Here is a 72089-nt window from a genome sequence, read left to right on the forward strand (position 1 = left end):
AGGATTGTATCAAGGCACAGGTCTGGAGAAGGATACAGTCAAATTTCTGGAGAACCTTTCAGTAGAACAATTATCTCTGCAGAACTTTATGTCAGTCGGAAGCCGCTTCTTTAGTAAAAGGCACACAACAGCAATTAGCAAAAAGGTACCTGAAGGATTCCTGTATATGACCATGTATATTAATGTCTAAATCAGGGCTCATAGAAGGCCACTTCAGAATATTCCAATGTTTTGTTTCTGGTCACTATCCTGAGGATCCATGACCTGTGACTATGACCAAGCTTTCTTACCCTAGACAGCATATTTTACTTCAAAATGCTTTCATAATCTTGAGATTTCATTGTACATTGCATAGATTTTAGACACCCTGTGTCAGATGCAGCAAAGCAGTCCCAGAACATAACCGAGCCTTCTCTGTGTTTACAATAGGTATAGTGTTCTTGCATTTGTACGCTTCAGTTTTGCGTCTATGAACATGGAGTTCCCTTTCAAAAGCTACACTCGATGCTGTGTGAAAACGCTACGGGAACATTTACATTTGGGCATTTTGCAGACGCTCTTATCCAAATCGACTTACATTTTTATCTCATTACACATCTGAGCAGTTGAGGGTTAAGGGCCTTGCTCAAGGGCCCAACAGTGGCAACTTGGTGGTTGTGGGGTTTGAACCTGGGATCTTCCGAACCGTAGTCCAATGCCTTAACCACTGAGGCATATATAACCTCGGTCAGGTGACGCCATCTGATGAAGCGCACCTGCAGGTTATAAATAGGAGTGAACCGGAACATTCCCCAGATCTTTTTGTCTTTAGGATGTATTGTGTTCGCATATGTGTGTGCAAGCAAAACAAAGAACAAAGAGTGTTTGACTCACCGATAAGATGGCTGAGTTCCAAACGAAATGTGTGCCTCAGTGTGATAGAATCCTATCAGAGGGCGATCTCCATACTTTTTGTTTCCAGTGTTTGGGTGAAGATCACACTCTCCTTGGCCTTCAAGGAGAGTGTGAGCACTGTGACCTCCTCCCGATAAAGGTGCTTCGCGCATGGCTCGTTTTCTTTAAAGAGAAACCAAGAGCCTCTGCGCTTCTCGTGATTGCGCAGGAGAGAACTCCTCTCTTGCTTCTGCAGAAATGGAAGTAGTTCCCTCAGAACCCTCCTCTGTTGATGACAGACAGTTTGAGGAGCTGCTTAAAGTAATAACACGCAGTCGAGCAGCTGCATATTGACTGGCCGCAGAAGCAAGCTTTTACCAAACGCTCTAAATTAGACAACAGATTTCTGTCGGGTGGCCAGGGAGCGGAGCCTCAACGACGCTCTCTTCTTTAGCAACCTCCACAGCGAGTTAACTTGCTCTTGGAGCAAGCCTTATTCATCCCATATTCGGGTTATACGTTGATGCCTCAGATAGAAGAGACGCTTGCGGGCTATCTTTCCTGGGACATCATCTTCCCTGAAAAAGCCAACACTTCCCTCCAAGCCATGTAGACTTTCATCTGTCTTGTTGGGAAAAGCATTTCAGGCAGCAGGCTTCTCTGCACACCATAGCCGTCTTGCAGGCGTACCAGGCTGATCTGCTAAAAGATCTGAGCACTGGCAGCGCTGTGGATGATACAGCGTTTTTAAAATTACGCCGAGCCACGGACCTGTCTCTCCGCGCAACCAAGCAGACGGCAGTTTTATGGTTTCCCTGGTTTCCGCGGAGAGACACCTGTGGCTAAACCTGACGGGCATCAAGGATAAGGATTGTGCGTTCCTCAATGATGCCCCCATCTCACCCTCTGGCCTGTTTGGCAACGCCGTTAATTTTGTCGCCACCAGGTTTAGGGAGGCGAGATTATAGGAACAGGCCTTCGGAGGCAGACGAGAGGCGCAGAAAGAGAGAGTTAGCAGCTGTCTTCTTCACTAAGAAGAAGTCCTGAGGCTCATGCGGCCAGGACCGTGGGGGTGCCTCAGCGCGTAGAATTCCTGTGCCCCTAGCACCCTCAGGAGGTCAGTGTTCATGCTCCGCCGCCACTGGTGTTTCGGGCAACATCAGTCTCCAACATGAGGTTAGCTTTTTGGTCTCCTGCCGTAGTCCAGGATGCCGAAATTCGAACACTGGCCCCTACCCCCACCCCCATCCGGAGTGCTAAATCTCGTGCCCCTATCGGAGAAACTGACAGCGTGGAAGCTACTGGGTATTAAGGACTGTAGAGAAGGGTTACAGTACCCAGTTCACATATCGCCCTCCGCGATGCAATGGCGCATCTGCTGACTCTCGAATTGCAGACGTTGCTGGCAAAAAAGGCCATAGAACATGTTCCCCCACCAGACAGACAGTCAGGCTTCTACAGTCTGTATTTTCTTGGTTCCAAGAGAGACGGGGGGCTGCGTCCAATTTTAGATCTTCGTGGGCTGAACCGCTATCTTAAAAATTACAAGTTCAAAATGTTGACTGTCAAAATCATTGTTTCACAAATCTAACCAAGGGATTGGTTTGTGACAATCGATCTGAAGGACGCATATTTTCACATAAAAATATTGCCACAACACAGGAAGTTCCTGAGGTTCGCTTTCGGGGGCGAAGCTTACCATTATCGGGTCCTTCCATTTGGCCTAGCTCTGTCACCCGCACATATACAATCCGTATTTTGTACAACATAGGCAACTTACTGAATCTGGCTCAGTCCCAAAAGCTAGCGCTCCGACATAGGCATGTCGTCCTAGCTCATCTTGATTCTTTAGGATTGAGACTCAACGCCATAAAAGCATTCTCTTTTCTGCTCAGAACACAACATATTTGGGTGTCACCTAGGATTCGATAGCAATGTCGGCACAGGTGTCTTCTGTGCGTGTCAAATCCATTTCCAACACCCTGACGGTAGCCAAGCTAAGCCAGAAAGTGACTGTTCATCACTTTTAGAGATTTTTACCTTTGGGTCTTCTGCTCATGAGATCGTTTCAGTTGTGGCTAAAAGCAAGGGGACTTGCCTCAGGGCCAATCCCCGGAGGCAAATAAGGGTTATGCGCCAGGGGCTTTGTACCCTTTCTATGTGGTTCAGACCCCGGTTTCTAACTTTGGGTCCCACTTTATGTGCTTCTTTGTCGTCGCGAGACGCTAACGACAGAAGCTTCTCTAACGGGTTGGCTGTCGAGGCTCACTTCTCACGTGGCACATCAATTGCCCCGAACTGATGGCTTTATTTTGGCCCTGAAACACCAACTCCAGCAGTTGTGGCTACCATGTCCTAGTGCGGGTTGACAACACTACGGTAGTCTCGTATATAATCACCAGGTTCTGCTTGGGGCACAGAAAGAGTTCCTGTCCCTCAAGGCGATTTACATTTCAGGGCATATGAAGATGGGAGCCCTGGAACCTTCATGCACTAGAGGAACTTATGCCCTCAAGGTGAGGGTATTTGAAAGTGGTGCATAGTGAAACATGTAGACCCAGTCCACTGCCGAATTGTTTCAGTGCTGTATTTCTGCAAGAAAAGTTGTCCTCGGGCTTATGCCCTAGTACCCTCAGAATGTACATAGCCGCTATTTCGGCTTGTCATGTTCTGACTGATGGGGTCTGGTTGACACCCCTTCCAAACCACTAGAGTCCGCGCCTGTCTGGCTTCTGACTCGTAACATGATTTTTTTTATAGTTAATTCTTTCAAGAGACCTGGAGATCTGCAGGCCTCCTGTCCTGCCTAGACTTTGCCCCTGGGCTAGTCAGAGCTATTCTGAATTTTCACCCAAACTATTTTCATTTTTGACCCTGCATCCAGTCTTCCTTGAAGCCTCTGTCCTCTGCCTTTACAGCTCCGGAGCAGTTTCTTGATGTACAGTACCTTGACCATGGAGTTCACCTCTAATCTCTTTGGAATAAGCACACCTGTGGTCACAGGAACATCAAGGTGAACATCAAGCTGCTTAGAGGTGGCCCTAAAGCCTTTACCCCTAACATTCTTGTCTATAATTTTCTTTCTAATATCCTGAGACAAGTCTCTCCTTAGCTTTCTGTGATCTATGTTCAGTGTGGTACACACCATGATACCAAACAGCACAGTGACTACTGTGGAAAAATTTTATTGGTCTATAATTGTAGTCAAGTGTTAGGTACCAAATACCCAGAAGGCATCTGTTTAGGCGGCCTTGATCCGCTCGCTACAATAAAAAGAAAAGGCGTCTGCACGACAAATTGAGGAAGTGACATAAACAGAGCAAGTTTAATATAACTGGTTACTCATAACTAACAATAATTAAAAAGTATGTGAGGTGTGAATGACCCGTACAGACAGAGTGCTAAAAATAGATGACTGACGAAGTAATAGCCGAACTTTAATAAGAAAAATTAGACAAGGCAGGCAGTGATCCAGAATACAAAAAATGAATTTGCACTGCGGTTCCCACGAAAGCCCAGGTCTTCACAGTGGTCAATAATCTGATTAAGACAACAGAAACAAACCAAAACATCTCCAAAAAAGGGAAAGACGAAAACAAAATCTTTTAGGCCTACCCAGACATAAATAAATATGAGATGAGAAGGGAAAATTACGTAATGGGGAAAGGCCACACCAATCTGATCTGAATAAAAGAAGCTTATATCTAATGAATATTAAATAATTATTTGACTTAAGGAGGAGCAAACAATGATGTAAGTGTCAAGTGAAGGTATATAAACCATGTAAAACTGGGGAAGAAAAAGGGAAACTCGCTGAATTTTCAAGGGGTGTCTGTTGTCTTCTGGCTGGCCGGTCCAGTGCTGTCCATTTACTTTTGGTTGCAAAAATCTTTTTCGCTCTTTCAATACTCAAGTAGTTGTTGGGTTTCTGTTTAGAAAATTGGCATAGTTCACAACAAATTTGCCACGACACTACCTTTTCCCTTCAAATAGGCAGACTGACTGATTACAAGTTTAAGGACAACTGTGATGCTACTTTAGTTTAACATGTCGCCATGGTCAAATTAAGCACTTTTTGTAAGTTGCTCTGGATAAGAGCGTCTGCCAAATGCCTAAATGTAAATGTAATGTAAATGTAAATTATTTTTAATCTTTTCTAGGGATACCATAATTTTTTATAAGTTTTATTAGTTTGTTTTTAAAATGATTCTTTTAAACCATAATTCAAAAGCAATGTCTGATTTTCATTACTTTATTTTTAGGTATTTTTTATTTATTATCACTTTCGTCAGTTTCAAGTTTTTTTAATGACCACTGTGAGTTTTTCTTTCTTCACAAAACTATGAAATAATGCAATAATAATAAAAAAAGATAATTAAGTAACAACACCAACAGGTACAGTTCTTGCAAGAACAGTATTGTCAAGTGCGATCACTAAACCTAACAAGCACCATGATGAAACTGTAGATCATCCTATGAAGGGTACCCTGCCTTGTGCTCTAAGTCTCCTGGAGCACAAGGCAGGGTACAAGATAATATATGTATACAATATATAGATGGAGAGTAAGTGTGTAAATAAAGCAGCAAACACATCTCAATATCAACTGTTGAAAAGATGCCCACATGAACACTAAATAAGAAATATGGCATATATTTAGACTCTATAGTCTTCCAAAAAGTGGCACAATTGAGCTAGACACCACTACAAACCAGATTTTAATAACTTTAAAAAATACTAAGATGTTTTTTAGTCGATTTCCTCTGTTTTGTTTTGTTTTTCATCCAAGATCAGAACAATTTGGAGTCAACCTTAGGAATGTTGGAATACCCCAATACACCCATTAATTTTTTAACGTGTCTGGCATACAGAAGGGACGTCTTGGATTACTTGACTGTAACCAAAAAGCGGGAACGAGATGCTGCGTGAAAACGCTATTGGCAACGCTCTTTGCGTGACCGGTTGTTGAAGCATGTGTGTCAAACACACCAAAACTTGGCTTATATAACCTTGGTCAGGTGATTAGGACATCATTGATTAGGTGCACCTGGAGGTTATAAATAGGTCTGAACTGGAACCATCCTCAGGTCAATTTTGTCTAAAAGGACATCCAGTCATGCCTACAGAGCAGCATGGGAGCGCAGCATCTCATTCCCGTTTTTTCAGGAGACAGGGATACAGTCAAATAACCCGAGACGTTCCCTTTCAAAAGCTACACTCAATGCTGCATGAAAATGCTATTGGGAACGAGAAAATCAATGCCGCCGCACTGAAAGTGTCTGGACCCCAGGGTTGTGTAGCATGTTTCACAATCATCAAAGAGGTCTAGACTTGACTCTGGGATGCTGACTCGTGAGCCGGGAGTAGCATGGACATCCAAACTATAAAATCTGACAAATGTGTGCGGAGAGGACTGCCGCATCACACACTTGCTGCAAGGGGACACATCTTGGCAAAGCCACTGACGACTGACGACTCCAACGCGCCTCGTAGGTTTGGGCAATAGCATCCCTTACCCAATGTGACATCATTTGCCTAGTGGCAGCAGTCTTTCAACCACCAACTCCCCCCCCCCAAATAGAGGCCCCCAAAGCATATAAAAACGCTGCTCTGACATACGCCACTGGCTAGTGCGTTTCGAAAACAAATGGATGCATGGTCGAGAATGGAACTTTTGAAAGATAGTTCGGGTAAGGATGCAGAATAGCTTTGACCAACCATGGGGCAAATTCTAGGCAGGGTGGCAGAGACTGACAAAGCCTGCAAATCCCTAATTCTTATTGGAGAAGTAATTGGCATTAGAAAAAACATCTTAAGGGTCAGAAACCTAACAGGCGCTGAATCTAGTGGTTCGAAAGTGGTACCAACCATGCCCTCGAGCACAATATCTAATGAAGGGACCATGGAGGGACTGTACCATGAAGGGACTGTCGTTCTAGTGGGTGGCCTCAACCATTTAGCTCAATGAATAACTAAAGGGTGCTTTCCCACAGAAACCCCATCAATCAGAACATGGCAAGCTGAAATGACGGCCACCTAAGTGTGTTAGGACATATGCTCAAGGACAGTTTCTCCTGCAGAAACTCCAGCACTGAAACAATCTGGCAGTGGACTGGGTCTACATGCCATACACCAATTTTTAAAACCATTCTATATGAAGGCATAAGTTCTTCTAGTAGAGAGAGCCCTAGCACAAACAATAATTTCTATTACATTGGCTGAAAGACCAGCATCTCTTAGATGTGAAGGTTCCAGAGCTCGGGCCTGGGATGAAATATTGTTCCCTGCGCCTGAGACAGAAGATCCCTCCTGATAGGAATTACCCATGGTGAGCTGTCGAGGAGAGATATTAGATCTGAAAACCACACTCTGGTCGGCCAACGTGGCACTATCAATAAGAGGCGAAACCCCTGTTGACGGACCTTCACTCGGACTCCGGGGAGCAGAGCTATCAGAGGAAATGCGTAAAGACTCAGTCTGGGCAACGTGTGGGCCATGGTGTGCAGTCCCAGGGGAGCTGGAGGAGTCAGAGAGTAGTAAATGGGACATTGTGCCGTGTCCTGCAATGCAAAGAGGTCCACCACTTCATAAAATCTCTCCCAGATTTGACTGACCGTTTCGGAGCTTTACAGTGTCTGGACAGCAAGTCTACTCCCACATTCATATGCCCCGGAATGTAAATCACCCCGAAAGACAAAAACTTGTCCTGTGCCCAAAGCAGAATCTGCTGCGGCAGCTTCTTTAAGTAGCGCGAACGAAATCCGCCCTGACGATTTATGTAAGAGACTACCGTAGTGTTGTCCACCCGCACTAGGACATGGTAGCCCCAACCCAGAAAAGAAGTGTCTGTCGTTAGCATATTGCGACGACCACACGAACCTAAAGTGGGGCCCAAAGTCAGGAACCAGGGTCTGAATCACATAGAAAGGGTACGAAGCCCCTGGCATTTAACCCTTATTTGCCTCAGGGGATTGGCCCTTGGGAGAAAATTCCCTGGCTCTCAGCCACAACTGAAAGGGTCTCATGTGCAGAAGGCCCAAGAGTATCACTGTGGATGCAGCTGCCATGAGACCTAGGATTCTCTGAAAGTAACAAACAGTCACTTTCTGGCCTAACTTGAGTCTCTTTAGGGTACTTAGAATGGATTCGATACATGCAGGAGACAGTTGTGCCTGCATTATGATTGAATCCCATACGACCATTAAATATGGTGTTCTCTGAGCAGGAGAGAGAACGCTTTTCTTGGCATTGAGTCTCAACCCTAGAGATTTGAAACGAGCTAGGACGATATCCCGATGTTAAAGCGCTAGCTCCTGAGACTGAGCCAAAATTAGCCAGTCGTCTATGTATCTTAAAATACGGATGCCCTGAAGTCAGAGCTGCATCCATGCATTTTGTATATGTGCGGGGTGACAAGACTAGGCCAAATAGAAGGACCCGATACTGGTAAGCTTCGCCCCCGAAAGGGAGCATCAGGAACCTTCTGTGTTGTGGCAATATTTATATATGAAAATATGCGTCCTTCAGATAGATTGTCACAAACCAATCTTCTGGTTGAATTTGAGAAACAATCATCTTCACTGTTAACATTTTGAACTTGTATTTTCAGAGATAGCGGTTTAACCCGCGAATATCTAGTATTGGACGCAACCCCCCGTGTTTCTTGGGAACCAAGAAATACCAGCTGTAGTAGCCTGACTGTCTGTCTGGCAGGGAAACATGTTCTATGGGCCCTTTTCCCAGCAAAGTCTGCAATTCTTGTGTCAACAAATGTGCTCATTTCAGTTTCACGGAAGTGGAGACCACGCCGTTGGAACGCAGAGGATGCAGGCCAATAATTTGATTCTTCTACAACAGCATCTTTTGCATCATGCTGAAACAATGTCCTATAAACTAACAAGACCAAAATGCAGTGGTTGACCTTAATACCCAGCACCATGTTGGATAAATACCAAACAGCATTACACTACACGGGAGGAGCTGGTCAATGCCGTGAAGAGAGCTGGGACCATCATTTCCAAGGCTACCATCAGTAATACACTAAGACGTCATGGTTTAAAATCTTGCATCGCACAGAAGGTTTCCCTGCTTAAGTCATGGGAGAAAGAGGAGTCATGGGAGAAAGTCCTGTGGTCAGATGAGACCAAAGTAGAACTTTTTGGTCTTAACTCCATTTGCCGTGTTTGGAGGAAGAAGAATGAGAGTATCATCCCAATAATACCATACCTACAGCATGGGGCTGGAAGGATTATGCTCTGGAGGTGTTTTTCTGCACAGGGGACAAGACGACTGCACAGTATTAAAGGTCCCACACATTCCATTTTTCATTAAATGTTAGTATGATTCTTTAGGGCCCTAATGAAAAGTTTGTAATATACTTTAATTAAAAATTCTCAATGGTTGTGTAAAAAAAACACTACTTTTACCTGGTAAAAACTAGCTCTGTTCTCAGCAACCTGTTTCAGTACATGCTTCTTTAAATGCTTATGATCTTTGCTGAGCCCGCCCCCCAGTTCTGTGGGGTGTGTCTTCACAACACACGTGGGGTATAGCCACGGGAGTGTAGTCCAGTGCGGGCAGTGCTTTGGATGCTTTGGACTGCATTACCCACAAAGCATTAACCACAACGCAGTGCGGGCAATGCTTTGTGGATAATGCAGTGCAAACTGGAAAACGCTGGAATATAGAGCCTGAGCCTGTTTTCTTAAGTAGTTTTTGGTTTGATTTAAGTACGGAACCCACCCGGAAATTTGTAATATCGCCTGACAACGCAGAAATTAAAAGAATAGACCTGCATTGACTCGATTTGTCTTTCTCATCACTGCATGGGCATGAATTAACGGGCTGTTACGCTGCCGCGAGCAACAACATAAAAGCGGAGAAGCTTACTGAGAGAGATACGAACGCGATGTGTTTACTGATGTGTTTACATGACTTCTTAATCTTTGACAGACATCGTTATAAACCATCTAACGTTACAAAGGTAAGCATAATATAGTTTTCACTAGACAATCACCTTAATCTATTGTTTATTATAAACGGGTGATTAGGAATTATATAGAGACGGATGTACATAGAAAAGAAGCCATAACCATGTTCTATGAGAGTGTAAGTTAACTTACACTCCGCATTCATCGTGATTATTAGAAAAGGCGATCTGCAAAGATTCATAGAGAAAGAAATTACACTCACCGAGTCTGGTGAAGATGAAGCAGGAACACGAAGCGTTAGTACAGATCCATTTTTTAGGAGCTGCCTCCTAGCGAAACCTGCTTTATATTGACCCGCGTTTGTAAAGCAGTCTGGTGAAAAATGATTAGCGCAAACATGAACGCATTTAGGTAGATCGGCGGGAACGTTAGCTTTAAAAACAAAATTCAGCCACTGTGTCCTCAGCGGCTCAGATGACGGTAGTAAATGACGACTGCTGTGTTCGCTATTACATCCAACAACTGTACACCACACTCGCTTGGGCAGCATTTTGCTCCAGGGGCGAAAAACAATGGCCGACAGCTTCTTCTCACTCGGAGCGGGTCTTTGCTAAAACACAGTTGTCAATCAACTATTCTAGGGGCGGCCTCTGTTGGTGTGCCGTCACATTGACAGGCATTTGAGATTGGCCTGATTTCAGAAGGGGCATGTTATTTTAATAAATGAAAAGAAAATCACTGGGCAGCTCTTTATCGTTGTAGAGTGGTTGTGTACACACTCTGATAACAAACATTTCAGTCCAAACAGCTTGAAAAAGTGCACGCAGACCTGTATGACCCCTTTAAGGAGAGGATATACGGGGCCATATATTGTGACATATAGGGCAAAAACCTTTCTCCCCTTATTCAGAGCATTAAAGATGGTTCGTGGCTGGGTCTTCCAACATGACAATGACCCAAAGCACACAGCCAGGAAAACCAAGGAGTGGCTCCATGAGAAGCATATGGACTATTTAAAAGCAAAATAACTGTTCTTTGAGGGTCAAAAATCTAGATAAGCAAGTGATCAAATACTTACTGTATTTGACACAGTAATTCAAAATTTAAATCATTAAAAAATCATACAATGTGATTTCCATTTTTTTTTCTTTTTAGATTCTGTCTCTCACAGTGGAAATGCACCGATTGTAAAAATCTTAGATCCCTTTATGATTTCTAAGTAAGAGAACTTGCAAAATCACAGGGATCAAATCTTTATTGACTTTATATATATACTGTATATATATAGATTTTAAGATTTTATAAGCTATAAGCCATAATTACTATATATATATATATATATATATATATATATATATATATATATATATATATATAGTAATTATGGCTTTTATATATATATATATATATATATATATATATATATATAGTAATTATGGCTTATAGCTCATGAAAATCTTAAAATTAAAAAAATTTAAAAAATAGAATTAGAATCAGAGATTAAATAGAATATTTAAGTTCAAGTTTACAATAATTAATATTCATACAGTATAAATAATATGCAAATTCATGGAAAGTTGACTGTAATGAAAAATATGTGTTAGAAAAAGGTACACAAGCAACAGAGATGACTGCAGCCCTTAGAAGACTGTCAGGCAAAACCAATTTAGGAACTTGGGGGAGCTTTACAAGAGGGGCATTGAGGCTGGAGTCTGTGCAACAAGAGCCCACACAAATGAACATCTTCAGGAATGGCCTACAACTGTTAAATTCATACTATCTAACCACTGTGGAACTAGAGACGACGTCAGAAGCATTTCTCAGTTGTCCAAAGTCCTCTTTTTTAGATAAAAAATTAAATTTTGCATTTCGTTTGAAAATCAAAATCCCAAAGTTTGAGGGAAGATTGGAGCAGCACATATTTCAAGTTGCTTGAAGTCCAGTGTGAAAATTCCATAGTCACTGATGAAGAAGTGGCCATCTACCAGGAGATTTTAAAGCACTTAATGGCATTAATTGATTTTTTTTTTTATTATTCATTCATTTTCTGTATAGCATATCCTGTGTGTAGTATTCAAAGGGCCTGGGGCCAACTCCAGGGAAATAGGGCATAAGGCAGGGCACACATCTCACACACACATACACATAGCACCTGGAGAAAACCCACCAACCAAAGGAAGAATGTGCAAACTCCATGCACACAGACCTGAGGTGGGAGTCGAACCATAAACCTTGGAGGTGCAAGGCCATAGTGCAAACCACTATTGGTGCACCGTGTGCACTTTTTGAAATAAATTACGATAAATTATGAATTATTTTTAAAAATCCACAATTTTTAAAAAATGTGCTAGTGTGTGTGTGTGTTTGTGTGTGTGTGTGAGAAAGAGAGATATGATTCATAGATTTTATTGTTTGAGAATTCAAACAATACTTTCCATATTTTCATTGTTTCAGGGTAATTTGGGCAAGAGTAGGTTACAGATAGGCAGAGTGAGGGAGTAAATGTATAAGGATAGCAAAGCGGAAGAGGACAACGAGAAAAAAAACTGAAATCTCAACTGCTGAAAAAACAAGCTAAAATAGACTGTCAGGGAGGTATTTGCTTCTTTTCCTCTCAAACTGACTTTGAAGTGACATTTTCTCTGTCAGTTGCATAGGAGGGAGGTACACCATGGGCATGTGCCATGGAGCATGGCTGGCATGGGACATGTGCTCTCACCTTGAGCATGGTACAGTCAGCCAGGCTAGAGGGAGCTCCTCTATCTCTTCTCCTGTCCTGTGCCATCTGGCCCAAGTCAGCCATCCCTGAGGAGGAGCAAACCTGAGCAGGCTCACACTGAGAGACGCATCCACCATACCCAGCCCACCAACAATGCAACCACACAGTGAAAAAAGCATAAGCCAGACCCAAACCACTTGGTGCTTACACGCGAAGTAAAGAAAGCCAATAAGATTAAATAACATGTTGGTCTTATTTCCATCTGTTCCTTTAAACAGTAACAAATTACACTTGCTTAAAAGCAACCACCAAACAAATTAATCACAGAGTCCCACCCATGGCCTGCATACTCATATAAATATAACATGACTTTGTCACTGCTTTTGAAATTTATTGAATTTGCATTTGCAAATTAAGAGTTTCAATTTATGAATATTTTAGCACGTGTGCACTCTGTGGGACATTTATCACCAGCATTGCTATTATAAACTGAATAAATGAGCAGTCAAGCTGCCACACAGCCGGACGTTTCTGTGGGCTGATTAATGAGAGAGAGAGAGAGAGAGAGAGAGAGAGAGAGTAGTTGTAGTAGTAGTTGTGGGTTGGGTGGAAGATGTGCAGAAAGATCTCAGCTCCTTTCATCACACCTCTCCTCATTAGCAGTCACTCTCCCAGTCAACACCACTGTACCACCACAGCAGATTCAACAGAATTTAAACAGAAATTCCTGGAGTGATTAAATCAAGTTTACTGTAGATGTCTAGGTCCCACTTTCAGCCAATCCTCTCTGTATGTTTACCTGGACAATCTGTTGACCACCTACTCTTTTTACACACCAATGTGCATTCTTACCATGGAGCCAATTTCCTCCAATAAAACAACTAGTTGCTTTTTTTTATGACTGACAGAATAATCCGACAAAAAGAATCAGACAGTGGGCGGAACAATCTGATGTTTAAAACATTTATTTATATGTTCCTGATGGCCAGTGAATCACCATAACTTGCATGCCACAGATTAACAATATCTCTACTTGGAGATTGTGTTAATTTAGAATTGCATGCCTTGTTTCAAATGCCCAATCCAGAAGAAAGTGAGATCATTTATTTATGGCCTGGCATAGGATTCACATCTTGGCTGCTCTCCCAATTCCTTCTAGAGTCTCACCACATGCTAAGTGTCATTCACTGGGCTCTGTGTATCTACAGGGGGACTCAAACAGAACATAAGAGAAAGAGAGCATTTGGAGGTGATAATTATTTCTGTGGCTGTGTGGCTCTGATCCACCCTGGAATACACACTTTTGGGGCTGGCTTCATACCAGGGCTATCACACACACACATACTCACACACAAACACACAGGGTTGACATTAAAAACAAGATGAGAACATCTCTCAATTCCTCTGGAACTGCCAGGCTTTTCATAAACACTGACAGCTGCTGTGGCAATTAGCCATGCACTCTGTACTTTTACAACAATGCAATATTCGATAATTCTCACAATTAGCTCCTTAATTGGATCTAAGCAACCAAGGTGGGTTATTTAAATAAAATGTCAGATGTATGTCAGGAATATGTTATATTCTCTCTGTACAGTTTTTAGCATTTTTCTATCACGGTTGAGAGGCAAAGAAAACTTCAAGAAGGCTAACATCTTGTATTCAAAATGAAAGTGACAAATCTGTGCCCCTTATTCCCTTGCCTAACCATCAACTTTGTGAAATCCTAACATTTGGTGTGACAGTGGGTGTTACATGTTATGCCTATTGGGGCATATTGGAAGGGCAATATGACAAAATGCCACACTTGACTGGACAAGAAAAATTTTGTATGGTCAAGTATGCCGATCAAATCCCAAGGAGAATTTTTTATGGTTACTTGAATGTGTGTGTATCATATTTTGACTACAATATCAGATTTTGCTACTATTATTTAATTCTTAATTCACAGACTATATATATATATATAAATCAGGAAATAATAAAGTGACTAATTAGAAAAAAGCTAATTGTGAACCACAGTGAAGCCAAATGTTCCTAGACGGTCAAGAGAAAGTGGTGACATCTTCAGTTGGGCAGAGCATTCCACATCCCGAGCTAACAGGAAGGTAGGGCAGCATCTTCAGTAGATTAGGGAGACCAATGTCCCCAGCAAAGCAGGAAGAAGGGGGAAAGTTCTCAACCGGGCAGGGTGGGGATAAAGTCATCAACAAAGCAGGGGTGGTGGATCAGTGTCTTCAACGGGACAGGGTAGGTGAGGAGATGAAGTCATCAACGAGGCAGGGAGGCAACTTGAAATTCTCGGTGGGGCACAGTGAGCGGTAAAATCATAAGAAGGGCAGGGAAGTTCAAGATGGGAAAGACAAGATGATGTCCAATCTCAGTTTGTGCCCTCCCCATTTAACCATTTATCAGGAGGCTATGTTTTACAGCCAACCTGATCCATCAGGTGCTCCCATCTCACTCCTGATGCCATACTGAAGTGACAGCACATACCCACAATCCTTATCAGCATAATGGGGGTTTTGGGTGGCCTACATCTACTGTACCATCCACTGCTTTATTTAAACAAAGCCAGTAAAATATTTAGTCTGTAATTCTTTGATTAGAATCAGTGACCTGAATGTTAATCATGATTGCCTTAGATTTAAAAAATGAGTGTAATACGTACAGCTTTTATGGACTACACACAGAAAACAAAAGCTCAGTGCCAACTGATTAAGCTCTCTATCTAGTTACGAAGCATCAAGCCTCAGGGTCCAAACAGAGCATTAAGAGTGAGTCTGCTCTTTTACTTGTATGTTAAACTATGGAACAACCACAATTTTAAAGCCCCGAATTCCATCTAGTAGACATTAGTAATGCTCTTTTGAAGTCATTCAAAATGACAGAGAAACTTTCAGTGACGTGTTTTTCTAATTTTGTTTTTGTCAGGGGATCAATGAGAGTAGGATTTTACAAGAAAAACATTAATATTTGGAAATCTTACCCCAGACTAAGTGATTTCATGTACAGTGGAACCTCGGATTACGAGTAACGCGGTTTACGAGTGTTCTGAAAGACGAGCAAAGATTTGTAATAAATCTTTACTTAAAAAACAAGGGTTGGCGTGGTTTACGAGCTCCGAGTATCATGTATAACGCATGCGCGTCTTGTTTTGACACCGAGCGTCGCGTCATCATAACTGAGCCAACAGTTTTTCTCTCTCTGGAGCTGCGGGTATTCATCTTCCCTGCTGGGTCTTAGTGCTCGTCTCTTACTGGTATAATCAATCCGTGTGTGTGTGTGTGTGTTTCTTTCTCTTGCGCTGCAGAGTGTGTGTGTGATGTGTGTGCGCATAATTTGACACCGCCAGTTCTCACACACACACACACACACACACACCCCCACGCTCTCTTTCTCTTTCGCCTTTACTTTGTATCAGTGTTTGAGTGTGTGTTATGTGTGTGTTTTTCTTTCTCTTGCACTGCAGAGTGTGTGTGTGTTATGTGTGTGCGCGCATAGTTTGACACTGTGCCTGTTCAAACACAAACACACACTCTCTTTCTCTCTCGCCTTTACTGTGTGTCAGTGTTTGAGTGTGTGTGTTATGTGTGTGTTTTTCTTTCTCTTGCGCTGCAGAGTGTGTGTTATGTGTGTGCGAACCTGCGTGGTGTCAAATTACGCGCACGCACACACATAACACACTCTCGTCGTTAGTGTGTGTCAGTTTTTGAGTGTGTGTGTGTTATGTGTGTGCGCGGGTGTAATTTGACACCGTGCCGGTTCACAAATAATCTCTCTCTCTCTCTTTCTCTCTCGCCTTTAACGTGTGTGTGTGTGTGTGTGTGTGTGTGAAACAGAGAGGGGGTGCTTCACTCACACACACCCAGCACAGTGTCAAATTACGCTTGCGCACACACACACACACACACAGCGCCTGTGCGCATAAATGGAAACACTTATTGGTCGGGATTTATTTTTTCTTTTTTTAGGTACCATGCAGGTTAATTTGTTTTATTTTTACTTTATATTTTGTGTTAATTATTTTTATGTATTTATTTTTTTGGGCTGTGGAACGAATAATTTTAATTTCTATTATTTCTTATAGGAAAATGTGATTTGATTTACGAGTGTTTTGGAATACGAGCCCGCTTCCGGGAACGAATTATGCTCGTAATCCGAGGTTCCACTGTAGTTTTCTTTTACTGAAGCAATGCCATTTTATGAATAACAAAGAATATATATTTAAAAAACATTTTGTATCAACATTATAGACATTCCATTCAGTATCTATTAGAGTGGTTGTGTACACACCCTAACACACATTTCAGTTCAAACAGCTTGGAAAAGTGCATGTAGGACCGTATGACCCCTTTAAATTAGCAGTTATTTAACCACTAATCAAGAAACCTGACCACGTCCCCTGTCAGCTTTCAAATTACAGGCCGATATCAAACCTCCCCTTTATCTCGAAAATTCTGGAAAAGGTAGTATCATAGCAGCTATGTTCATATCTAAATAGAAATAGCATAAATGAACTGTTTCAGTTAGGATTTAGGCCTCATCACAGCACAGAGACAGCACTTGTTAAAGTAGTAAATGACTTCCTATTAGCCTCTGATCAGGGTTGCGTCACTATACTTGTGTTACTCGACCTCGGTGCAGCTTTTGACACTATTGATCATAGTATTCTCCTTTACAGATTAGAAAATGTAGTAGGAAATAAGGTAATGGCCCTTTTGTGGCTCAGATCCTATTTCACTGATCGTTATCAGTTTGTAGATTTAGATGGTGACCATTCCTCATGTTCTCAAGTAGAGTTTGGTGTTCCACAGGGTTCAGTTTTAGGCCCACTGATTTTTTTCCCTTTACATGCTTCCTCTGGTCAGCATAATTTTTAAACATGATATTAGTTTTCATTATTACGCTGATGACACACAATTATATGTTTCAGCAAAACCAGACGAGAAAAACCAGTGTACTAATGCTGTGCTTATTGGATGGTATTAATTTCCTTCTGCTTAATCCTGGTAAGACAGAAGTTCTAGTCATAGGAAAACAAGCAGCTAGAAGTAAGCTTTCTGATCACACTGTGATTTTAAATGGCCTTTCTGTTCCATCAAGTGCAACAGTAAAAGACCCTCGTGTGATTATAGATTCCAGCCTTTCATTTGAAGCACATGTAGATTATATTACCAGGATAGCATTCTTTCACCTCAAAAATATTGCCAAGATAAGAAATATATTGTCACCAAATGATACAGAAAACTAGTACATGCTTTTATCAACTCTAGGTTGGATTATTGTAATGTCTTACTGTTAGGTTGTTCAACAAGGTGCATACAGTAAACAAGCTTCAGTTAGTCCAGAACGCGGCAGTGAAAGTCCTCACTCGAACCAGAAGATACAAGCACCGTCTCATCGACATTGCATTGGCTTCCTGTGAAATTTCGCATCGATTTTAAAATACTTCTATTGACGTATAAAGCATTAAATGGTCTTGCGCCGCAGTATCTGAGTGAACTGTTAGCGTCTTACAATCCGCCACGCCTACTTCGATCAAAGGATGCAGGCTGCTTGTCAGTACAACGTATTATTAAAACTACAGCAGGGGGGCAGAGCTTTTTCTTACAAAGCCTCAAAGTTATGGAATAGCCTTCCAAATAGTGTTCGGGACTCAGACACAGTCTCACTAAGTCTAGGCTAAAAACCTATTTATTTAGCCAAGCATTTTTGTAAATTGATGTGCCTTAGGTAAAGAAGCAGATCTGTTAGATCTGTTACATGGACGTAGAGTATGACGGTGAACTGGTATGTTTAGATGCTGTCTTCCTCAGTCTTATTGATCACTCAGGTTTGTTGAGGTGATTGGTTGCTTTACATCTCAGGGAGCCTTCATGTCTGTGTTTCCCTTTTGCCTCTTCCTTTTAGTTATGCTGTTATAGTTAGTCCTGCCGGAGTCTCTGCTTGCACTCTGCACTAAATATACATTCACCTTATACATTGTTCGACTGTGACCATACCTAACTGCCATCTCTCCATCTCTTTTTCTCCTGTTTCTTTTACCTATCTCTCTGTTAAAATATACATGTCGCTCCTAAGCTGCCAGTGATCCAGACCTCCTCTGCCCTCTGGACCTGTCTAACTCATCCTGGAGATCTCATCGTATGGATGCCCCAAGTTGTCTGCCTGGAATGTGTGGTGACTGGGGATGGTTCCACTTTCCCACGAAGATGGTCCTGTCCTCGACTGATGCAGACAGCTGTTCTCTGAGGACCTGTGACTTCAGTCGCTCAATAGTTCGGGACTGGAATTTCCTACAGTCTACCTGAGCCTCCAGGAACAAACTGGACTCCATTTAATTTAACACATCTCCTGTTATACTGAACTTCCAGTCTCACATAGTTTTATGCAGATCAATCCCTGCTATCCGTTTTCACCTAAATGACGATGGGTTCCTTGTTGAGTCTGGTTCCTCTCAAGGTTTCTTCCTATTACCATCTCAGGGAGTTTGCTCATCAGGGACAGTCTTATCATTTTTAATCATTCACATTTTATACAGACTTAAATCATTCTTTTGATTGTGTAAAGCTGCTTGGCGACATTGTCAGTTGTTAAAAGCGCTATACAAATAAAATTGAATTAAATATGACTCATGATAACCTCACCTGATGACTAAAAATCTTCACAGACACACCACACTGAGAGTTAGCACTGTTCATTGTTAAATAATTTAACCATTCATATCCTTTCTCATGCAGTGATGATACCATGCATTTGGATGTTTTACAAACCCAACTGCAACTATGGCACACTCTTTCTTTAGGCATTATATCACTGCTCTCATCGGCCATTATTGCCTTTTCTCAGTACACTGTACAGTACTTACTTTTATAAATTCTCACAGCAGTCAGGCTCAAGTACCATGGCTGCTATCTTGGTAAATGAGAAAGCAGAGAGATTCTATGGATGTTAAACTGAAAAAGGTTCTTGACTTTACTTGCAAAAATATGTCATTATGGAGAGAGATGCTTTCAACAGTGCTAGTCAAAAAGGTTGGTGAGTCAGTGAATTTTACAACTCCAACACTTTTGTGAAGAAGTGTGATTTTAAATTAATATAAAATTGTAATATAAAAAAACAGCTATTAAGAAGAATCTAACTGTTGAATTGCAGATTAGTTACATGAGTGAGGCATTATAAAAAAGAGATGTGTACAGGTATGTGTGCCATTCAAAAAACTCACTGTTAAAACTGCAGTGAACAACACTTCTTTGAAAGTATTAAATACTGTGCATTTAACAAACAATGCAATAATTGTGGCGAACTCAATAATTTAACTCAATGTTGCTGAGCCACAACGGAACAGGCCACATCCAGGTCCAAGGCTCTTTGTTACTGAACCCTACACCCTGATAGAGTGCATAAATTAAATACATAACGAAACAGTGCTTTGAATTATTTATTTATTTTTTGTATGTTTTTGTTTTTTTTGTGACCCACTTGATTTCCTGACTCAAAAGAAAAAAATCTTTACAATGCAGGAACTGAAAATGTCCAAATTCCCAAATTCAGTTAAATAATCAGATTTTTTATTTATATTTCTTAATAATACAAATTCAGAGTCCACTGCGTCTACTATGTCAGCATCCTGCTCATAACTGATGCTGTTAAGCCAGACCCTAAAAAAATAAAAGCAGTTGCATGTCTTACATGGCAAAACCACAGGACCAACATACTTTGCAGCTGCTGTTAGGCCTAATAAAATATCTATCAAAGTTCATAACTCACTACACTGAGGTTACTGGCCCTCTGAGACACCAAGATGTGGGATGGATTTGGCATAAAGCCTACAGCTGTTTGACATATCAAAACCAGCAGTCATATCAGCAGATTCCTCACATGATTTGCGAGCAATGTGTCTTCAGCAAGAGAGTCTGTGGCATTTGCATCCCATGTCTTCATACCCAGTATGGACTGGTTAGAAAAGAAATGTTGTTACTAGTTTTGTAATTAAAAAGTTACCTAACTGGGAAAGAATAAAATAAAATATAAAATTAAAGTTAAAATAAATTAACTGTACAAAAAAAATACACAATATAGAAAATATATGAAGTAATATAGAACAAAAAGAAAACAGCTGTACAAAGTAGGCATAGATTTATGTAATTTTTTGAGAAATGAAGTTAGATAAAATGGTAAAAAATGGTACATAGTTAATAACCCCAGTAGCATAAAGGTCAGTCAATAAAAAAAAATTTATCTTTATTTATCTTTAAATAAACCCCCACGTGCAGTCGACAAAACCATTAAACAATATGATGAAACTCATAGAGGTTCTCAGAGGACTTACCTCTGCTGCAGAGGATAAGTTTATTAAAATGACCAGTTTCAAAAACTGCTGGTTTACAGCACCTCGGATTATAACCCACATAAATGCTTCAGACATATGCGGCAGACATATTTCAACATCCACTGTTCTGAGGAGACTGTGAGAGTCAGATTTTCATAGTTGAATTGGAGCAAAGAAAACATAACTGATTGAAGGCATACCAAACCAGCATGGTTACCACCATATTTTGCAGCAACATGCCATTCAATCTGTTTTGTACTCAATGGGACCATTATTTTTATTATCATTTTCCAAAAAGACAAAGATCCCCTAACGCACCTCTAGGTGATGTAAGAGCTCTCACTCACTCATCTTCTATACCACTTTATCCTGTATTCAGGGTTGGGGGGGCCGGACCCAATCCCAGGAGACTCAGGGCACGAGGCAGGGTACAACCTGAACAGGGTGCCAATCCATCGCAGAGCAGATACTGTACACACACTACAGGCAATTTGGGAATGCCAATTAGCATTACCTGCATATCTTTGGACTGTGGGAGAAAACCGGAGTATCCGGAGGAAACCCACCAAACACGAAGAGAACATGCAAACGCCATGCACACAGGACTCGAGCCTGGCCAAGAATCAAACCCGGACCCTGGAGGTGCAAGACAACAGTGCTAACCACTACACCAGATATAAAACATATTCTAGGTTTTTGAACACATTTTTGTTGACTATATAATTCCATATTTAATCTGTCATAATGTTATAATTAAGAGGTGTGTCAAATTTTTTTAATGGTACTGCACGCACGGACACACACACACAAACAGACACACTGTCCAGCCAAAAAAAATAAAAAAATCACCACCTGGATTTAACCAAGCTAATTAAGACCCATTTCATGGGATAATTACTGTAGTGATTAATATGTTTCAGGTGAAGGAAAACTGAATGGCCTGCATTAAGCAAAGAAAACAACTAAGGGGATTCCTGAAACTACTAAAATTGGATTGTAAAGTTTTTTTTTTTTTTTAAGTTGCATAGTAGAAGAAGCGAGTTGCTCGTTCTGTCCCCTGTGCTTTGGTTAGCTTTTCTGGCGACAGATGAGACTCAGTCAAACATACACACACGTTGTCTGTCAGAAAGGTCGCTGTTTATTTACAGCAAAAGATGGGGTTTTTATATGTTTGGCCAATCGCCTGTTCCATTAAAATATTGTAGCGTTTTTACGCCGGGAAGGATGGTGGAGAGACGAGTGAGCTTATTTGCTACCCAATGCAATGGCTGGGAGTACTTTATTAAGCACACAGCATGTAAGGCATGAGCAGCACCTTCACTCAGGAGCCTACATCCAATTCAGCACTAGCTTGAACTGGAGCACATTTCACACGTCACACCTGCTCAACACACACAACAGGGCCGAAGTCACTAACCCAAACACCTTTCCCCATCATGGTGAATACACCGACATCCCCGCAAAGCATGCTGGTCGTCAGCCGCCGCCCCGGCCACGCCACACTGCCCCCACCCGAGCTGTGACCGTCCCCGGTCACCACGACGAACTTTTCGGAGGCGTGGAGGCGGTCGGCGCTGGCGGTGGGAACGCCGGCGTCCTTTGGGAGGTGAGGGATGAACGCGAACGTAGTCCTGAGGCGGTCCGGCCTCCACGGAGTTCAATGTTTCCCCGGCGTGCGGATGGCAAGACGCAAGACGGTCCCGGTGGAGCAAAACTCGTGCCCGCCCCGCCAACCGCACCCGGTAGATGACATCGGAGAGCCGAGCTATTACCGTACAGGGGCCCACCCAGTGAGACATACGCCCGGCCGAGAGCCCCCTCCTTCTCCTTCCGGAGGAACACACCCACACCTGCTCGCCAGCAGCAAAATCTCGCCCCTGGCTGTGGGTGTCCACGCCCATTCGCTCCATGGATGCCCCCACCCGAAAGTCTTGCAGCGGTGCCCGCGAGCGCTGGGTGGGGCCCTTCTGCCTGGCGATGAGCGGTTCACAGTTCTGTGAGACCGGCGGCACGACTGCGGGTGACGCAGTAACGCGGCTGCACGCTGGCTCGGACGGCTGATCACCACATGAGGGCCTGGAGGACTGCACGGGGGGAACGTCCTGCGTCGAGGGTTCTACGTCGCGACGGCGCTCCACTTGCTCGCAGTACCGGCCACGCGCTTTGCTGCCTGGCCGGCGAGGTAAAGCGCCGGTGTTAGCGCGCAGATTTCCCGCTTGGTCTGCTTTTGGAAGTTCCGGCCCCCGGGTGAGTGCTGCTAACCTGTCCGGCTGTGGTTTGGGTCCAAGCAACCTGGCTACCCCGAAGTTACCACGAAGAGTTCCGCTGGACAAGTTCAGCACCGCACCCCATCTACCCAAAATGTCCAACCCCAAAATGCAGTCCTCCTCGACATTCCCCACAACGAACCCGTGAGAATAAGTCCGTCCACCCACCTGGACTCGCACTGTGCGACACGCCCTTACCTTCACGTAGCCCCCAGCAACGGTGCAGATGCTGAAGGCAGGATCAGGCCGTCCGCAAACACGCTTGCTTTGCCCCAGTAATCCAGAGCGCAGCAGCGAAACAGTGGAGCCGATGTCCACGAGCGCCTGCAGTAAGACGCCATCCAGCACACAGTCGATGTAGAGCCCAGCGCGGCTTACCACGCGTCCTCCCGGCGCTAGTGTAGCGGCTGCTGGTGTACGCTGTCCTGTGCCTCGGCCTCGCCGCGAAACGTCGGAGAGTTGCTCGTTGCCTAGCCGCGACGGGTAGCCCTGTCCCCGGCTAGGTTCACGAACCGAGCGCCACTGAGCTGCAGGCGGTCGCTCGGCTCTTCCGCCGTGATGTACCGCCGATATGGGCTCAGCGCGCTCGACCTCGCGCAGCGGCAGGTCGCTTTGCCGGCTAACGGCGCGCGGAGCTGTCTCTTGTAAGGCATGAGCAGCACCTTCACTCAGGAGCCTACATCCAATTCAGCACTAGCTTGAACTAGAGCACATTTCACATGTCACACCTGCTCAACACACACACAACAGGGCCGAAGTCACTAACCCAAACACCTTTCCCCATCATGGTGAATACACCGACATCCCCGCAAGGCATGCTGGTCGTCAGCCGCCGCCCCGCCCACGCCACACTATGTTACTACAAAGAACATGAACCATTGTAAATGTCATGGTGAGATCCTGAAGAATCAAAGGAGAGGTAGATAGAGAGATGTCCATCCAGAGACAAATCACAAGATGTTGGCTTGAGTTAGGGGGAGAGGGGGAAGGAGACAGAGGGAGAGAGAGACATAATGAGAGAATGGGAAGGTGAGCATGGGAGCATTCACACCTTTAAGAACAGATGCAAGAGGAGATAGGAAGATAGCAGCAGGAAAGATTTAACATGTTAATATCAGATCTATGAGGAAGAGAGCAAGAGAGTAGAAATAACTTATTTATATATATCCCATATATCCCATAATCCCACTGAGAATATTTGGGGTGTGCTGGAGAAGGTCAGACTCTTCCATCATCAATACAAGATCTTGGAGAGAAATTAATTTTGACTCTTGACGGAAATAAACGTTGTTGTGACATTGCATAAGGTTCGAAGCGATTTCAGTGTAAAAGGCAGTACAAATAAATATGAGGATGTTTTTGGCCGGCCAGTGTAGATATACTGCAAGTACAGAACGCTATCTACTTTTTGTTTAACTAGTGTGTGCCTTGTTTTAATACATGTTTATACAAACTTATCGATGCTACTATACATGTACATTTTGTTTTTATTTTGTACAATAAAAAAAGAAAGGAAGAAAGACTGATATATGTATATATTTTTTTCACATTTCACTGCGTCGACCTCGTCTTATCTCGCGAGTATACACGAGCTTGAGGTGGACCAATCAGAGACGTGAAATCCTACTCCGCGCTGAAAACATGGCCGCGCGGTGAGTGAATGTTTATACCGCAACAAAGCTAGTTATTTTATTAAATAATAAATAAAAGTTCAAAGGCAAAGCTTTAACTCAATGAATCGAATGCTTAATATGAACATTGTGAAGTGGATGTCTGTAATTAATAATTATGACAGACAAGAATACCATCGATACCCAATCTACAGCAGATGCGAGCAAAGAAATTTGGACCCGAGTTCCGAAGTTTTCGAAGAAAAAAAATAAAACAGATAGCAAACAGAGAAAAAAACAAACGCACTCTCCATCTGTGAATGCCTCGCAATATTATGGAAAAGGTAAGATGTTCGGTATGTTTAAGTTCACAAATGGTCTCATTTACTCAGCGTTTAAGTAAATGTCTCTTAAAGAAAATTTAACTAATGTGATGTGCAGACCGGTGTGCTTATGTGTGTTTATCCGCGTAACGCTCCTAATTTGTTGATAAGGTCGTTAACTCGAGAGTAACATAGTTTTTTTTGTATAACTTGGAACTATTATTACCTTTTTTTGTAGGCTTAAATGTCCTTTAACGTTGACACATTAGACAATTAATGCTTACATTAAGATTTTTAAACATTAGAAATGTCAACATACAGCAAACCACTCAAACATGCCTGTTTCTGTTCTTTCTAAAAGTCGTAGGAACCCCAAAACATAGATCAAGGACGAGATTTAATGGTTGCATCAATGGTGATTCCCCCAGTGAGGCAGAAGCTATACAGGATATCATCTGGGATCCTGCTTCTCCACCTCCAACGAGGAATGGTGAGAGCTTCTTTATTCTTGACTGTTCCATTAGTTTTGTATTTATGACTGTATCTTGAGACCATTGCAATGTTCCTCATTTACATTTAGCCACAAGTCTCTCCAGGGTGTGTGTATTGTGTGGACAAAATCTTCAATGATTCTTCAAGTGATATATACTAGTGAATTTTAAAAAATTCTTATCATGAAAAAGTTTTAAAATTAATTCCAAATGTAAAACCTATTCTAGATACATTATAAATAATGTAAAATATTGTAAGCCTTTATATGTATTAATTTGAATGATTTTGCTTAAAGTGAAGTTTTTATATTCTAGTTTTATGTAAATTAAAATATTTCAAGCCTTTTTTATTTTAATTTCGATTCAAAAGAACTTGACAACTTTAAGAGAATTTAAAATCTCCAAATAGTAGTAAATCCACAGTACAAAAATGTCCAACTTCTGAAAAGTATGTTTATTTATGCACAAAATATTTGTTCAGGGCTCCTTTAGCATGAGTTATTGCATCTATTTGACATTTCAAAAGGCAATCAGCCTAAGGTACTGCTGAAGCTTTATCGAAGACCAGGTTGTTTTGATACCACCCTTCATTGTTGGGTTGGGTATTTCCTATTGATAATACTCCATAGATTCTCTAAGAAGTTCTCTAAGAAGCCAATCAAACACAGTAATATCATGGTCACCAAACCAGTTAGTGGTAGTTTTGGCACTGTGCACAGGTGCTCAGTTCTGCTTGAAAAGGAAATTGGCATCTCCATACAACTTGTCAGCAGACAGAAGCTGTGCTCTAACATCTTCTTCTAGATGGCAGTGTTGACTTTGGACTTGATAAAACATAGTAGACCCACACCTGCAGATGACCTGGCAGGCCAAATCATCACTGACTGTGGAAACTGGACTTCAAGCAACATCTCTCCACTCTTTCTCCAGACCTTGATTTCCAAACGAAATGCAAAATAATTTTTTATTTAAAAAATCAATTTCTTAACAGCAGTTCAGTTATTTTTTTAGTAGCCCAGATAAAACACCTTTGATGTTTTGACACTAGGAAAGCAACAGTCGTAGGCAATTTTTTGAAGACATCTGTGTATGATGGCTACTGACTCCAGCCTCATTCCACTCCTTGTTCTCCAAGTTCTTGACTTGGCAGTGCTTGACAGTATTTTTAATTATGTGGTCATCCCATTTTCACCTTGTTCACATTTTACTATCAAACATTTCCCTTCCAGTTAACTCCAGGCAGTTCTTTCAACGTTGGCTTTCTGTGGCTTGCCCTCCTTATGAAGGGTGTTGATGATTTTCTTTTGCACAGCTGTCAAGTTAGCAATGTAATTGCACTTGTATTCACTGAACTACATCAAGCAATGCATGGTATTCATTAGGAATGCAAATTACCAGGGACCACCACGATACATAAGTGCTAATTCGGTTTGTATTGCGATTCCATTAGTATCCCGATTTTATAAATATTCTAATTCAATATATATATATATATAGATTTAGATTTTGTTACAATTCTAAACCAATTCAGCAAATAATTTTGCAACACAAAGGATGCAGTGCTGCCTGCCTAATGTATAAATAGATCCTCCGCAGATTATAAAGGAACTGGAAGATTTTACCACTTCAAATGCAAACATTTATAAATAAAAAATGAATTTAAAAAAAGCTTAAGTCATTGAGGTGATGCCTGAATTGGCACACAAAATCATTGTAATACAAAAATTGAATTGATATTTTCCCCAATGTCAAATATTTATACCGTATACATAGTAATTTACTCAAACGGACTTACATGTTTTTTGATTTTCATGAACTGTAAGCCATAATTATTAAAATGAAGACAGAAAAAGGGCTAAAATATTTCACTTTACATGTAAAGAATTTAGAATATACAGTGTTTCCCACAGATCTGATACATAGTTGTGATGGTAGCCATCTCACTTACCTGTCTTATGCTAGTGCGAGAGCAGTGTACTCTACAAATTAATCAATCGCGGAGGGCACCACTTTCCCAAACAATTTTTTTTAAGCAGGTTGGCAAATATACTTGGGTGGCCGTCAATATACCTGGGCAGCCTGCCCAAGTATTCACTGTGTGGGAAACAATGATATAAGTTTCACTTTTGACTTAAGGAGGAAAAAAAAATTTTTTCAACAAATTATGTTCCATACGTGTTTATCATGCCTGTAAAGAGAGCAACATATTACATGACAGATCATATTGCAGATGGAAACAAAACAAAAACTTAATGTACGCTTTTGAGTTTTGTATGAAAATAGAAGGTGTGACATAGATACCAGAAGAACTCATTCTCCAACAGTAAAATAAAACAGCTTTTTTTTTTTACTTGCAGTACTATGCAAACATCTAGGAAACATGAACAAAAAAGATATAAAGCAAGGTGGTTAGCTAAATGAGCGCTGTAGATTTATTCACCACTTAATTTCTGTGACCCTTTCATAATATATTAGCAGCAGTTGGGTTATAAAATGAGTTGTTGGTGTAATGAAAATGAACAAAGTAGATTATTTACCGCATTTAGAAGAACACTGTCTTATCAAAGTACATACTTGTCAAAGAAAACAGCTAAGGAGATTGCTGAAACTTGAAATTGGGTTAAGAACTGTAAAAAAAAAAAAAAAAAAAAAAAAAACATTATTAAAGCCTGTAATTGGTTAACACTCATTTTCATAAGAACTTCATGCTTTATAAGTCCAGATTGTTCCAGGGTGTTGGGCCCATCATGGTAAGAAAAGAAGGAGAAGGTTTTATGCAGGAAAGGTTTAATGAGCGGTCCCACTCTCCTATCATCAGTGCAAGATTTTGGATAGAAATTAATAATGTATAAGACAGGCATCACATGTCCTCTATACCCCATAAAGAGCATTGGGAAAATGGGCTTTAAAGGTGTTATATTAGAAGATGAATGACACATTTTAATGTTCTTTTTTTAAATGTTTAAGAACTGTCCTAGACGAATCACATTTTTTTTAAAGCAAAACTGGCTAGAACATTTTTGAACATAGATCCTATATGGGAAACAGTTTTCACACGTAAATACCTACTTAGTGCCGTAAATGTATGGCAAAACTTGTGATCTGTTCTAAGATCAAAGGCAAAACCTTGTGCTGTAAGTTGATGTCTTGTTTGTTCCTTTGTGGGTGTACTGTATGTTCATGTATATTAGTTTGCCTTATCCTAAAAACAAAACAATATGGCTGGTGGAATGCAAATTTCCAACACCTTGTGAAATACAGGCCATGGTCCCGTACTGTGCTCATGTACCCAAATAAATTAAATCAATTTTCACCCTGAATGAGAATGGTGGTGGATAACGCTGTTCAATAAAAAAATATTATCCCTCCTTTCTGCAATAAAGCAATAAAGGTCCTGTTCCGCTCTCCTTTCTTTGATCAAATAAATGCACTATTATAATTAAATATCTTGTGATATATCTGTTTTACTTGTTGTCTATATACAGGTGAAACTCAAAAAATTAGAATATCGTGCTAAAGTTAATTTATTTCAGTAATGCAAAAGGTGAAACTAATGTATGAGATGGACCCATTACATGCAAAGCAAGATAGTTTAAGCCGTGATTTGTCATAATTGAGATGATTATGGCTTACAGCTCATGAAAACCCCAAATCCACAATCTCAGAGTATTAGAATATTGTGAAAAGGTTCAATATTCTAGGTTCTAAGTGTCCCACTCTAATTAGCTAATTAAGCCATAACACCTGCAAAGGGTTCCTGAGCCTTTAAATTGTCTCTCAGTCCGGTTCAGTAGGAAGCACAATCATGGGAAAGACTGCTGACTTGACAGTTGTGCAGAAAACCATCATTGACATCTTTCAAAAGGAGGGAAAGCCTCAAAAGGTAATTGTAATATAAGTTAAGTAATATAAGTAATATGTTCCCAAAGTGCTGTGCCAAAGCACATTAATAGAAAGTCATGTGGTAGGGAAAAGTGTGGAAGAAAAAGGTGCACTAGCAGCAGGCATGACCAGCCTGCAGAGGATTGTCAGGAAAAGGCCATTCAAAAGTGTTGGGGGCTTTCACATGGAGTGGACTATGGGTGGAGTATGTGCATCAAGAGCCACCACACACAGACAGATGCTGGACATGGGCTTCAAATGTTGTATTCTTCTTGTCAAGCCGCTCCTGAACAACTGACAACGTCAGAAGTGTCTTACCTGGACTAGTGAAAAAAAGTCTGTTGCACAGTGGTCCAAAGTAATCTTTTCTGATGAAAGCAAACTCGTTTGGAAACAAAGAACCCAGAGTCTGAAGGAAGAATGGAGAGGCACACACTTCAAGATGCTTGAAGTCCATTGTGAATTTTCCACAGTTCGTGTTGATTTGGGGAGCCATGTCATCTGCTTCATACTTTTGCACGGTATTCTAATTTTTCAAGTTTCACCTGTGTGTGTGTGTGTGTGTGTGTGTGTGTGTGTGTATATATATATATATATATATATATATATATATATATATATATATATATATATGTGTGTCAGTATTTGCAGTGTTGGCCCTTCAGGACCTCTGCAATTCGACTGGGCATGCTCTCAATCAACTTCTGGGCCAAATCCTTACTGATAGCAACCCATTCTTTTATAATCACTTCTTGGAGTTTGTCAGAATTAGTGGGGTTTTGTTTGTCCACCCGCCTCTTGAGGATTGACCACAAGTTCTCAATGGGATGGGTTTTCAGGCCATGGACCCAAAATTTCAACGTTTTGGTCCCCGAGCCACTTAGTTATCACTTTTGCCTTATGGCACGGTGCTCCATCGTGTTCTTTAGTGTTCTTCACCAAACTGTTGTTGGATTGTTGGAAGAAGTTGTTGTTGGAGGGTGTTTTGGTCCCATTCTTTATTCATGGCTGTGTTTTTGGGCAAAATTGTGAGTGAGCCCACTCCCTTGGATGAGAAGCAACCCCACACATGAATGGTCTCCGGATGCTTTACTGTTGGCATGACACAGGACTGATGGTTGCGCTCACCTTTTCTTCTCTGGACAAGCCTTTTTCCAGATGCCCCAAACAATGGAAAAGAGGCTTCATCGGAGAATATGACTTTGCCCCAGTCCTAAGCAGTCCATTCACCATACTTTCTGCAGAAGATCAATCTGTCCTTAATGTTTTTTTTTTTTTGGCTTCTTTGCTGCCCTTCTTGACACCAGGCCATCTTCCAAAAGTCTTCGCCTCACTGTGCGTGCAGATGCGCTTACACCTGCCTGCTGCCATTCCTGAGCAAGCTCTGCACTGGTGGCACTCCGATCCCACAGCTGAATCCTCATTAGGAGACAATCCTGGCGCTTGCTGGACGCACTGAAGCCTTCTTAACAAGAATTAAACCTCTTTCCTTGAAGTTCCTAATGATCCTATAAATTGTTGATTTAGGTGCAATCTTAGTAGCCACAATATCCTTGCTTGTGAAGCCATTTTTATGCAACGCAATGATGGCTACACACATTTCTTTGCAGGTCACCATGGTTAACAATGGAAGAACAATGATTTCAAGCATCACCCTCCTTTTAACATGTCAAGTCTGCCATTTTAACCCAATCAGCCTGACATAATGATCTCCAGCCTTGTGCTCGTCAACATTCTCACCTGAGTTAACAAGACGATTACTGAAATGATCTCAGCAGGTCCTTTAATGACAGCAATGAAATGCAGTGGAAAGGTTTTTTTGGGATTAAGTTAATTTTTATGGCAAAGAAGGACTATGCATTTCATTTGATCACTCTTCATAACATTCTGGAGTATATGCAAATTGCTATTATAAAAACTTAAGCAGCAACTTTTCCAATTTCCAATATTTATGTAATTCTCAAAACTTTTGGCCACGGCTGTATATGTGTGTAAACATAATAAATACAACATAAATAACTAATAATATATGTTAGGTACTACATCTATTATATCTGACTATAACAACTTTAAACATGCCATATTTGGTATTGGACCGAATTTTTTATTTTTTGTGGAAAAAAACAACAGAGTAGTCTTAAAGCTATAACACTTAATATTTGGTTGCATATCCCTTGATTGAAGTAACTGCATCAAGCCAGAAACCTACAAATCACCAACCCGTTACTTTAAAAAAAAATAATAATAATAATTATGGATGTGCCAATACCAGTATCGGGTATCAGACTGATATTAAACTCATCTGTCCCTACTTGTAAAAGTGTTTCAGTACTTCTGCACCGATACCACTTAAAAACAAAGCCAGCGCTTACTGCCAATAAAATTAAGATTACATTGGTGTGCAAGTTTACAGTATATGTCCTTAATCTCTCTGTTTTTCTAACTGAGCTTGAAATTGCTTTAGTCTCTAATTGCTTTAGTCTCTCCAGCCATGGTACTGAGGGACCAATCTGGGTTAATTCTGCCTAATAATTTTTTTCCCTGTTAATTGTAATTCAGTAATGTAAAAGTATATGTTTTTTTTTTTTTTTTTTTTTGCAAAATTACAAAAAAGGTTATCCTAAAAACAAAAAAGATTAAGTAGATTAATAGTTCAATACTTCTATTAAGTTGGAAATTAGAGGTTCATCTTTATCAACTTAATAAAAGTATTGAACTATTACTCTCTCTCAGCAGTCTGTAAAAACCCTGTTCCAGAATGTTTGTAGCTCATTTCTATTTTTTGGTCAATTCCAGTCTGGCCTTCTGATTCCTAATGCTGCTAAATAGTTACCATCTTGTATTTTAGCCTCTGCCTTCTTTAAGCAGTGGGTTGTGTAACCTTTGCCCCTGTCTTGCAGATGATGTTGTCACTGTCTTTTTCTTTTCCTTTACAGCTCTCGTGATGTTTGTCATGAATTGCCTTTTTTTTTTCAATGCCAATATGCTTGAGGACCTGTTGTCAGTACATCAGTGCTTTGTGTCTTTTTCAGGACCAATGACCAATGCTTTGACAGTGGCTTTGATTTTTCCCTCTTTTTATCTTTAGAATATTTTGTTTTTCTTTCAAAAACAGCTCTGTGGTCTAAATGAATTAAAATGGCGCAAAAATACAATACAATAAAATAATGAGTGAAATATAATATACAGTGATGTAGCAGGACAACAAAATTTCGATATAAAGTACAGCAATGTAGCATGTATTATTAATAGAATACAGTGGAACCTCGGATTACGAGTAACGTGGTTTACGAGTGTTTTGCAAGACGAGCAACAATTTTTAATAAATTTTTACTTTAAAAACGAGCATTGTCTTAGTTAACGAGCACCGAGTATCATGTTTCACGCATGCGCTTCTTGTTTTAACAACGAGCGTTACGTCATCACAAGTGAGCCAACGGTTTTTCTCTCTCTTGCAGCAGAATTGTAGGTAATCGTCTCTCCTGCTGGGTGAATACACACACGCGCTGTGTGTGTGTGTGTGTGTGTGTGTGTGTGTGAGATGTGCGTGTGCGCGCACACACACACACACACACACACACATTAACGGAGAGACCGTTTTTAAAACCGTTTAAAAATTAGCAAGGAACATCGCCAGTCACACTCGCGTGAGTGCATACTAACGGGATTACTACTGTAAAGTAAAACAACAACAACAACAACAACAAAAATTAAACAGCTCCTCACCTTTGAAAACAGTCGCGACAGAGAAGAGTTTGTGTGTTTATTTGGCAACCTGAGAGAAGGGGAGCTGTAAAGCCGAGACCTATCGTCTCCCCTGCTGGGTCTTAGTGCCTGCAGTGTTTTTGAGTGTGTGTGTTTGTGTCTGTGTAAGGCAGAGAGTTTGTGTGTTTGTTTGGCAACCTGAGAGAAGGAGGCCGTAAACGCGAGCGAGTCCCCCGTCATCCCCCCTCCTCTCAGGTTGCCAAATAAACACACAAACTTCTCTCTGTCGCGATTGTTTTCAAAGGTGAGGAGCTGTTTAATTTGTTTTTTGTTGTTGTTGTTTTACTTACAGCAGTGATCCTGTTAGTATGCGCTCACGTGAGTGTGACTAGGAATGTTCCTTGCTAATTTTTAAATGGTTTTAAAAACGGTCTACACACATACACTCTGCATGCACAAACGAAAACCCTTATCTGTCGGGGTTTCATTTTAAATTTTTTTAAGGTAAAGTACAGGTTAATTTGTTTTATTTTTACTTTATATTTTGTATTAATTATTTTTATGTATATATTTTTTTGGGCTGTAGAACGAATAATTTAAGTTTCCATTATTTCCTATGGGAAAATTAAATTTGGTTTACGAGTGTTTTGGAATACGAGCCCACTTCCGGAACGAATTAAGCTCGTAATACGAGGTTCCACTGTAGTTATAATATACATAATATGACCTATTATATACAGTGTATTATAAAAAATTTAAGTTGAGATTGTTATAACAAAATGTTTTTTTGCCTCAAGACAAATCATATACCATTGAAATATAAAACTGAGATGCATTGAAAATTTTAAACAATTTTGTGTTTTTTTTGTAGAGAAAACACCGGCCCCTTACTCACTCGTAGTTGTTTACAGGCCTGCCTTGCCTTCTTGCATTGGAGTTTGTTTACATGGGGTTTAAATGCTCTATAAGTTTAGCTCATTTCCTGTGTTTTGATTATTGATAACAGGAAAAGGAGCAGGAGAAAGTGTCCGAGTTGTGGAGATATCTGAAATTGTCAACAGAATTGCACCAAATGTGAGTAAAAACTCTTTAAAATAAAAATTGCACATTGTCTGTCCTATTGATCTTAGACCATATTGCTTCATGTCAAAGGATGAGAAGCCTGTGGATAAAGATTCAGTGCTTCAGTGGATTGGAGATACCGCTATTCCCTGCACTCCGGAGATTCAGCAACCCAGAGTTCGACGATGCTCAGCACGGTCAGTATAAATTAGCTCTGCGAATCTCCTTCTTCCAGATGAAACTTGTAACTCGATATGTAGTACAGTATATGTTAAGTTACATAAATAGTATTCTTAAACAATTAACAATAAAATTTTAGTTTACTAATGACCCAGTGCACAATAGTTCAGCACTGGTTATCTTAAAATTAAAATGATTGCAGTTCTTTTGATCTTCTGTTTTGTTTTGTTTTTTGTTTTGTTTTTTAAGAAAATACCATTTCTTTATAATTCTGCAGGGGGTTCACTCTGGTATTCATACATTGACATCCCATGTGGTAGCAGTGAATTATTTAAAATTTGTTTATAATTATTTGCTGTTTGTTTAGAAATTGTGGGTGGACATAACAAAGATGCTTGCTGCTTAGTAAAATGTAGCTTTTCTGTTTAATTTATTTTTAAGTAAAATGTTATAATTGCATTAGGGTTGCCAGATAGCACATACAAGATCCCCTTATGCACTGATGAAACTCCACACATTCAGGAACCATCTGTTCACCCTCTCTATGGCTATCAGACATGGCGATTAGAACAAAAGATCTCTGATTTAGACGCATCAGACCAAAAGACAGTTTTCCACTGATCTAATATTAATTCCTTGTGTTTCTTGGCCCAAGCAAGTCTCTTCTGCTTGTTTTTCCAAAGTTATGGTTTCTTTGCTGTAATTCGACCATGAAGGCCTGACTCACGCAGTCTTCTCTGAACAGTGTGTATTAAAATATGTAATGCTTGAACTCTGAGATGCATTTATGTGGGCTTTAATCTGATGTGCTTTAAATCGCCAGTTTCTAAAGCTGTTCATTTAAGTGATGTATTTAGTGTGTGTGCGTGTGTATAGTTTTAATGGAATGTTATTTGTTAACTTATAGTAACTAATTTACCAACTGACATTCTCATTCTCTTGTCTAGCCGGCAAAGTAACAATGTTGAGGACCTGATGAAGCTTGCTAAGCAGTTTGACCTTAACATGACCCGTCAACACAAAGAAAGGTTGCAGGATGTTAAGGGAACAAATTGTAAGGTTTTGCACAAGCTCAACAATCTCACTGCCACCTGTCCAGAATCACAGAGTAATGAGGCTTTAGCTGGAGATGTCAAAAGGCCAAGCCATGAGGAAGAGCTGCATGCTTTGTTTGATGGACCCACCCAACACTTGAGTGGGAGACTAAGCCCTCCATCAGTTAACTCTTCACAGGAGAGCAGGACTGAAAAAACAGCTTCTCATGGAATGAGACCAGACACTATAGATTGCAAGAATCTCCCTAATGATACTCGGGTATCAAAACTAGACTTTGATGATGACTGGGAGAATGATGATCTTCTCAATGACTTGTTTGTGCTAGAGGTGACTCAGAACCCTCAGCTTTTGGACTCTTGTACAAAAAAAACAACTAGTCAGATAGGTTCTGCTGCTTCCAAAAAATGTGAACCAACAATGCTGTCCAGTTCCCCTGGATCAAGCAGCAAAGCTGAGTGCTCCCAGTCTAAACAGATTACCAGTCATTACACTAGGATCTTATCAGAAAGTTGCAAAAATCTTTGTACTTTCAGGTCGGAAAGTCCTGTCCAGTCTTTTGCACTTCCAGAGGTTTTTGGAAGTTTAAAGGAACTTTCAAAAACCAGCCCTGATTTGGTCAACAAAGATTTAGTTCATCAGAAAACACATGTACCAGGTGTAAAGCAACAGATAGTTATGACACATAATGGACCAGCCGCGAAAGACATGCACAGTTCAACTGGAGCATCAGGGAGGGGCCTGGACTCACTTTGGGGTGATGGAGATAATGATGATGATGATGATCTGCTCTATCAGGCCTGTGATGACCTGGAGCGAATCTCAGCCAGTCAAGAGCAGCAAAAACACAAGAATTCAACTATGTCCTCTTGTAACTCGTCTGAAGTACCTTCATCAATCACTACTAGTTCTTCAAACATGAGTAGGAACAGCACAACTAATCCAACTCAACATCCCACTGAATACAAACAGCATGTGTGGGGGTTTGCACGCTCACATTCAATGCCAGGTGCTTTAGGTAATTATGGAAACCAAAAAAACTTGTCTGAATCAGCTAGTGCTTTACCAGTTAACCACTATCTTCAGAACAAAAGTCAGCAGTACCATTTCACTAAGCTGAGGAATGCTACAGAAGCATCTGGAGAAAACTCCTACCATTCCACTTTCAAGAGGCATCAGTCTGACCCAGGGGAACTGAGGAATAAAGGTAAGCTATCCACTATGAATAACTTGCCACAACTGCTGTGAATTATTGAAATTCATGCAAACATGCTTTATTAGGAACATGTGCACAATAATGCTTTTATTTACTCATTACTTTTAATGTCCTGGAAATTTCACACACAATAAAGAATTTAGACAAAACCGAGCGAAAAACAAGCAAAAAAATCCTATGAGCAGAGAATCTGCAGGCTGAAAGACTATTTTGATGAGCAAGTTCAGAAGACTGGTTGACTATGTATACAGTAACTGAAAGAAGCACTAACTACAATTGTGGTGAGCAGAAAATCTCAGACACCGTCAACTTAAGGTAGTAAAAGAAGACAACCACACCAGGTTCTGCTGCACGTTTCTGGCAGGATACTGTCTGATTAAAATCTTTTTTACTATACAATTTAACTATGTTTTTAACAGTCTGCTATGAGAGTTGGTAAATCAATCAATCAGATTAAGGATATTTGATTTTGGCAAGGTCTTTAAGGGGAAACATTTCAGTCTTTGGCCTACATCACTGAAATAGCACTGCTTTACTATGCCTTCAAAAGGAAGGTCTAAAACTACATCAGAAAATTATGTCTCAATATCCTGTATTGATAGCTTGATAGATTCTTCTAGCAAGAGAACAAATATATGCGCTTAAAATGAGTTTGGAATTCACACACTTACATCAAAAGTAATTTGATAATTTAAGAAACCATAGCAACGCTCTAAATGATTCTACCAAAGATAGAGGATACCAAAAATCATGTTGAGTCTAACTGCAAAAATGTACACAACCTAAGTGAAGAGTGGATAATCTTGAAAGCAGTCGAGATGGAAAAATATCTTTATTGAAAGCATCCAGATAAAGATCAAAAATATATATACAGGTCCTTCTCAAAAAATTAGCATATTGTGATAAAGTTCATTATTTTCTGTAATGTACTGATAAACCTTAGACTTTCATATATTTCAGATTCATTACACACAACTGAAGTAGTTCAAGCCTTTTAATTGTTTTAATATTGATGATTTTGGCATACAGCTCATGAAAACCCAAAATTCCTATCTCAAAAAATTAGCATATCATGAAAAGGTTCTCTAAACGAGCTATTAACCTAATCATCTGAATCAACTAACTAACTCTTAACACCTGCAAAAGATTCCTGAGGCTTTTAAAAACTCCCAACCTGGTTCATTATTCAAAACCGCAATCATGGGTAAGACTGCGGACCTGACTGCTGTCCAGAAGGCCATCATTGACACCCTCAAGCAAAAGGGTAAGACACAGAAAGAAATTTCTGAACGAATAGGCTGTTCCCAAAGTGCTGTATCAAGGCACCTCAGTGGGAAGTCTGTGGGAAGGAAAAAGTGTGGCAGAAAACGCTGCACAACGAGAAGAGGTGACCGGACCCTGAGGAAGATTGTGGAGAAGGACCGATTCCAGACCTTGGGGGATCTGCGGAAGCAGTGTAATGAGTCTGGAGTAGAAACATTCAGAGCCACCATGCAGGAAATGGGCTACAGGTGCCGCATTCCCCAGGTCAAGCCACTTTTGAACCAGAAACAGCGGCAGAATCGCCTGACCTGGGCTACAGAGAAGCAGTGTGTAATGAATCTAAAATACATGAAAGTCTAATGTTTATCAGTACTTTACTGAAAATAATTTACTTTATCACAATATGCCAATTTTTTTAGAAGGACCTGTGTGTGTGTGTGTGTGTGTGTGTGTGTGTGTGTGTGTATGTATATATATATGTATATGTGTATATATATATATTTTGTCTGAGAAAATACAAACTGATTCTCAGAAAATAGAGCTGGAACAGGCGTTTGTCTGGAAAGTCTGGAAGACTCTTTTTTTGTCAGCCAGGCCAAGTCCCATCATTGTCAAGCTTTGTTACAAAGGTAGACATACTGAGCTAAGCAAACCTACCGCAAAGATCTTCCAATTTTAAAATTTAAACCAATTTTAAAATGTATGATCCAAAATAGAACACTCGAAAGCTATGCAAAAATTTTTACTATCTAGAGTAAATTAACCACAGAGAAACTTGTTTCAACAGAATAAAACAAGTAAATCCAAATTCAATTTTAAAGTTCTTAAAAAAGAAAATCTTAAACATCCTATCTAGTTTTAATATTAAATAACAAAAACTGCCGCTCCATAAATATAGCCGTAGAAATTCGCATAGCATTAAGAAAGAAAAATCACTAGTGCCAAATGTAATTAAAATTGACATACTATACCGAATACATACAATGATGAGATTAGATAACTTATTATTTCCAGTCCCTGATCAGTAAAGTTACATGGGAAGATGTCTGTAGTATTGAAGATCTTAATATCAAGCATTTATAACTATTATGATTTCTGAGCGTCCAGTGATATTAAATCAACTTGGAAAACTACTAATGACCTCCTCGATGGGAAAAGGACTACCTGCACAATGTGTGGATGAATTTAAAATGTATATTGATCCATATGAAATTAGTTGTGCTTTTAATATGTACTTCGTAAATATTAGAACACTTCTTTTACAACAGATTGGTCCAAGTAAAGGTTATCCACTAGATTATCTAAATAAGATATTTTTCCACCCAAGTCATACTTTGACCCTCCAAGTGAGTGTGAAATTACTATAAATCTTTTTTTAATCCAAAATGCATGATCCCACAGCAAGTCATGATGAGATTTCCTCATCATTTGATTTAAAACAAAACACCTATTTGCCCAATCATTTTATTGGAATTGTTCATATAAACCTTAAAATTGCTAGATAATTCTTCTGTTTAATTCTGGTGATCAGAGATTATTTAATAACTAATCATCCTATTTCTATACTACCATGTTTTTCTAAAGTTTCTGAAAGGTTGGTATATAAAACACAACAAATGTGCATACTACCTAACCCAACTACAATAATTTAACACCATTAATATAAAAATAGTTGGTATTCTTGGAACGCTACAATCCAGCTCCAAATTTTAGCAATTCGTTTGTAGAAATATGAACATATTTTCCTTATCTGGCAAAACATGACACCACTCCTGACTTTGCTAGGGTTCATCTGACTGGGCACAGGGCAGCTGATGTCCACAAGCTGTTAAACATGGTGCATCCCTAATTTTATTCCATGTGTCCTCAAATGTTCCATTAGATTTGACGTGTTTCTCCTTATTTGTCACGGCATCTGAATCATTTGTAGTGAAATAAAGCCACACTTTAAAACGTTTTTGCATTGGATGTTTTGATGTAGCTTCGCGAGCCAACTCTGCCGTCAAAAAAAGTGTAATTTCTGCATTTTGGTGGTCATATTTTTTTTTAGAGTTGTGCTCTTATGTCGAAATGTAAAAACATGGAAACTCGTGTTACTAGAAAAGATTCAATTTTTTTTTTTTCATTATAATTTCTCAAATGCAGAGAAGGTGGTGATGCTTCTTGCATCCTTTTCAGTGAACCAGAGGGCAACTATTTCAATGAATGCTCAATTAAATGCTCAGGCATTAAAGTGGCACCAGGATTCGGTACCCAATCTTAAGTTTGGGTGACCTTGTGCCCATGATAATTTCAGCTTCCAGATTTTAGAAGAAGAGTACCCAAAGTGGATGGACTACACCAATAAATTCAAATTTTAAATTCAAATAGTAGATCATCTCTAATTTTTTTGTATGCCAAGATGCTTTTCAGTCCACCATTTTGCTACTAAGAAAACTGAGCCAGGAAAGCATTAGTGTAAAGAGTGATTATTTAGGTTGCAGGAAGGATATGCTGTTCAAACATCTGACTAGTTTCTTTTGCCATCTCTTTTTAACTTAGAAATATTACTTACTTAGGGTTTCCCCCACACACACCTTTCTGTTGAAACTCTTGAGAATGTTTTGTATGAAAATTCCAGGAAACTAGCAGTTTCTGAAATACTGAACCTAGCCAAAATCAAAATGCAGCAATAAAAAAATCAGCTTGCTATTGCTACTGCTTTTTTTCTGTTTGCTTCTGTAGTGTTTGTCACATCACAGCCAGCAGTGAAGTGCTCTGCTGCAGAGATTGAGAGGAAAAAGCAGGAGGCTATAGCAAGGAGGAGACTGCGACTGCAAGCCGCTCAAAAGCCTGACGTTTCCACATAGTACACCACAGAGGAGCTCAGCTTCTTAAAATGAATGCACATGCCTAGTCTAAATATTTTCATAATGAGATAAAATAAAATATTTGGTATAATTGAAAATAATAGTTATTTGGAGTTGTTCATCAAGCTGGTTCTACCTTTAGTGAAGGTAGAAACCTAAGTCTTTTTTGTGATCTCATTTTGAATTGCTTTGGTTTTCTGATGTCTCATTTTGTAACTCTGTATTGCCCATGCAAAACTGTAAAATTTGATTTAGATTGCCCTTAAGAAAATGTGGTATGAAGCAAATCTGTATGCACAGTTGCAGCTGATAAAAGGTATTTAATCCAATTTGTCTTGTTTTTGTTTGCATTTTTCTGTCTTTTTGAACTGTGTGAAGGTTTTGTCAGTTTTTAAGAAACATTTTACACTAACTGCAGCGTGTTTGTCTTTCCAGACAGTAAGAATATCCTCAATGGTTTAAATTGATGAATGTTATATTTCATATTATGATGCATAGTTCCTAACTATTTTGTGTGTAATGGTCTTTATATGTCATTTGTGGAAATTAAGGTTTTCTTTGCACATTCATTGAAAAGTCTACGTCTTCAGCACACCTGGTGCTTTGTACATGCCACAATGTTATTCATTGTTTGCCCAGGGGAATGCCTGTGTATTACTCAAATCTGGGCCATTGCCATTTTCAGGTGTAGGATACACAGGTGTCTGTGTTTGTGCTCTGGAAATCTTATAGAACTTCTATACACTGTATTCTCTCCCTCCTCCTGCTCATTGACTTTAAATCAAATGGCACAGTAATTTGGCATGGGATGGGAATGTGGGCTTTTTTTATTACTGTGATTATGGTTTGAAGATGATTACAATTTATTCTAAGCAAAGGATGAAAAAACAGGGCCCAACAGGTGTTGAGTTGCTATAATATACAAGTTGGTGAAGGATTTTCAGCAATGTGGCATTATTAGACTGCCAGCAGACGGTGTAATGAGTCTTTCAAAACCTTTTTTCCCTGAAAACCAGAGAGCAAATTACCTATTGCAATGGACCTGTGCCATAGAAAGTTAGCTTCATGCCACTGTAGTGATCATCTGAAGACAAATCATGCCCTATTATCTAGCTGTAGTAATTGTGGCAAATTATGTTATTGCCAGAGTTCATGTATGTTTTATTGTTGATCTTGAGGTATGTTTCAGAGGTAAGACATCATTTGGGGCTATGTTTTATTTCTAAAACTAGTGATGTGCTTGGTTCATCAGAATATGTTTAAAACAGCTGTGAAATTGAATCTTTAATTTTACTCAAGAAAAGTATGTCCTGTTTTCCAGAATTCCATAAAGAAAAAATTATAAAAGCAGGCAAAAGTCAAACGTTTATGCTTGGTGAGTTTTCTCCGGGTGTCCTATTTTCCTCCCACAGATAAGCAGGATAATTGATAAATTGATTAACTGAGAAATGTGCTTCTCCTTCAATAACCCTGCAAAAAGTGAAAGATTTCAAAGAAAATATTGACATTAAATTAAACTTTCAAATGAGTGCTTCTCCTGCCATATTGAACATGTCGGGTTTAAATAATATCTCTTAAGCTGGAGGTATTCCCTTGCATTAAAAAAACAATTCCACAATGCTTCAACAGCATTACCCACTGCAGGCTATTGCCTAAAAGTATGACTAATACAGAAGGCAGTTAGGTGAGGGGGCAGAGGGGGCTGCAGTTGTCATCAAGTTAAATGAACTGTGAATATTTTTAGCGTGTGTCATTAGCAGCTTAGATTTGTTTCAACAAGGCATACCTGAGGGCTCCATTCATAGGCCCCCAAGTATGAACAGGCAAATGCACACTTGAAATTCAAGCATGTGTGTTGAGGAATGTTTTAATGGAGAAAACATGCTCAATTATGTTCCTTAGCAGATTAGCTGACGTACACAGGAATGTGTCTTTTCAGTACAAGTTTGTAGGGGAAATGCAAGAAAGCGAAATTAATTATTTCACACTAGCAGTGCTAGTAAATACAGGATATACATTTTTAAAGCATTTTGTTTGAATCCTTTTTTTTTTTTTTTTTTTTACTATTGGCATGAAACAATGCTTCTCTAAGCTGTACTCATTGCTGATATTCTTCCCCTTTTCCCATGTCTGCTCTGTCATCTAGCTTCTAATTCACTGAGCTCTAGTAGCTATGCTGATAAAAACCCATAGACTCAACTCCTTTTTTTAATTTAATAAATGCAAAGCAATGAACTTTCTCCACATAACTCCTCAGTTATGTTTAATTCTGCCAACACCTTCTTGCTACAATGCCTTTGCTTTTTTCCCCACCTTTTGTATCTCATAATATGGTGGTGTGGACTATAATGGTGTGTTGACAGATTTAAGCTGAGGTACATTTGTGAGTGCAAGTTTGTAAAACCCTTGGAATTTTTTAGTTTTGTCTAATATGAAGACATTATCAAATCTCCATGTTAATCACTGAGAAATCTTTAGAACATGCACATAAAATAGTACATTGCAATAACTTAAAATTGCAACTTTTACATTGCAAATATCTTAAAAATAAATTAAGAACCCTTTTGACACAATGCCAAAATCCCAGAAGATGCTCTCCAGTCTAAACTGAGCAGTAGCTCACTTTATTATGTTTTGCAAGATGGTATTAAGCAGCTTGGGATTAATAATTCAGCTGTCAGCACTTATAAATCTCTTACACACGTCTGTACCTGCCAGGGATCCCCAAATCCACAGTCTGTAGCTCCCCTAGTAATCACTTTTCCTAGCCCGTTTTAAACATTTTGCATGCAGTCCTATAAAACTAAAATTTGTTTTTAATTGACAAATTTTAATCGAATTTGTCTTAGGTTACGGTATTATTACTGGCTATTATTTTAAATCTACACAAGAAAGTTCAGTAACTCACTTACTTCCACTCATCATCTATACCACTTTATCCTATATTCAGGGTCATGGGGACCAGGAGCCTATCCCAGGAGACTTAGGGCACGAGGCAGGGTACACCCTAGGCAAAATCCATCGCAGGGCATATACACACACACACACCCATTCACACACTATGGGCAATTTGGGAACGTCAATTAACCTTACCTACATGTCTTTAAAATATGGGAGGAAACCAGAATACCCGGAGGAAACCCACCAAGCACGGGGAAAACATGCAAACTCCATGCACACAGAGACGGTAATCGAGCCTGGCCGGGAATCTAACCCAGACCCTGGAGGTGCAAGGCAACAGTACTAACCACTAAACCACTCACTCATCGGCTATACTGCTTTATCCTGTATTCAGGGTTGCGGGGACCTGGAGCCTGTCCCAGGAGGCTTAGGGCACAAGGCGGGGTACACCCTGGACAGGGTGCCAAGCCATCCCAGGGCACACACACATACACTCGCACACTCATTCACACACTAAAGGTAATTTGGGAACGCCAATCAGCCTAACCTACATGTCTTTGTAGTGTAGTACCCGGAGGAAACCCACCAAGCACGGGGAGAACATCCACATTGAGCATGGCCGAGAATCGAACCTGGACCCTGGAGGTGCAAGTTCAGTAACTAACATTAACTAATGAATAAAATATTATAATTATGAGCCACCAAGTTTTTTTATTGCACCTGAAATACAACCATTGGACCATTAAACCAGAATTGTGTACCACGATAAACTTGTTTCTCACACAGATGGAAAAAACCATGTCCAATTTTTTGGGCTACTCTTAGATATTTTTTAAGTTGCTTTAGTCCTGAAAATAAATTTATCTGACTGATTTTTTTTATATTAGATGAACTGTTTTTATAACCCATAGATGGTAATGTGTATTAGCCTGTAACTTTTCTTACACGGAATGCAATTTTCACTTGAATAGCATTTTCCAGCATTTTCCACTTATAGATGTGTTTGCTGACACTCTGGCCTTAGTTATGTTACTTACCTAATTTCTATTTTCATAAGACAAATTGCAGCTTCTATCTTTCCCATCCACCACAAGGGGGTGCCCAAAGACTGCTTGCTCTCTCTTTATCTATCTATCTATCTATCTATCTATCTATCTATCTATATAAGCTAGAAATCACTAGGAAGAACCACCTGACCATATAATTTTGTTTTGTATTTTTGATAAGCAGGCGGCACAGTGGCTTAGTGGTTAGCCCTGTGGCCTTGCACTTCTAGGGTCCGGGTGCATGACGGTCTGGGTCCAGGTCAATTCCGACCTCTGTGTGTGGAGTTTGCTTGTTCACCCCATGCTTGGTACTTCGGTTTCCTCCCACAGTCCAAAGACATGCTAATTAGTGTTCTTATTTGACATTGTGTATGTGTGTTCTCTGCGAGGGATTGGCACACTGTCCAAAGTGTACCCGGCCTTGTGCCCTAAGTCTCCTGGATAAGGCTCCTGGCCCCCCGTGACCCTGTATGCGGGATTAAGCAGTATAAACGATGAGTCAGTTCATAATATTTCTGATAAGCACTTAAAAAGTAAACTTAAAGCATCCTTTTTTTTTTTTCAAAAAGTTATACTAAAAGCACACCTTAATAAGCCTTTCTTTCTTTCCTTCCCTTTTTTATTAGTAGTGGTATGGTATTTTGAACCAGATTTTGAATGTGACTAATGTGAGGTTTAAAGTCCCATTAGAAGAAGAATAAGTCTTAACTGTTCACATATACTTTATAAATAAATATAATTTAAAAAAAAATCTTTACACATTGATCCTTTCGTATAGGACAGGGTCAGCCATGATATGCCACCCCTTGAGCAGCCCTTGGATTTGCTCCAGGGCCTAACCGTGGGAGCTTAGCAGAGCTGGGTCACAACATCCTGATTAATATATAGCTATAGCCTTAACTGTTCAGCAACCACTGCCAATATTACAGAAGTGTCTGAAAAAGAATTCTCAATCAGGTTAATGTAAGGGCTTCTTGTTGTAGTTTTTCCTAAAACATAATAAAACTGAAATAACAAAACAAAATGAGGAATTTACACAGAATCAGTCTCTCTCTCTCTCTCTCTCTCTCATTCTCTCTCTCTCTCTCAGAACACTTTTCTTTTCCTTCATCAAGTCAACCAGTTAAAAGTGTGTGACTGTGTGACTACTGGTGATCAATTTTTACTGCTCTTGGCACTTTGTGAGAAATCTTCTCACTTCGATATGGCTAATTAATCCTGGCTGGGGAGAGGAGTAGAGCAGTTTGTATATAGAGCTGAAGTGGAAAGAGTAAAGTGAATTGGCTCAGCTCTGAGTGGGACCATAGCACACAACACATGCAGAGAAAAATACGGTCCAACCTGGATCACGGCCTTACAGGCAAACTGGGAGTCCCCAATCAAATTACACAAGCTGTTTGAACATGCAAAACAATGTAGCATCAAACAAAGAGGCTAAAAATGCAAATGTATGCTAGTGCAATTAGACACTTTTCAAACCACCTGATGATTTTTTACCCTTAAGACAACTCAGAAAATAAGATTTATTGTTGAAGCTATTTCGAGAGCTTAGCCATATGCACAGTCAACAGGGTTAATTTTCAATTTATCTAGTGTTTTGTGTTTTTTTTTTTTCTGGTTTCTTGTTGTGTGAAACAAAACAAAAGTGTTAGCAAGAGCATAACTGGTGTATTTAGTTGCGAAAGCCTGCTCCCATTACTTTAACTAGTTTATAAATTATTTGCCCATCCATGGTGACAGTCGTTTTGAGTCAGTATATTCATTATACTCATTTTATTAGGAAAGCAAAATGAGCAAAAAATCCATATCCTGCAGTACCAATGCTCCACCAACTGGAGAAAATCAGACAGAGACAGAGATGGAATTGTTTTCATAATGATATTGTTAAGTGCAACAATTTCAGTATTAAAGTGAAAGTTACTTCCAAAGTGATGAATAATTTATAACAGTATTCACTAAGGTATAATTTAGACAGTAAAATATTTTATGGGGCATTATTAAAGTGACACTTTATTGCCTCAAACAGAAACATATGAATGGTAAATATACTTATCAGCTTTGTTAAGAGATGATATTATAATGGTAGTAGGACATATTTTTGTATTTTGCTGGCATTTGGTAAAATATGGCTAATTAAATAAAGCTTATGATTTAAACTGTGATTCTTTTACGTCAGATTTATATTACAGATCATTTTGTTAAATTCGTTTTATTTTCCATGGCTTCACAAAGCAAATAATCTCATCTGTCAAACTTACCATATAGTACATATCACTACTTTAAGTCAACACCATGACAGCGCCTAATCACATACATCTGCACATGCACAAATACAATATATATATATATGTCTTGTGTACGTATGTTATTGCTTTGCTTAAGCTTAATCAATTACACTTCTTAAAAAGTCAGTGACTGTTAAGGAAAGGACAAGGACTTTTAATTGACAGCTTTGAAGAATAGCACCTACAGACAACTTGGGGCTTGTTTGTGCAGGCTAACAGGAGCCTTTCTGTGTGATTTAAACAAAGACTGATCATTGAGGTGAAAAAAGAGGACATGAGGGGGAGGAAGGTAGACAGATAAATATGAGGAGAGAGAGGGAGAGAGAGACTGTGACAGCTCATGATTAATGATTGGCCATCATACAAGGCCTGACACTTACCATTCACAATACAGCCATTACAACAAAGCCACCAGTGTGTCGTCTTCCTACACTCCAAATTTTACACTCCAAGGTTTACGCTTTTCTGTTTTAGATTACAGACTGATTTAGATGGCAGTATATTTTACAACAGATAAACAGATGTGTATGTGTGTATATAGAGTAACATCTATTAAACGGTCAAACACTTAATAATGAATAAAATATGACAGAAAGCTTAAAAACAAACATACTGTATTTGGTGACAAGAGAACAAATAGTTACAGTACCTTATTAGTGAGGTCAACTTATTAGTGCTTTTTCTATAACAAGGTCATAATGAATATTCTCAGAATAACATCTTTATGTGAGTGAAAATACTGTGTAAGTTATGATCAAATAGTTTTTTAAATGTAATAATCAAAATAATAAAAATAACAAAATAAAAAAAAAACTATAAGAAGAGAAAATATCCCATATGTCCCAAAATCGAAAAGAAACTTCTTAAAATACAGACCATCATAAAAAGAAACAATATACTTTATACACAGAAACATGCATGGATCAAAAGAACAGTAACAGTATTGTTAGAGGTTCCTGTTTTGTTCTTTCCCCTGGTCGATGTGTAACACAAATTCTTAATGAAGTCGCAATAGTGACATCTAGTGTGTCTTTTCTAATTTCCATCTACAGACAAAAATGACAAGTGAGCCATTCTGCACTTAAAAAGATTACGATGTATGAAATCAATTTCCGCAACAGGATAAAAATCTGAATTAATTCAGACCTTATCTGTTCAGCTTAATAACAAAAGATAAAAATACTTACAACATACATTCTTGCAATAGATTCACAGGTTTTGTTTTTCAGTTTATTTTAGTTTTGCAAAACTCCCTTTTTAATTTGGCTGAATTTAATGAGAAACTAAAATTACTACCCAAATGAGTAATATAATCATGTACTGTAAATGTGAAAATGTGGGTTTGCACATGCAAGTGTGTGTGTGTGTGTGTGTGTGCGCGTGTGTGTGTGTGTGCGCGTGTGTGCGTGCGGGCCAGGGGTAGCTCAGTGGTTAAGGCATTGGACTACGGTTCAGAAGATCCCAGGTTCAAACTCCACAACCACCAAGTTGCCACTGTTGGGCCCTTGAGCAAGGCCCTTAACCCTCAACTGCTCAGATGTGTAATAAGATAAAAATGTAAGTCGCTCTGGATAAGAGCGTCTGCCAAATGCCTAAATGTAAATGTGTGTGTGTGTGTGTGTGTGTCATTAGAAGGGCTAAAATGTGTGCAGTGTGCATAATGGAGCTCTCATGCAAGTGTAAATAATTAAAGAGATAGGATGGGGTAAAATATGGCTCTGCAGCATTCTCACACATTAATCTCCTAACTAATGGCAAATGTGGAGGGGGGTAGTTTGGGGGGGCAGTTATGGTGGTCATTTTATTTACTGGAGGCCACACACTTCACCTTGTATATATATATATATATAGTATACATAGTATACAGGTCCTTCTAAAAAAATTAGCATATTGTGATAAAGTTCATTATTTTCTGTAATGTACTGATAAACATTAGACTTTCATATATTTTAGATTCATTACACACAACTGAAGTAGTTCAAGCCTTTTAATTGTTTTAATATTGATGATTTTGGCATACAGCTCATGAAAACTAAAATACAAACTGATAACTATCAATCAAATAGGATCTGAGCCACAAGAGGGCCGTTCCCTCAATTCCTACTACATTTTCTAATCTGTGAAGGAGAATACTATGATAATATAATAAAGCTGCACTGAGGTCAAGTAACACAAGTATAATGACGCAACCCTGATCAGAGGCCAATAGGAAGTCATTTACTACTTTAACGAGTGCTGTCTCTGTGCTGTGATGAGGCCTAAATCCTGACTAATACAGGTCGTTTATGCTATTTCTATGTAGATATGAACATAGCTGCTGTGATACTACCTTTTCCAGAATTTTAGAGATAAAGGGGAGGTTTGATATCGGCCTGTAATTGGAAAGCTGACAGGGGTCGAGGTCAGGTTTCTTGATTAGTGGTTTAATAACTGCTAATTTAAGGGACACTTAATGCTAATTAACTTCCTACTGCTTATTCCTGACATGACAAAAGGACTATTACTAGGAACACATGCAGCTAGAAGTAAGCTTTCTGATCACACAGTAACTCTGCATGGCCTTTCTGTTTTATCATCTACAGTACAGCAGTAAAAGATGGTGTGATTATAGATTCCTGTCTTTCATTTCAAGCTCATGTTAATGAGATAATTATGCCATACAGAGGCATAAAGCTTATGAGCCATACAATGAAGCTGTGGGAAAGAGTAGTGGAAGCTAGGTTAAGGTCAGAGGTGAGCACACTGAGCAGCAATAAGGTTTCATGCCTAGAAAGAGTACAGCAGATACAGTATTTGCTTTGAGGATGCTGGTGGAGAAGTACAGAGAAGGTAATAAAGAGTTGCATTGTGTCTTTGTAGATTTAGAGAAAGCATACGACAGGGTGCCAAGAGAGGAGCTGTGGTGTTGTATGAGGAAGTCTGGAGTGGCAAAGAGGTATGTTAGAGTGGTGCAGGACATGTATGAGACCTGTAAGACCGTGGTGAGATGTGCTGTAGGTGTGACAGAAGAGTTCAAGGTGGAGGTGGGTCTGCATCAAGGATCGGCTCTGAGCCCCTTTTTGTTTGCTCTGGTAATGGACAGGATGACAGATGAGGTAAGACAGGAGTCTTCATGGACTATGATGTTTGCAGATGACATTGTGCTTTGTAGCGAGAGCAGGGAACAGGTGGAGGAAAATTTGGAGAGGTGGAGGTATGCTTTGGAAAGCAGAGGAATGAATGTTAGCCGCAGCAAGACGGAATACATGTGTGTGAATGAGAGGTACTCAAGAGGGACGGTGAGGCTACAGGGAGCAGAGGTAAAGAAGGTGCAGGATTTTAAGTACTTAGGGTCAACTGTCCAGAGCAACAGAGAGTGTGAAAAGGAGGTGAAGAGGCGGGTACAGGCAGGTTAGAATGGGTGGAGAAAAGTGTCAGGCGTGTTGTGCGATAAAAGAGTATCAGCGAGAGTGAAAGGAAAGGTGTACAGGACAGTAGTGAGACCAGCGATGCTCTATGGCTTAGAGACAGTGGCACTGAAGAAAAGACAGGAGACAGAGCTAGAGGTAGCAGAGCTGAAGATGTTGAGGTTCTCTTTGGGAGTGACAAGGATGAATAGGATCGAGAATAGGTTCATCAGAGGGACAACCCATGTTAGATGTTTTGGAGATAAAGTCAGAGAGGACAGATTGAGGTGGTTTGGACATGTTCAGAGGAAAGATTCAGTTAGTCCAAAATGCAGCCGCCAGGGTTCTCACCAGATCCAGAAAATATGATCATATAACCCCAATATTATCATCCCTGCACTGGCTACCTGTTCAGTTTAGAATTAATTACAAAATAGTATTACTTACATACAAGGCTTTAAATGGTTTAGCTCCCACATACCTAACCAGTCTTCTGAAACGCTATAATCCGCCACGCTCCTTAAGATCACAAAACTCTGGACTTCTGGTAGTTCCCAGAATTTCAAAATCTAGAGTAGGGCTTTTTCATATTTAGCTCCAAAACTTTGGAATAGCCTTCCAGACAGTGTTCGGGGCTCAGACACAGTTTCCTAGTTTAAAAGTAAACTCAAGACGCATCTCTTTAATCTGGCATACGCGTAACTCATCCCATAACTTCATACTTCAGTACATCTATTCTGAATGGCAACTACGCTAATTCTCTCCATCTGTTCTGTACTTTTCTACCCATCCCGAGGCATCTGGAGATTGTACCAGCTTTAGTAGATAAAGGCCAACCCTGTGAGGATCCTGAGGCATCCAGAGAAGGACCAGCTCCAGCTGAATTCGGCCTTATTATGATTGGAGCTACACATCCTGCTCCTGTGCTCTCAGTGATCCAGACCCCATCTGCCCTCTGCACCTACTGACTCATCCCTATGCTGAACTGGACTTCATGTTAATTTAAAGAATTTCTGTTATATTGTACTCTCAGCTGAATAACACACATGGTGTTATATCATCTCTATCTGTTATCACCCAAATGAGGATGGGTTCCCTGTTGAGTCTGGTTCCTCTCAAGGTTTCTTCCTATTGCCATCTCAGGGAGTTTTTCCTTGCCACTGTCGCCGTCACCCTTGGCTTGCTCATCAGAGACATTTCATTCATTCATCTCGTTATTATCTAGACACATTTTTCTCACACATACACAATTTATTATTATTAATATTTTTTATTATTATTATTATTATTATTTATTATTATTTTATTTTTTTTGAATTTCTTTCATCTTTGTGAAGCTGCTTTAAGACAATGACCATTGTTAAAAGCGCTATATAAATAAAATTGAATTGAATTGAATTGAATTGAATTGAGATGGTGAATATATTGGTAGAAAAATGCTAAGGTTGGAACTGCCAGGCAGGAGATCTAGAGGAAGACTAAAGAGGAGATTTATGGATGCAGTGAGAGAGGACATGAAGTTAGTTGGTGTAAGAGAAGAGGATGCAGAGGATAGGGTTAGATGGAGGCAGATGATTCGCTTTGGCGACCCCTGAAAGGGAACAGCCAAAAGACAAAGATGGTAATGAGATAATGAAATGCTAGTGTCTTACAAACGATCATGCCTACTTAGATCAAAGGATGCAGGCTGCTTGTCAGTACCATGTATTATGAAAACTACAGCAGGGGCAGAGCTTTTTCTTTTGTGATCTAGGCTAAAACTTAATACCCCACCACAGTCTGTTTGTACCTGATTGCCTCAGAAACTCAAACCATTAAGGTATTTCACATATGAAATTAGAACATCATCAATCATTCCTTACAAAAGACCAACTGTTGTGGTGAGAGCAGCAAAGATGATTGAGTGAAGATAAATCAAAACACATTAAATGATAAACTACCAAAAAATACTTCTGTTGTATCCACTGTATTATATACTGTTTGCTGCCTGACCAAAAAAAAGTCACCACCTGGATTATTTAAGCAAAAGGTTAAGAGGCTTCAGTTGTATAATTACTAGGGCTGCCCCCGACTAAAGATATTCCTAGTCGACTAACACTCCTGCATTTTAGCGATTAGTCGAATAATCGTTCATTTATGATATTAATATAATAACTTGCATATATATAAGGAAAGGTACAGTCCAAGTTGAAGTTTAACACTTCCATATGACAGAAAATGCTAAAGCATGAAATTACCACGTTCAAAATGAAATTAAGCGAAGAGTAGTAAAGCGTTTAAAGTATACAGCGCTTACGGACACAAAAATCAGTGGCCGGAATGTTATAGGCTAATTATAACATAAAAACAGCAATCAGACTGCCTGTGCATTTTAATAATTTATTATCAAAAATACAAACTGTAACAGTTACATGTCAAACAAACAAAAAAAAAACAGTTTTGAGTAAAATAAACTAAAATTCGTTCTTTAAAATAAATCAAATAAACTTATTAGTAACTTAGGCCTAGTACAAAACAAGCCAAAAAAAAAAAAAAAAAAACAAATACTGTATCAAAAACGCTGTTTGGTATAAAAATAAAATACAGTGGAAAATTAATATAATTTTTATATTGTTCAAAAGGAAAATTAACAAAAATGAACAATTTAATAAATGCACATGGCACATCGCACAACGCCAAAACTTAGAATAAAAAAGAAGGCGGCAAACAAATTAAAAGCCTACGTATTTTATTAAATTGTTTAGAACAACTATATTTAAGACAAAATGTGGAACAAATAATTTAAAGAACACTAATACAAATTAAAAATATCAGAGCAAAGCCGCAAACTGCCATTAAGATGACGGATGAGTCTTGAGTTGATGTTTAGTTGCTTTGATGTCATATACTGACATATGCGCCCTTGATTGCGTAATTTCACGTGATATTTTTTTTTTTGCGACTAACCGACTAATGAAAATGTATTCGACCAAGCCCTCTTCATATCGACTAACGTTTAGTCGACTATTTGGGGGCAGCCCTAATAATTACTGCGTTGATTAATATGGCTCAGCTAGCAACAAGTTTTTAACCCTATCTGATGCAGTGAGTAGCTTCTTATTTCTTTGACCATTATGTCAGAAGACTGTGGTCATGGCAAAGAAGTAACTCTGCTTTAAAAGTGTCAAATTATTGTCCTGCATCAAGCAAAGAAAGCAACTAAAGCATTACAACTAAATAACTAATAAAACATTAACTAATAACATTATGTTAAACTAATGAACATTATGTAAAACTAATAACATTATGTTAAAAACTGAAAAATGCATTATTAAAACCTGGAAAGATAGTGGTGAACTGTCATCTTCTATGATAAATTCCCGTCGAAAACCATTCTGAATGATTATGATGGGAGATCACTTAACTGCTTAGTGAAATCAAATCATTTAAAAAATGAAAAAACTCCAGCTGTGTTTCATTGGAAAAAATATTGGAGTATTTCCACACATACAATGCAAAAAATTTAACCAACTATGTAGCCTTAAAAAAACACTTATTAATGAGAATAATCTTTTTTTTTTTAAAGGCTTCAATTTGCTAGGGATCCTAAAAAATGGACTTAGATTTACCCTAATTTACCTAGTTTCAGAGTGATGGGTGCTTTAGGGTAAGAAGAGAAGCAGATCAGTTAATACACTCATCATGTCTAGCGCCTGCTGTGCAAGCTTGTGGGGACAATGTTATGATCTAGAGTTGCTTCTGTTGGTCAGGTCTAGGTTCAGCAAGGTTATGTGCGCAAAAATGAGGTCTACCTACCAAATGTCAATTTTTTTCAATCAGAATTTTTTTTTTCTATCCCCATGGCATGGGTATTTTCCAAGATCAAATTGTAAAAAAGTGGTTCAGGGAGTATGAGATATAATTTTTACACACGGATTGTTTACCACAGAGTCCAGACTTTAACCCCATTGAGAATTTTTAGGTTGTGCTGGAGAATGCTTTTCTTGGAGAGAAATGTATGCGACTCTGGATGGAAATAAATGTTGTGACATTGCATAGACTTATAGAATCAATTCCACAGCAATAATCAGAGCAAGAGGCAGTTCAACAAAATATTTGTGTGTGTCTGTGGCTTTTTTTTCTTTTTGCCCAAGCAGTGTATTAGTATATACATATGCATTAAGGTATGAAGGAATTCACTCAGATTAGGATGGATGGGGGGAGGGGGGGGGATTTAAATAGCCTTTAACTTGGCTGGCAACAACACCTTTCATCGGCTGCACATATGAACACATTACTGTTAATAGAGGTTTGTAAGTATTAAAGTCAGCAATGTCTTTAACATCCACTACTGGTTATATTAGCAATTCATGTAATATTTCAGTTCGCTTTTGTCTTCCTGGAGATCAGATCTCACAGTGGATATCCTCAAGGAGGATAGCCCAATGGTGGGCTGCTTCTCTTTCCCCTTCATTTACCCTCATTTAACCAAAGCAATATGTTACATTTTTCTCCAGTGGGCACAGCTCTGACACTAAATCTCTATTACCCATATTACTCCATATGCTTGGATGAGTATGTGATGATGCCTGAGGCTAAAAGCTGCAGCTGAGTAGTGGTTGAGAAAGCACACAATTTATAAAGCATTTGCTGGGAGGGACTTCCACAGCTACATCTGCTCTGGGATGCTGAGGCGTAATCAGGGAACGCTGGGTCCCAGAGTGCTGCCTCAGATACGAATGCTGGCTTTATCGGATCCTAGCTTAAAAAATGAGGGGGATCCATCATGGCCACAGTGCTGACGGTGCATTGTGTGTGTGTGTGTGTGTGTGTGTGTGTGTGTGTGTGTTATTTTGTTCCTATAGCAGATATGCTAAGATTGGATTTTATTAATTGGTAAACCAATGTGTCATTGATTTTATTAATTGTTAAAACAACATGTCATGTAATGATGTATGCAGACATCATCATAATTTGATTTTATTAGATTCTCAGATTTATATCCTGCGAAAAAAAAAAGACAATTAGGGATAACACACACACATACACACATACACACACACAGAGGGAAAGAGAGAGAGTTGAAACCTGGTGGTGTGCAATAGACAATTAGACAATAGTGTAATATCACATAATCCACATTGTCATAATCATTTGGAGAAGTTAAAGGTAGTGAAAAGTAGTGACTATCTTTATATCTTTCCATAAATGGTGCATGCAATTACAGAGCTGTGAAGCTATGCAATCTATGCAAAGTAAAAGAAAATATGACCCAGATGACGTACAATATGGCTTTATTTGCAGAGAAAGCCATGCAAAAAGCTCCATACATTTGCAGTTGTCATAATTATCGGAAGACATAAAGCAGCCTATAGCCATTTGCTTTATATGCAGAAACATGCACTAAAGCAAATGACTATTATGCATTTTTTTTTATAATGAGTGTACAATTTCCATCACAATCTGTGATGGATTGGCACCAGGTCCAGGGTTTACCCCGCCTCATCTTCTGTGATAGGCCACAGGCCCCCCGTAATACAGGATGAAGCAGTATAGACAATGAGCGAGTGAGTTAGTATTTAGGTCAATGTTTGTTTTATTTCTTAGACTTGGATAAATTGCTTACTACTTAGATTTCTTAGATAAATTGCACATAATGTAAATTGCACTTTTAAAGTTACACTTTGTGTAAAGCTTTTAACAGGGCTGTTATGTGGTGCGGGTTTTGAAGCCGCATGTGATACAGTAACATTAAGAAGAGACCTTATGCACAGCTTCTGGGGGGGTCAGCGAAATAGGAGGATGTGAGAGTGCTTATGACACACATGGAAAGACCTTACCGTATGGGTTTATTCCCCAATTAATAAACCCATGCAGAAGACATTCTTAAGACTGTGTCAGCGTCATCCTCTGGGGTCTGGGCAAGCCACACTGAGAGTGTTCAGCTCTGCGCTGATGGTGCCAGGAGGTGGATGTCCGATTCTTTTTCAGTCAGAGGGACAGAAGTTATGTATAACAGTAGCAATCACCTTCCTTGTGATTGCCATGAATGCATGTGTTTTGTAGGAGTTCACATGGCCGCACAACCACAGGGATGACCGATGGGTCACTCTGTTCTATTCCAGATGAGTCAACCTTTTTTGAGAGCTTGTGTCTTATTTATATGTGTTTTTAAACTGAATCAAGAACACACACATAACCAATGGCGTGCCGCTCTCTCTCTCTCTCTCTCTCTCTCTCTCAACAACGCCGGCTTCTGAGATGGACGCAGGCTGGGCACTAATACCACTTCTGGTTCTACCTAATAATTGTACAAAGTGGGGGCCTTTAATAAACTCACCGACAGGTGCAGCGTGTTTTGTGCATCTGCCCCTTACAAGACCCATGTTACAGGGGCAGGCCAGAATACAGACACTGGATGTCAGGAGATGAAGGGGAAAAGGTGCTTTTTTATTAAATGAAAAGAGGAAAAAAACACAAGTAAAAAGTCACTTTGGGTCAAAAAGAGAACGTAGAGGCTAGTGCAGCAAGTGCAGTCTCAGGAACGTTGGTGTTGGTGAGCAGTGTCTGAGGGCTAGGTCAAACGAGGTGGTCAAGCTCTAGCACTGGCTTGTTAGCCCTGTTAGCTCTTAAGGCCAATTTTTTAAGCATGGATTTCTTGTTCTATCGGAATATAATTTAGCTTCTTTCAAGAAATAAAATATTCAAACTTTCTAAGATGGCATTTTTTTAACAGTGTGGTTCCTAAATGCAGAATAACCAGTGCTAGCGACAGCTAAAACAAAATAGCAAAAAGAAAATGTTAATTTGAATATAAAACAGATTACACTACAGCACTCCACATAGCAGTTTTAAGTATATGATGTTTGCACAATATTCATATAGCACTTTTTCACTGAACAAATCACGATGCAGTGAATAAGTGATGCATGGTTTATTCATGCTGGAATAACTGCGGAAGCAGTAAAAAAGTGTAAACATCCATTTAATTTACTTATAGCAGCTGCTATTTTGAGCGAGAGGTAGTTTTGATTCATTGATCATGTGAAATTATCATGTTTTGGCTTTTTAGAAAGTGTTGCTCTGTAATGTGGCCACTCCACATTGTGGTAAATTCAGAAATAAAAATAAATAAGAGTTAAAAAATACTATTTATCGCATTTTGCTGTCAAATTGTTCATATGCTCTAATTATGATGCAAAAATACAAACAAGTGCAATCTCTAAATCAGCTATTGCATGTGACTTCTTGCAAGTGACTGTTGATAGATCAAGCTGCCCCTTAAAATAGGATGTATGAATGTGTAATTGAGGATATTGTTTTCTACAATCATCGAGCACCCAGGCAATAACAAACACATCAGGCAAAATAAAGTTATCCGAGAACAGAATTAAACTCTGCATAACCCTTTGGCCTGCACCATTAATAATTTTTAACCTAATTAGGGGAATGTACCGCAGCCATGAAGCTAGCCAGAATGAGGGTCATTCAGAGCTGGCCCTGGTCTAAGATGAGGGCACAAATGGGAAAAAAATATTTGATTTGATACTTGGTAAAGTTGTCTTTGTTACCAGCAGACACATTCTGCAAAGCTGAGGAAGAGAGTAGCGGAGAGATAGAAATTTCCGTACATTACTTTTCTAATTTAAAGACATTGTTGTCTGGGAAGTTCTCCTTGCATTAGTAGTTATCAGATCATTCACACACACAAAGCATAAATGCACCTATGACCGACTGCCACAGCCACACAACTTTAAAGTGAGTAATTGCATCCTCCCCAGTGCAACTTGTAAGTTCCTGGCCCATTGGCAAGGACCCTTCACAGTCATGGAACAAGTCAGGCCAGTGAACTATCATTTTCAACAGTCCGTTAAGCGTAAATGCACTGAGCTGTATCACATTAACCTTTTAAAATGGTGTATTGAACCCATCCCTCATGTCTGTGCTTTCATTGCATGTAGTGTACTTCACAAAGAACTGTAAACTTTGCTGCTGAACCAAAGCTTTTCATTAAAACTCTTGTTAAGACATTGACACCTGCTTTCTGTGTGTTCTGTCCGTGTACCAGGCCTGTTACAGCCAAAAATTTTAAAATCATATGATATAAGCGACCACTAAAAACATTTAAACAACAAATTGTAAAAAAACTAATTAGAAAAACAAATTAGAAGCTGCTGGGTTTTGCATAAAAAAGAAGAAGGTTGGTATGCAGGATGCTCAGGAAAAAACATAGTAGCTAATGTCCTTTTAAAACTCAACAAATTGTTCCTGACACTAAAGGGTCACTAGCAGTGTCACACCAAATACAGACTTTGTTTCATTAATTAATGCTTATCCAGGATCTCAAAATATAAAAATATTTAATTTAATGTTTGAATAACAGTATAAATAACATTTATTAATATTTCATTACATGCATGAGGAATACTGCTGCCAGTTGTTCAAAAGATGATCATTGACAACCTCCACAAGAACGGTAAGCCATAGAATGTCATTGCGGAAAGGGCTAGCTGTTAACAAAGTATACTCTATTAAAGCATATTCATGGAAAGTTGAGTGGGAATGTGACAAAAAAAAGTGTGGTAGAAAAATGTGCACAAGCAACAGGGATGACCGCAGGCTTAAGATGATTCTCAAGCAAAGCCATTTCAAGACCTTAGGAGAGAGTCACAAGAGGTGAAGTAAGAATGGAGTCAGTGGATTAAAAGCCTGTTGCAAAACTGTTGCATTCCTGGTTTCAAGTCACTCCCGAACTAGATACCATGTCAGAAGTGTCTTACCTGGGCAAAGAATAAAAATGAGTTTGGGCTGGGAAGCTGGATCCAAGTAAAGACAACCAATTGAGATAAGCACTGGTTGCTTTGTGGCAAAGAGAAGTGCTGGGTTGTATAGTGGAGGCACGGCATGAACTTCGCAAAGAGAATGCAGAAGTGCAGGCCCGGCAGGAGTTGAATGAATGACGGATCTGTTTAGATAAATCGTGGTCTAAGGTTCAAAAAAAGTAATCCAATATTCAAGATTCATGGTCATGAAAAATGAGATAAAGTTGGCAGCAAAAAATCCAGAAGCGTGAACAAGGTCCTTAGAACAAAGCAATGGTTGAAATCCAAGGTAAGGTAAGATTGCTGGGCATGAAAGCACACAATAATCTGACTCGTCGAACAGAGGTGCAGTTGGTCGTCACTTTGCTTGAGATGGGTGTGTGACCTGGCATGCCGTGACAGTACATTACCCCCCTTTCCAAAAATACCACATGGCATTCTTGAAGGTGCCTTAGGGAGAATGTTCTGAAAGTCCGTAATCAGGGAACGGTCTAGGATGAATTGCTTAAACCCCACTTTGCTTCTTAGTTCTATAGCCTTCCCAGTCCACAAGATACTGGAGGCAGCACCCAGAACTCAGAAGTTTGAAAGCGTGTAAAAAGTTTCTGTAAAACTGTTAAAGCTTCGCTTCCATCTATGAGCTTAGGTGGTAGAGGAGGGTGAGGAGCGGAGTCAGAGTCATAAGTTTAAAAAATATATAAATATATAAGTAAATACAAAAAAACAACAAAACATAAGCCACCCAACCCAACAACAATAACTAAACCGCTTCAAATTTTAGCAATTATTTTGCAGAAATTTCACCATATTTGCCTTTTCTGGCAAAATACGACACATTTCCTGACTTACTGCATGCCCTGCACAAGACATGCATAGCCTTCTTTGCAATGGTAAATGGGGTCACTGTTGTAGTACTACTAGTACTAACTGAAAAGACATATTTATAAACAGAATACATGTTACATTAGTATTTTACAAATACTAAAGTAATCGTTTGACTATTTGTTAGCATGAATGCAAGATTTGCATTTTGTAATTAACATTACATTAGCCTATGACTAACCTGCGGAAAGGCTGCTGTCGTCATCATAATCATGTCAAACACGGTGCATCCCTCTGCTTTTAACGTTATTCCGTGTGCCATCAAATGTTTCATTTGATTTGACGTGTTTCCCCCTTTACACGCAACTGCTGTAAAACATTTGCTGCACGTCGCGGTGTCGGAATCCTTTCTTGTGAAATGTGGCCACACTTTGACCGTTTAGTTTTAGGCATTTTAACGAAAGTTTAATTTAACAAGCTAAGATAGCGGTAGACCAACTGCTGCCGTCAGAGCAAGTGTAACGTAAGTTGCTTCTTCCACGCGCATCTTGGATGGTCTCATTTCCTGATAATTCGTACTTTTAATTTTTTTATTTAATCTAATAAACTATTAATTTACAAAAAATATAAATCCAGAGAACAAATATTTCAATTGACAGTTCAGGCATTTAAGTGGCACCAAAATGATGCACCAGAATTCAGCGTTCTGTTTCGGTCCGGTACATACCGATTATATAGGTACCGGTGCCGTATTGGTTTTCGGTACCCAACCCTACTCTTAACCAGCAGTGTTGGATGTACAAGTGAGGTTGTCACTGATTTAGACCTCTGCCCTGTTTGCTGAGGACACACCTCCGTGAAGTGCCCGTGTTTTTGATAATGCTGGCTAAGGTACTATTTAACCAGTCACATACTCAGCATAGTCGTGTATGCTGACAGAAGAGTCACCTGTAGCTTTAAACACATCTTAGTCTGTTCACACAAAACAGTCCTGCAGAGTTCTCTCAGTCTCTGGAGTCCAGAGTTTAACTTGTTTTGTGACAGGATTTGTTGCAGTCTTTGACTGCAGGCTGAATATAGAAATAAATAAATGTGGTCTGAAATTGGTGCGTGGTGCATCCCTATATGCACCACGTATGTTGCTGTAAATGTAATCTAATGTATTTTTTTATCACAGATGGGAATGTCCCACATGGGTGGGAATTTTCACATGCTGATAATATTTATACTTTATACATATTTATATTTATACTTTATTTATATCTGCTGAAAAACTTTATGGAGATGCTAATATTCTTTTCCAATGGGACTTAGAGCCTCCCCACAGTGCCCAAACTACCTCTAACTGGTTTGCTGACCATGATATTACTGTGCTTGATTAGCCAGCTAACTCACCTGACCTGAAACCTATAGAAAATCTATGAAGTGATGAGAAACACCAGACGCAAAGATACAGACAAACTAAAGGCCGGTATTAAAGCAATCTAGTCTTTAATAATGCCTTAGCAGAGCCAGAGGCTGATCTCCACACATAGCCGGGTATTTTAAAAAAAGATTTTTCTACTTTGTTTTTTAATAATAAATCTGTCCACACAACCTTTTTTTAAAAAAATATCTTTGTCTACATAAAAACGCAATATGCCCTGTTGTGCTGTTAGGAGCATAAAGCAGACAAAACATTACTGGTTGCGCTGTGCTGAAGTCTGACGGGTCTCGTCTAAAACCGCCATCACTGTCTGTGGGGTCTGTGTCGTCTGAGTTTTGTATGTAGCAGCAGTGAGCTTCGTGGTACATTCAGGTACCTCTGTTCGGTAACATAATGTGTGAGTAACTGCATGTCTATGTACACACATGCAAAAAGTCCAGTCAGCAAAGTTAACACAGTTACTTCTTTAGTCCACTATTGCACAAATATCCTCATAAACAAAGCTGACGTCAAATAAAGGGGACTAGCCCACATTGACATCATCGGTACACTAGGTGACGTTACAACGATCCATAATCTCTGATTCCCCTGTCCACACAACAGCACTGCTAACGGAGTTTCGGAAAATCTTTACTTTGGAAAGAGTATTCCAAAAGCTCCGTCTTCAATGACCATAACTGCGTTTGCATGTGGATGAAAGGTCAAAACCGCAGATAAAAATACCCGGCTACATGTGGACATAGCTTTAATCCCACGCCATACTGTATTGATGCAGTAATTCACCTAAAGGATTCCAGTACTGATTGCATAATTAAACTTAATATTTCAGAACTTCTCTATTGTAAATCCTTTTTGGGTTGATCTTAGTTAATATTAAAATATATTTTAAGATATTTTTTTATTTTTATTTTCATGAGCTATGTCATAATTACTGAAATAAAAAAAGGCTTGAAACATTTTGACTTCCAAAATGTCTTTGGGAGCTGATCAAATAGACATACAGTAGGTAGTCAATTAGAATGCCTATTACCGCTGTGCTCAAAAAGACAGCAGCCAAAATAAATCAGTCACATTTTAAAGTCATTCAAGAAATTACCGCCAGATGGCGCAAAGTGACATTTTCAGTTGCCGAAGTTTTTAAAAGTACAGTGGAACCTCGGATTATGAGTAATGCAGTTTACAAGTGTTCCGCAAGACGAGCAAATATTTTTTATAAATTATGACTTGAAAAACGAGCATTGTCTTGTTGTGTGAGTACCGAGTATCATGTATCACGCATACACTTCTTGTTTTGACACTGAGCGTCACGTGATCACAACTGAGCCAACGTTTTTCTCTCTCTTGTGCTGCGGAATTGTAGGTAATCGTCTCCTCAGCTGGGTGAATACACACACACACACACACACACACACACGCACACTCTCTGCCTTACACAGAAACTCTGCAAGCACTAAGACCCAGCAGGGAAGAAGTCTCAACTTCAACCCTTCTTCAACATGAGCCCAGTGGAGAGAGTGGATAGCTTCCGATACCTCGGTGTTCACATCACGCAGGACCTGGCATGGTCCTGTCACATTAACACTGTGGTGAAAATGGCCCGACAGCGTCTCTATCACCTCAGACGCTTGAGAGACTTCAGACTGCCCTCTAAGGTGCTCAGGAATTTCTACTCCTCTACCATAGAGAGCATCCTGACGGGAAACATCACGACCTGGTTTGGAAACAGCACCATGCAGGACAGACGAGCTCTACAGAGGGTGGTGCGATCAGCTGAGCGCATCATCCGCACCGAGCTCCCCGACCTGCACTTGATCTACAGCAAGTGGTGCTGGACCAAAGCCAGGAAGATCGTAAAGGACCTCAGCCATCCCAACAATGGACTGTTTTCTCTGTTGCGGTCTGGGAAGCGATTCTGCTCCCTGAAGGCCAACACAGAGAGACTGAGGAGGAGCTTCTTCTCGCAGGCGATAAGGTCTCTTAATCACACCACCATACAGGACTAATAACATCTTTTACTCCCAACATTGACTGGGCGATCATGGACAATCATGGACTCATTCATACACACTTGCACTACATATTTATACATCTGGACCATTGCACAAGACGCTTTAATAAGTCACTTTTCATGCATACTGTCACTTTTAAAATTTTATATATATACTTTTTTCTATATTTTGTAATATTTTTATTATGCCCTTATTTGTACAGTTTATTTTACTAGTTACATTTATTTTTCTTTAGTATTTCTTTTATTCATATTTATTCCTTATGTATAAGTTTTTATTTTTTTAAGGTCACTGGCAGTCGTATAAGCATTTCACTCCATATCGTAATGTGTATGACTGTGTACGTGACAAATAAAATTTGAATTTAAATTTGAATTTAATCTGAGGTTCCACTGTACTTACAATAATGAGTAAAAAAAAAAACATCGGTTAAATGTTGTTTAGACAGAGGATTAAGTTCAGTAGCTGGCAATTTTATTTGTACAAAGAACGAACTGTTATATAGCCTATCTCTGTTTGTACCTGTCTATTGTTATTATTATTTTTATCTTTTATTTAAAGACATAAAACTTTAAATATAGAAATAACTAGAAATAGACTTTCAGAATAGAACATTAGAATAACTAAAAAAAACAATTGAATTTTGTTGTACTAAATAATATTTATGCAGTATAATCAGAGTCTCTTGATTCACTATTTATTTTTAGGTTGTTGTTGTTCTATTAGTGTTACTGCAGGTGCTTTACAACATTCAAATGCAAATAATGCACCATTCCCCCCTTGCCAAGGTGTGAACCTGGGATGAGAATCACTTTTAAGGCCTCTGAGGCCTTTCTGAAGACCTGCAGTGCTTCAGGCCTTTTTTTAAATTTGTATAAATTTCAAATCTTCTGGATTCTAGATTCTAAAATAGCATTGTTAACGATTTTAATCCCAGGAATGGAAGAAATTGAGATTTTTGTTATCATAACATGCGTTGTATTGCTTTTTAATCACTCTTTAGTTGCTATGTTACAACTAAAATATAACACTCCCTAAGACCTTTTGTTTGGGGTAAAGGAACTGATGTGCCTAACATTTTTAAGCAGAGCCTCTGTTTCACTGAATAATCAATGACTTTTCATGAATATATAAGACCTATTCACACCTGGATCAGGTGACACCAGGTTTTCCCCAGGACTCCTATTGATGTCTCAGCTGTTCACACCTATACATTCAGATTACTCACACATCAGTGCACACCCCCATGACACAAAAGGCAGCGCTTTGTACGCAGGTATGTATTTGTGTTTTGTTGTATTTCTGCGGTACTATTATTGACGTTAATTTTACTCTCACTTTGCAAAAGGCAGCGCCTATTTAAATATTATTTATACACCACTATACTACCACTAATCCCGCATTTTGTCTGCCCTGCAAAAGCTGCCACCACCTGTGACTGAATCAAAGCTGCGGACATTGCATGCCTACCTTTTCCGGTTTGTATCTGACTGGCCGAGAAGTGCAATACAAATTAACAAACGGAAAACAAAATAAAAAGTTCAAAACCAAATTAACAAATCTGAAAACAAAATAACAAAACAAAACAACAAAACCCAAAACAAAATAACAAATTAGTTTTGGGTTTTGTTATTTTGTTTTGGGTTTTGTTATTTTGTTTTTTAATTTGTTAATTTGGTTTTGAATTTGTTATTTTGTTTTCCATTTTGTTAATTTGGTTTTGAATTTGTTATTTTGTTTTGGGTTCTGTTAATTTGGTTTTGAATTTGTTATTTTGTTTTGGGTTTTGTTGTTTTGTTTTTGCTTTTGTTATTTCGTTTTTTTATTTATTTTGTTTTGAGTTTTGTTAATTTGTTTTGCACTTCACGGCCACCGTAACTATGTGAAGTCCTCTACTGTATGAGTTAAATTAATCCTTAAGAGAATGAACCGAGTCTCTAGTCTATAGGTAACACTAGTGGTAAAGCGAGGAAACACGCGCCCTAATGGTGTTGCCGCAAAAGACACAACGGTAAAATCGTTACTCCGGTTGAGTTCCATCTGTAGCATTTGTTTGGCGTAAGACGTTTGTGTTTACAATTACAAGTGTGGATTGCATATAGAAATGTAACAGGTAAAAGAATGTAAAATATTATGTCGATTTAATGCTACAGAGAGTTAAAATTTATAAAATTTTTGGAGATTCAATCTTTGATCAGAGCACTATTTATCATGTTTATACCATGTTTTAAATGGACTCAAAAGCCAGTGACAGGTTGGGAACTAGCTACTATTGACATTTCTCAGCCACTAGCAGGCCCTGTCTGATGAAAACAGACTCTATTGACAAAGTGATAGCTGAGGCTGCTGGGATCCTGAAATATAGCTTGTCACTCTGTTCCTTTCTCGGACAAGTGCCAAAGAGAATTTCTAATAATCTGTGGGAAATAGCTACAAATTGCCTACACTCTTCTCTGTTTGAAGAGTGATTTTTCCCACACTGATACAGCTTTTTAGCCTGATAACTGCTTCTCTAATGTGAGTAATTTGTAACCTGGATATAGGATGTGCCTGACCAAATGATCAAATAGTGCTTAAGAGCAGTGGCTTCTGAACAAATCATTGTCACAGCTCTGTGTGCCATGTTGAATAATTCCTAATATTCCTAATATTCTTTTATATTTTAATTAAAATTGTTTAGAATTTGTTTTAATTGGAAAAAAAAATGCAGATTTCAATAAAGTAATTATGTGAAAAATACATTGTCTTTTAAAGGTATTATTAGGTATATTCATTCATATAAAAATGAGCTGCTATGCAAGTTTTGCAAATGTTACTTTTTTATTTATTGCTTGTCATTGCTTACTTTTGTATATAAAAAAATAAAATTTCAAAAGACATTGATTACTGTAAACTGAACCTATATACATACATTTATACACTTTTTTGTAGTTATTTATGAAGTATGATGAAGTATATAGACAGTGCCTTTTTATTCAGTTCCCTTCCATTTTTGAATGCTAAAGAAATTTTGGTCATTTTTGCATATCTGTTTTTTTTTTTTTTCAGTAACTAAAAAACAGCCTAACTGCTTTGGGTTGTTGTCATGTGGAAAAGTAACTTCTGACCCATTCTAAGGTTGTGTGAATGTTTTCTGTATTTGGTTGTATGTTTCTCTTAAATCTAAGCAATTTTCCTGCCCATGCTGCTAAGTACTTTACCCCATAGCATGATGCTCCCATCAAAGTCTTTCACTATATGAAAGTTTGGAACCAGGTCTGGGTCAGTAACTAGGTTAGAATGGTCTTGGTTAGGGTCTAGTTACAGATCTCTTGTGGATCCAAAATATTGTTTTACAATGATGAAGAGCTCTGTGATCCTGGGAACACATTATAAAGCTTACAAACATTATTATTATTATTATTATTATTATTATTACTTCTAATAAGGTAATGTTGATTTGTTGCACAAATAAAAAAAAGCAGAAAATATAGCTAAAGAAAATAAACTATATTTACTGAAAAAAGCAACAAAGAGACAAGGAAATAAATGTGTAGTGTTCAACCTAGCACTGATTGCTCCACGAGTTACAGTACTTCATTGCAGTGTAATTAGTCAAGATTTAAATGAGTCAAAGTGTAATATCTCAGATGTAATCTTTTAATTAAAATGCATTAAAATTAGTGAAGCTCTAATGTAAATAAATGCAATTAATTTAATGTGTTCAAATAAATGATACAGATTTTATACATGTAAAAGCTCCCTCTTGTGTACTAAATACACAAGGTAATCATAAATGTGATTTATTTGGTGCAGCATTAGAAGTGTATAGTGATATGTTTCATTCAGATCAGGCTTGTCAGGAGGTACAGGCACCTGACTTTCACTCAGCCTCTGGTTGTATAGCTTGTGGCTGCACATTAATATAATTCAATTGCTCTAAAACTTTCCCTTTGAAGCAAATTAATTAAGATGCTATTATTTAGTCATTGAGAGGTTAATGACTGCCATTAGAAACAAAAGCAACATCCACCATCATTAGCCAAACAGTTATCAGTTATTTACCGTGTGGAAGATTAATGAGCTCTGATACTGGCCCAGACGCTAATTAGCTTTAAAAACACAACACTATCCATCACTGTTTGTGATTGTATAACACACACACACACAAACAAGCACACAAAACATGGCATACTCTGCAGGTAAAATGTGACCTTACAAAAAAGTGTTGGGTATGTTTTAGAGGAATTCCTTCAGCTACTATTGGGAATGCTAATGCAATTTTCCTCTAGCCTTGTTACAGAAGTCATAAATTATCTATAGAAGGTTTTAACATCATCAAAGAAAGACCCCCTATGGCCCGTATGTTGGTGCTAAACTAAATTGCTGCCACTCTTTTAAATGGCTTTGTTTCTACCAGGTGGATGAAACATGGATTCATCACTATGAGCCATAGAGTAAACAGCATATGGAATGGAAACATTCTAAATCACGACCAAGAAAAAGTTAAAAAGTCAACTATCAGCTGAAAAACTGATGCTTCCAGTTTTTTGGGGGATTCTCAAGGGCCAGTATTGGAACATTGTCAGAAATAAGGTTCAACAATCAACAGTGCTCATTACAGTGAGATGCTTGTTGATGAGCTGTGGCTTAGACAACAGATTAAATGCAGAGGACTGCTATTAAAGCGTGTGCTTATCTTGCATGATAAGGCACATCCAGAAATTTCTGCATCCACACTGTCGTCACTTTACAACTTTTCACTTTTTTTCGAGGCGTTTAAGCATCTTTTCTGTAGTCCTGATCTTGATCCATCATACTTTTACCTGTTTGGTCTATTGAAAGCAGCCCTACGCGGACAAAGATTCACTTCTGATGATACACTCCTGAGAGTGTGGATAATTTTTTACACATCCTTGTATATTGTTGATCTGTTTACCACTATTATGACTGTTCCAATTATTGGCCCTTCTTTTAGATTTGATTAAAGCCTTTAAGCACCTGTGAATAAATGTTAATATCAACCGGATAACGCAAATAAACTTTCTTTTCACTTGAATAGAATAAATGGGTGATGCGTCATTCTAGTGAGCTCCAACCACACTACACCTTTGTACATATACAGTATGAGGGAATGCAGGTGTGAATGATGTAGCAATTTGCCTTTAAATTAAAGCCATTTAAAGCTGTCTCGTCAAAAAGAGGCTGGAGCTCAGTGATTTTGCTTGCGTCTAACACAGACAGTTTTTTTAAAATATGAAAGCACAAGAAATTGAAAGAGTGGTGTAAAAGCATGTGAAGATGAGTAATTGTGAAAAATGAGTAACTATTCAGAAAAGAGTAACTATTTTTACAACTGGTAGAGAATAATTTTAATTTTGTAGAAAGTTTGTGGATATAAGGGTTATTCATAATGATATCAAACACATCTGACAAATGTTGAAACAGAGAATGTATCATAATTGCCATAATCTGAGTGATATTTAAGCTGGAAAATTAACAAATATGTTAGAATATCTCTAAAACTTTTGTTGACTTGGGTCCCCTTTTAAACTTGCTCATTTCTGGCTAGTGGAAAGGGCAGTAAAGTTGATCTTGGCTTCTGCTTTTCTTAATTTTTCGCGTCTAAAAATGGAAACGTACTCACAGCGAAAAAAACTTGCGGTGAATCATGATGAAGTGTACTTATGGCCACCGCGCGAAACCGCGTAGGTGAGATAGGGCTATAAAATTGGAAACATGGTTTTGGGAAATCAGGCAATATGACTTCAACAACCGTCCTAGTGGTGTGGTGGATAGCACTACACTCCAAAGACTGTTATTTCCAAGTTCATAATGTATGTCCCCTGGGATAATCTCCAGACTTTAACATATGACCCTGTACAAGATAAGCTGTATAGTGACTGAATTAATGTATTACTTCAACATATAATATATGGAAAGACAATCACAAAATTCTAAATATACCGTGCTTCCATACCTTTATGACTTTATGACTGTATGACCAATCATAATGGCAGTATGACTTTTTGTGTGATATAAGATAATATAAGCTTTTACTGTGCAACATATCATAAAATAAGCAACCATCTCAATATAATAATGATATTTAATTATTTGTCGCATGTACCTTACAGCACAGTTAAGTTATTCTTTCACATATCCAGCCAGGTTACAGCACCTCTGGAGTTAATAAGAGTTAAGAGCCTTGCCCAAAGGCTCAGCCCGGCTAGGGCTTGAATCCCCCACCTACCAACTGGTAACCCAATTACCCGCAGTCTTTACCATTTGAGTGACCACTGCCCCAACATCCAGGCTATCTGCCTTCCACCAAATTCTCCTTTCCATTACCCAGGTAAAGAATTTTATCTCAGCATTGTAATGTACAGTGTCTTGAACAAGGATTTGCCTGCTTTACTTATTTTTTTTTTTTACATATTTGTCACAATTACATGATTCAGATGTTGTTGTTGGTCTCTCATCTGCTGCCGGCAAGGGTCACCACATCGGACACTTCGTCCGCACATATAAGCTTGGCACAGGTTTTTACGCTGGATGCCCTTCCTGACACAACCCTGCCATATTACCCAGGATTGGGACCGGCACTGCATCCAGATCACAAAGAAACAAAACACAAAGGCTTGTTTCACTTTTGCCAAAATATATCTTGTTTATACCCAAGAATTTTGGGCAAATGTTCTGTGGAGTCTGGTCACATCTGGCATAAAACTAACACAGCATTTCATAAAAATCATTCCAACAGTAAAACATCTTTGTGGTAGTGTGATAGTCTCAGCTTTAGGACCTGGATGAGTTGCCATAACCATGAATTCTGTGCTTTTTAAGAAAATCCTGAAAAAGAATGTCCGGCCATCAGTTTATGACCCTAAGCTCAAGCACACTTGGGTTATGCAGCAGGACAATTATCCAAAACACACCAGCAAGTCCAACTCTAAAAGGCTCAAAAAATCCTGGTATGCCAGAGATAGTTGGAGCCATTAGAGGTGGGTCATAACGTCAGCGAGGGTCTGCTTGGTGCTGCGCAGATCCTGCAGGTGAACTCCAAGAAGGGCGCCTTGACTCTCAAAATCTGCTGGATTCATATTGTTGGCTGGATTATTTACAGGCCATAGTCAAAAAGCAGAAGCATTAGGTAATCAAGAAGTAATTAGGAAATCAAAGAGCAAAGCAAGAATCCAGAAATGAGAAGGAAAAGCCGTGGTCAAAAACAAGGAAGTGTACGATCAAAGCTGGGAAATTAAACAGTGAGGCAACTATCCAAAAAACGTGAAAAAAAAGCCGTGGTCAAATACAAGGAAGCACAAAATTAAACCCAGGAAATCAAACAGCGAAGCGACAATCCAATTTGAGAGACGTGAAACGAGAAAATGAGGACATAAGGCGAAATCAGCAATGTGAAAACCATGAAACAAAACGAGAAAGAATCGTGGCAAAGAAACACACAATAATCCAGCGTTTAAACAATGCACAAAAATTGCTTTTTTTTTTAAACAAAAGCAACAATGCCATACAGCTAAGGAGGGAAACCCATAGAACCTAAAAAGGGGTGAATATTGGGGAAACAATCAAAAAAGGAAGTGCACAATAAAGGAAATGCATATTAAAGGTGAGCACAATCAAAGAAGCGAGTGGGCCAGACAACATAAGGAGAATTTTTTTTTTCTCAGCCTGGCAGGCAGATGGACTAACTCTCTCAGCCAGGCAGAACCAGATGTGGCAACCCTTTAGTGTTATGGGGAAAAAACTTAACGCTCACTCAACAGCTTAAAAAAGTGCATGTAGGCCTGTATGACCCCTTTAATAAAAGTTACTAAACTCCTTGATAAATAAAACATGCAAATATACATCAGTACAATAATTTGACAATATATTAGTAATATATACTATGAAAAATACAGGGGTTGGACAATGAAACTGAAACACTGGGCAATTTGTTGTTGGCAGTTTCATGGGTAAATTTGACTAGCCTTGTGGCCAATCTTCATTAATTGCACATTCCACCAGTAAGAGCAGAGGGTGAAGGTTTAATTAGCAAAGTAATAGCACAGTTTTGCTTAAAATATTGCAATGCACGCAACATTATGGGTGACATATCAGAGTTCAAAAGAGGATAAATTGTTGGTGCGCATCTCGTTGGTGCAGCTGTGACCAAGACAGCAAGTCTTTGTGATGTATCAAGAGCCATAGTATCCAGGGTAATGTCAGCATACCAAAAAGAAGGACGAACCAAATCCAATAGGAATAACTGTGGACGCAAGAGGAAGCTGTCTGAATGGAATGTCTGTGTGCTAACCCCAATTGTATCCCAAAAACATAAAACCACAGCTGGCCAACTCACTGCAGAATTAAATGTGCACCTCAACTCTCCTGTTTCCACCAAAACTGTTCGTCAGGAGCTCCATAGGATCAATTTACATGGCCGGGCTGCTATAGTCACTCACAAATGTCACTTTCAATGGTGCCAGCAGCGAAAATCTTGGGCTTTGAACAATGTGAAACATGTATTGTTCTATGATGAGTCCACTTTTACTGTTTTTCCCACATCCGGGAGAGTTACAGTGTGGAGAAGCCCCAAAGAAGCGTACCACCTAGACTGTTGCATGCCCAGGGTGAAGCATGGGGGTGGATCAGTAATGGTTCGGGCAATAATCTCATGA

General features: G+C 39.2%; 1 protein-coding gene across 1 annotated transcript; it reads left to right on the forward strand.

Moving 5' to 3' along the window:
• Positions 1-24762: 24762 nt before the first annotated feature.
• Positions 24763-42169, forward strand: etaa1b (ETAA1 activator of ATR kinase b). Its single transcript, XM_053501251.1, has 6 exons — positions 24763-25076; positions 25417-25545; positions 34140-34207; positions 34286-34392; positions 35323-36635; positions 40632-42169. The coding sequence occupies exons 1-6, from the start codon at positions 24911-24913 to the stop codon at positions 40754-40756; spliced, it is 1908 nt and encodes a 635-aa protein (XP_053357226.1). The 5' UTR covers positions 24763-24910; the 3' UTR covers positions 40757-42169.
• The last annotated feature ends 29920 nt before the right edge of the window (positions 42170-72089 follow it).

The sequence above is a fragment of the Clarias gariepinus genome, chromosome 8 (assembly GCF_024256425.1).
Source record: "Clarias gariepinus isolate MV-2021 ecotype Netherlands chromosome 8, CGAR_prim_01v2, whole genome shotgun sequence".
In the NCBI taxonomy this organism is placed as follows: Eukaryota; Metazoa; Chordata; class Actinopteri; order Siluriformes; family Clariidae; genus Clarias; species Clarias gariepinus.

Bases quoted from the DNA above. Each gene is read 5' to 3' on its own strand.
- etaa1b (XM_053501251.1), top strand. From the start codon at position 24,911: ATGACAGACAAGAATACCATCGATACCCAATCTACAGCAGATGCGAGC. The intron at 25,546-34,139 runs GTGAGAGCTTCT...TATTGATAACAG, and splicing joins TCCACCTCCAACGAGGAATG to GAAAAGGAGCAGGAGAAAGT. The intron at 36,636-40,631 runs GTAAGCTATCCA...TTGCTTCTGTAG, and splicing joins AGGGGAACTGAGGAATAAAG to TGTTTGTCACATCACAGCCA.